The 72,089-nt window shown below is 45.2% G+C and overlaps 2 protein-coding genes across 3 annotated transcripts in view; both read right to left on the reverse strand.

Moving 5' to 3' along the window:
- Nucleotides 1-194, reverse strand: part of LOC142489893 (retinol dehydrogenase 7-like) — a 79,717-nt gene extending 79,523 nt beyond the window's left edge. For both annotated transcript variants that reach the window (XM_075591463.1, XM_075591462.1), the window contains exon 1: nt 65-194. The gene's annotated coding sequence lies outside the window, so the exon portion shown is untranslated. The remainder of the gene's footprint in view (nt 1-64) is intronic.
- Nucleotides 195-23,199: 23,005 nt separating this feature from the next.
- Nucleotides 23,200-50,117, reverse strand: LOC142489894 (retinol dehydrogenase 7-like). The gene is made up of 5 exons (XM_075591464.1): nt 49,966-50,117; nt 30,357-30,690; nt 28,661-28,919; nt 24,427-24,590; nt 23,200-24,074 (listed from the first exon to the last, which is right to left on the reverse strand). Exons 2-5 carry the CDS (start codon nt 30,667-30,669, stop codon nt 23,854-23,856), a joined length of 957 nt encoding a protein of 318 aa, XP_075447579.1. The 5' UTR covers nt 30,670-30,690; nt 49,966-50,117; the 3' UTR covers nt 23,200-23,853.
- Between the last annotated feature and the right edge of the window lie 21,972 nt (nt 50,118-72,089).

Below are 72,089 nucleotides of genomic sequence, written 5' to 3' on the forward strand. Positions count from 1 at the left end.
TTGAAATGCTGTTTACTTATTATAACCTATTTTGTAAACTCAATAAAGGATAAAAAGCACTCACCTTTAAAAGGGTTACAAAGTCGAAAATCTGAACAATCTCTGTAGGTCAGTGTAATGTGGCTCCCAGCTAACAAGTCAAACATGCACATGCACACAGAACTGTGCTGATACTATATAATATCTGAAGGAGGGATTATCTCTCAAGTAAAAGGCACAGGAATGTGAGTCGAGGGAGATAGAGAGAGACACTAGAGGAATAAGCAAATAGGTTCAGTTGAGTCAGGTCTGACTTAAGTTTTTCATTTAGCCTATTTATTTAAATACAAATGAATACTTAGAAAAATTAGTCTCTCTCTGTGTAGGTATGTATGTATGTATGTATGTATGTATGCATGTATGTATGTTGATATGTATATGTGTATAAATATATATATGTATATAAATACAATACGGACAGCTTTATTATCAGATGTCAACAACCTTGCGTTCAAATGCCTTCCAGTGGCAAAACACTTCAGAGATCTAAAACACTCGTTGGCAACGTTTAGGTGCATGCCTATTATGCAGGTCCCAGCGCCCGCACGAGGGGTCATAGAAACAGACTCCTGCTGCAGAGTGAAGCAAGGCACATCTTTGAGCTCAGGACTATGGCGCCGTTTGGCCTAAATGAGGATCTTTACTTAGGGTGCTTTTTGTGATTTTGGATTTTTAATGAGAATTTTTGTATCAGCCGTTTTTTCTTATTTTCTTTTTTCTACTTGTTGTTTCATTATGTGTTCTCTGTTATGCTTCCCTCACGAGGTCACTCCCAGGTGATGGTGTATGCACTTAATCTGTTTTGATAGCTCATATACAGGGCGGTGATGTGGTTTTATATCGGTGCATAGGTTATTGCACTGTGGAAGAAGCATGAGCACTGTAAGGATCACACGGAGTCAGTTACATCATTTTATTAAATTGCATTATGACTTTAGTAGTATCTACACGTGTATTTATGAGATACATGCCCGCCTTTGCATCCCCTATGCCCCATGGTCACATCGTTCTTAGTCTCTGATGTGGACCTTTTAGTGCATCACATACAACATTTCAGATCAACAGCCTTGGCAATTATAACAATTATTTTTATTTGAGTATCTGTAAACAATTTGTGCTATCATTTGTATGTATGTTACACATTTGTCATATTGGTGTTTTTTTCTGTGCCATGTGGCTCTGATGCTGGAACTGGTCATTTATCCCCCCTTTTTTAAAGTAATTGCAGGTATATGCGACATTCAGGGTGAGCACTAGGACCACAGGGTGCCGTTACACGGCGCACGTATGCTCAGTATCTCCTGGGCAGTGAGTCTGCTTTGGTTTAGACGTGACTGGCCCTTTTAGTGGGCTGAGCATGCGCAATGACGCTTCCCAATCAGGGCTGATACTAGCCAAGCCAGCGCATGCGCGCCAGCAGGCCACAGCTCGCGCTGCGTGTATTGACACTAACTGAGTCCGTTTTACATCCCCAGCATGCTCCACACGCTATAGTTTCCTGTAATTCAGGCGCATACGCGTGGCATCCAAGTGGTGAGTTCTATGCCACACGGGCTTCCATACTTTGCAACAGGAAGTTTTTTGCTAATTCCAAGATGGCGGTGCTTTCCAGCACAGACCTGCGGTTCACAGGAGACACAGCCACGCGGTTTTCGCAGGCTTTCATGTTCACACACGGGTGAGTCTGATTATGTATTATTATATGTGGGTATATAAGGTGGTTCACTGGCATTCACACACTGCACGTCCCTGAGGAACGTCACTCTTTGATGACCGAAACGTTGGATGTGGTGCCATGCTATAATTGAATACAGTACTTCTGGATTTCCTTGGTTGTGTGCTGTCTCATTTTTTCCCGGACTCCCATCTGGTAAAATCTGTGTATATATATATATATATATATATATATTACCAGATGGGAGTCCGGGAAAAAATGAGACAGCACACAACCAAGGAAATCCAGAAGTACTGTATTCAATTATAGCATGGCACCACATCCAACGTTTCGGTCATCAAAGAGTGACGTTCCTCAGGGACGTGCAGTGTGTGAATGCCAGATGGGATGCCGGGAAAAATATATATAAAATAAATTATATATATGTAGCCAGGGTCCCTCAAGTCCCCCTGTCTGCTGGTTTCTTTCCCCCTTGCGTGTGTGCTGCTGCGGGGGCGACCGCGTTCCCGGGGGCTCCCGGTGGCAGCTGCGGCAGGATGCCGCCATGTTTAATGTGTTCGCGCATGTGCGAAGGCTTGCGCGTAAGCAGAGCAGTCGTGGAGGCCATTAAAGCTTCAGATATGAGCAGTAGAGATTATGCACGCTAATAGAGAAGAGGTCCTGAGTGGACTACAGTACAACCCCCAGCAGCCTCTGGGGACTGCCCTATGATCCCTGTCACATGCAGTCAGACCGCCACTAAGGTTGACAGATTCTCATGATGCATTTTGGATGTTGTGTGCAGACAGGGAGTGTCAGTTAGGAGATGGGACAAGAATCTTCCCATCAAGAGTCTTGGGCTCAAGCCTAGACATTAAGAGAGCAGGACTATTTCCAGGGTGGGATCGCCCCTGACGGATCACCACGCGGGTGAAACCCGGACATCGTGCAGGAGATCGCCGGATCCTTTGTGAAGATCCTTTTTAAGCCCAGGTGCCGCCGTACTGGGCAGGTATTGTTATAAAGTGCACCAACAGAGGACTCACACATAGTGGCAGCGCTGACCACGGGACAAGGGTTATACTGTGGACACGGTGTGGGGGTACACGGTGGTGGGCACAGGGTATACACTCCTAAGTGGGAGTGACTGACATTTGAGACTTTGGTACAGAGTGGTACAGTTATTGAGTTGATAGCATATGGTTAATGCACGTGTATTGTGTTATGTTGATGCTGCATATAGTAAACGGTTATACTTATACTCCTGTGTATGTGGTTACTATATGTGGGTCCTGTGTAGGGAACATTCTACACTCCTAGAATCCTACACAGGTGGAGGCGCTGACCGAAGAAACGTTCCAGAGAATCACCCCAGGCTCTCACTAGCGGAGGCTCAGGCCTCCTATGAGCCTGACAGGTATAACGCACCACACACCTGGTTGCATATAGGTTCCCCCTCACGTACACTATAATACATAAATATTACCTAGCGTGTCATTACATAAAGAGACTGGTCTGTTGCATGCCTTAATAAGCAATTTCAGGCGCCAACAACTTTCACCGGATCACCTTTTTACACTTGAGCTGACTGCAGGGCATTGCCAGGGGATGCTGCCCCAGCCAGTGTTAAATTCTTGTAACCACTGAATGTGTTTCATGTTTATTCTGTTCCGTCCAATTTTAAAGTAATCAAGTCATCAATGTAACCAATTTGCCTAATTCCAAATGAGCAAGAAATACTATATTGCTAAGGAAAATAAAAAGAAATATAAGGCATAAAAAGACGGACATGAAATGATTTTATATTGGAGCTCTCTGCAGTGCTTTGAAAACATTGAAAAGCGCTAATCTTCAGACACACAAGAGTTAAGGCATCAACACCTGCATGCAGGTGAGCTCAGGTGAACTATGCAGCCCTAATAACACTGAATATTAATGCAGCCAAAGCTGCACAGCTAGCTCAAATACCTTGGAGGGAAACAGGGAGGAGGAAATAAAAAAAAGAAGCTGATGGGGAAATAAGAGAGGGGAGAGGAAAAATTAGTGAAGCAATAGGAGATGACGAGGAGGAAAAAGTAATGCTGTTATGTGTTATATGGTAAGCGCATCCGGCACAAATAGTACTGTACTCGCATATATATATATATATATATATATATATATATATATATATATATATATATATACACACACACACACACACAGTGGTTGACAAATCACCAAAAAATCTACTCGCTACACAAAAAAATCTACTCGCCACCTAGTACCAAACGTGTGCTGCTTGGGCCAATATTTACTCGCCCGGGGGTTAAATCCACTCGCCCGGGGCGAGCAAATGTAAAGGTTTGTCGAACACTGTATATATATATATATATATATATATATATATATATATATATATCTTGTGATGCCGTCACTGCCCTCTAAGGGCTAGACTGTGGCAGTTGTGGGACTTTACAGCTCTCATAGAGTTAATCATTCTGGAAAGGTCTGTTAAGCTGTGAGTTAATGAACAGAGATTCCCCTCTCCCCCCCCCCCCCCCCATGCTGCCAGACACACACTGCTGAGAGTTAAACAGAGAGGATGAGAGACACTGCTGCTATACTGATCTGGGAAGGCACACAAAGACAGCCTTGTGAGAGACTGAAAGAGGACCAGCTGCAGGTACACTGGGTAAAGTGGGGAAAGAGTTTACAGTTAGTTCTCCCACGATTAGTTAGGGACTAAGCAGTATTAGTCAGTACTCCTGGAAGGAGCTAGGTCTCTTGTTTCTGTTTTGTGTTATGAGTTAACCCTGTACCTGCTTTGTACCCTGTAAATAAACCCTTGCTTAGAAAGTACAGTGTTTCCTGCCTTTGATCTGGACAAAAGATCCGACGCTGGGACTGAGACGTCACAATATATATAATTTACTTGAATGTGGTTGGGGCGAGACAAAAAAGCTAAAAGTTAAAAAAACACAAGATCAGTGCACATCCAAATTCACTACAACCCAATATTTCAGACTGATCGAGACTTTGAGGAATGGTGTAGGATGTGGCATGTGAAAGGATTCGTTTATGGATAGGGCTCGGATTAGGGGATTTGTCACTATAGAGCAGGAGTAATAGTAAGGAGAGGAAAAGACCGTAGGAGAGGAAGTTGTTGGATTTTTTTGAGTGATGGGGATGTGATGTAAGAAGCAGATGGAGTTGATGACTGCAAAATGATGGAGATGTCAGAAGAGAATGGGACATAAGGAAGGAGGGTTTAGGGGAGAAAATGAGGGAGCTAGGGGTGGAGGAAAACGTACAAGTGAGAGAGCACAGGTAAATAAGGGAGCGCAAACTAACAGTAGTCAAAAGCTGAGAAAGGTCTGAGGTCATTACTTAAAATTAAATTGGGGTGTTAACAGGTGCAGAGCGCAAATGGCAGAAAAATGGCAATAGCTCATTTGCCACTGCCTTTGGGGCAAGAGAGGTTTTGGCTAAAGAGGTTCTTATTAAATTCAGCTGTGCAACGCAGGTCCTTTAGTTCAGAGCAATACAAATTGCAGGTGGGGGGAGTGACGAGTACAGCAAGTAGTCCCCGATTTTTAACCCTAAGCATGCTGTTTCTGTGCAGAGGCGAGTACACGTAGCTCTTTTTGAACCCTTTTAAACGTCCACATTTGGGGTGGCGCAGATTGATACTGAATAGGTTTATATTGAATTAACCCCATAATGTATTTATGTCTTTATATAGCGAATCATGCTTCACAGCAGTAAGAGGTATTTAGGGGAGACACGGACCCCCATTACAGGCAGGGACATGCAGTGCCTTCAAGTCTTACTATAGTTACATTTTTTTTCCTAGTTATAGGACCACATGGCAGTAACCCACTAGAGGAAGTTACAAAAACATATGGAACACCTCTACACCCAGCTAATAGAAGAGGGCCCACACCAATCGCGTTTCATTATCGCCTAAAGTGAGATTTCTTGTGTGTGCAGGGAATGCTAAGCGGTACACCGCGATACAGCGTGTACTGTATCTCATGGTGCTGGAACCTCGTGTGGGGCTGGGGTGTTGATCAAGAAAAGGAAAAGGGCCTGTGGCAGGACGGCCTGTAGCCGAGGTCAGGGAACAGTCCACATGTATAGTTTCAGGATAATGAAAACGTTCAGTGGCTTTATTTCTCCACAGCATACATAACATGCGGGTACACTGTCCCTTTAAACAAAACAAATCCTGCTCCACATTGGGAGATCTGATTAACACACCAGGCCTATCTAGCAGGCTGGCTGGCTAGACCATAACCAAACCATAAGTGTACTTTAAGCAGTCAGGAAAACAAAAGAACAATCCTTACTTTGGTTGAAGTAGTGACTTTGGTGAAATCCCTCTGGCTGACAGCTCACATAGCAGTGTGCCCTGGTCTAAGACAGGCAGCTACTGCCAGTAACAAGATCCTTTTCTACCTTGCTGGCTATCAGGTGTCAGCTTACCTCCTGATTGAACCTTCTGAGTTAACCTTCTGAGTGCTGGATGCAGCACTCAGACATGTTTCCCAGGCATAACTGATAGGGGTTGACTTCACCCTGTCACATACCTCCCCTGTTTGTGTGTGGCTATGGTCCCACACAACTGAAGCCCGACCCTCCACTCCTCTTGACAAAAAAATCAGCATTTCCATGGTCCTTTCCAGGTCTATGCTGAATATCAAAAGAGAAGGGTTGGAGGGCCATGTACCACCTGGTCAACCTTGAGATTGTGTCCTTCATGGTGTTAAACCACTTCACGGGCGCATGGTCAGTGACCAGGGTGAAGTGTACTCCGGTGACATAATGTCTCAAGGCCTCAATTGCCCATTTTACAGCGAGGCACTCCTTCTCAATGACGGAATACCTCACTTCCTTTGGGAACAGCTTCCGGCTGATGAACACCATCAAATTGCTGGGACAGCACTGCTCCCAGTCCTACCTCTGAGGCATTCGTCTGGATGATGAAGGGCTCTTTAAAATCTGTGCTCCGAAGAGCGGGGCCCTCTGACGGGACTTTTTTAGCATGTCAAAGGCGTCTTGGCACTCCCAAGACCATTTAACTTGGGTCGGGGCACTCTTTTTTGTCAGATCTGTTAGGGGTGCAGAAATTTCTGAAAAATTGGGGATAAACCGCCTGTAATACCCTGCTAACCCCAAAAGGGAGCGGACCTGTGTCTTTGTCTGTGGTGTGGGGACTTCCGTTATGGCAGCCACCTTGCTAGCTAGTGGCCTTACTATCCCTCCCCCAACGGCATAGCCCAAGTATTTTGTAGTGGACTTACCCAGGGCGCATTTTTTGGGATTTGCAGTGAGCCCTGCTTCTCTTAAGGATGTTAGGACTGCCCTTAACCTTTTTATATGAGACTGCCAGTGTCTGCTATAGATGACAATGTCATCCAAGTAGGCCGCTTCATATGCCCTATGGGGTCATAGTACCTTGTCCATTAATCTTTGGAACGTGGCTGGAGCCCCATGTAACCCAAATGGCATAGTGACGAATTGGTATAAACCGAGAGGGGTGGCGAAGGCAGTTTTGCATTTGGATTCTTCCGCTAGAGGTATCTGCCAATATCCTTTTGTGAGATCTAGGGTGGAGGTATACTCTGCTTTACCAAGCGAGTCAAGCAACTCATCCACCCTAGGCATTGGGTATGCATCAAATCTGGATACAGCATTTACCTTTCGCAGATCCACGCAAAACCTCACCTTCCCATCTGGTTTATAGACCAACACTATAGGGCTACACTATTCACTGTGGGACTCCTCAATTACGCCCGATTCCAACATGCCTATTATCTCCCTCTCTACCAGGTCTTTTCGGCCCTCTGGCAATCTATAGGGATGGGACTGTACTTTTACACCAGGTTCTGTCTCAATCCTATGGGACACTAAATCAGTCTGCCCTGGCAGTTCAGAAAAAACATCTGGGAACTGGTCACATAATTCTAGTTGGTCTGACTTTTGTTCCGTTGTTAACTGCCCTCCCATGGGAACCTGATGGTCATTGTACGTACTACCCTTTGGAAGCTGTGGACCCAAATCCGTCTCTCCTTCCCGAGGCTGGATGAACAGCAATCTCATCGTTTTCCAGGGTTTCAGGAGGTTTACGTGGTAGATTTGTTTACCCTTCCTGGACCCTGGTTGAGAGATCTCATAGTTCACCTCCCCGGTGCGGCGGAGATCTTGGAAAGGACCGTGCCACTTTGCAACGAGTTTACTCTCGGATGTCGGTAGTAGTAGCATCTTCCAGGTTGGAAGACCCTCAAGCGAGCATTTTGGTTGTACTGCCTTTCTTGACGTTCTTGAGCAGATTGTAGGTTTTCCTTAGCAAACCGACCTATCATGTCTAAGCGGTTTCTAAGGTCCATGACATACTGAAGGGTATTCTTGGAGGGGGAGGACTCCTCCTCCCAGGATTCCTTCAGTAGGTCGAGAATACCCCAAGTTTGGCGTCCATATAGGAGCTCAAACGGGGAGAAGCCTGTGGATGATTGGGGAACTTCTCGTATCGCAAACAACAGGAAAGGGAGAAGTTCATCCAAAGCTCACTTTTCGGTGTCCACAAACTTTCTAAGCATGGTTTTTAAAGTACGGTTAAACCTCTCTACCAATCCATCAGTCTGAGGATGGTAGACTGAGGTCCTGACGGATTTTACCTCCAATAACTTCAGGACATCCTGCATTAACTTTGCCATGAAATTTGTTCCCTGGTCAGTTAACATTACTTGGGGCAGTCCTACCCTAGAGAACAGTTCTAACAGCCTGTGAGAAACCTGTTTAGCAATGGCTGATCTCAGAGGGAAGGCCTCAGGATATCTGGTGGCATAATCTACAACAACGAGTAGCCTGTAGCCGAGGTCAGGGAACAGTCCACACGTATAGTTTCAGGATAATGAAAACGTTCAGTGGCTTTATTTCTCCACAGCATACATAACATGCGGGTACACTGTCCCTTTAAACAAAACAAATCCTGCTCCACATTGGGAGATCTGACTAACACACCAGGCCTATCTAGCAGGCTGGCTAGACCATAACCAAACCATAAGTGTACTTTAAGCAGTCAGGAAAACAAAAGAACAATCCTTACTTTGGTTGAAGTAGTGACTTTGGTGAAATCCCTCTGGCTGACAGCTCACATAGCAGTGTGCCCTGGTCTAAGACAGGCAGCTACTGCCAGTAACAAGATCCTGTTCTACCTTGCTGGCTATCAGGTGTCAGCTTACCTCCTGATTAAACCTTCTGAGTTAACCTTCTGAGTGCTGGATGCAGCACTCAGACATATGTTTCCCAGGCATAACTGATAGGGGTTGACTTCACCCTGTCACAGGGCCCCATGAACTTTCTTAATTTTTATTAAACAGCCCGAATTGGGATAGCAACAGAACCAATTTTCTGGTTACAAATATCTCTTCTTGTTACATGCAGACACTTACACTCAGGTTTCCTCAACCATGAGGCTTGCAGGTAGTGTAGCTCTTTTTCAAACCTTTCCCCTGCTGCCAGAAACAGAGCTGGGACCTTTCCCAGCAATTCCCCAGCCACTCTTCCAGGTCTCCTGAATGAGCCCTGTGTGAAGAACCCACTTCCTACTGTGGCAAGATCCTGATCTAGTGTAATGTCTGAAGGACCCATATAGGAGACTTGCCCTAACTTACAAAACAAGAAAGGTTGCTTACCCATATACAGAGCTAGGAGCCCTGGAGATCCTCTCAGTGCGTGTCCACTTAAGATCTGAGGAAGATATCCAGGTCCCAGCTATTTATAACCTTTCCCCTACTCCTGTTGCTGGGCAGGACAAGAGAAGACCTTACTGCTAAGTCATCCCCTAAAGCAGGGGTGCGGAAACTGGGGTGCATGCAATATTCTCTGTTACAGAGGCCCGCGCACCTCCCGAAGGCATTTAAATTAAATGCCGGGGGAGTGGCGAAGGCTTCTGTAACTTCACTTACCTTAGCTCAGATGGCTTCTGGTGACGCGCCGTCATGGGGACGCGGTGTCAAATTATGCTGCTTGTTCTTTTTAACAACTGGGACTTGTTACGAGTGCTCCCCCTTTGAGACTGGCCCTCTTTAGTGTTGTGTGTTTTTAGGATTATGTGATTCATTCTTAATTTAAGTGTGTTGTACATGGTTTTAGTGTACATATAAATTGTGTTTACTTGCCCAATTTTGTCTGTGTTTTATCTCTCATGCGCACCTTTTTTTTGTTTAATTTTGAGGTGGATATTTCCCCGCTGATCAGGGGAGACTGGGAGCTGCAGGGAGAGATGCATGGGCTATGAAGAGAGGGGAGACTGAGGACAGCGCACACTATTCTCTTGCAGGGTCACGGGATGCCACGTTGCCATGGCAATGTGACATCAGAATGCCGGAGTCAAGGTAAGGAGAGGGGGAGTGGGGGGGGGGGGGGGGGCGGGGTGAGCCGGCAGAGGGGCACAGGGGAAAAAGATTGCGCACCCCTGCTCTAAAGGGTTGACCTTTCGAGTATATTCTGGAAAACAAATAAGCTAGCCAATCACCATCCTAGGTGACCTGCAACATGGAATAAATTACTTGGAATTTGTTGCTTAACTAGGCCTGTAAGAGGAGGTAACTCCCTACCTCCCTGTAGGGACCATGATTTAATAGGAAAAGTCTACATACCCCCAAGGGTGCTTATACATATAAAGGTTATATCACCTCAAATCTGTATGAGGCATATTTTACACAGAATATGGAAATTGAGCTAGGATCCCATTCCTCACTCCAGTTTCTAATCTCACAACTCCATCAGAACGCAGGTGCAGTGTACAGCAAGGCACAGAAATTCACTCATTATGTCATTGAGCGCACATATAATCTGTTAAACATTGATTTAAAATGTCTGTATAATTCTAGGGACGTCCTACTCCACGTGCCTGAGAAGGTTGAACATATTGTCATTGCTATTGTCATTTTATACAATATTGCAATCATAATAATATTCCAGGTCACATTGAGAAGCATACATGCATTGTCCCTGCTGACGTCTAGGAAAACGCTGAAATATACATACTGATGTTAAGTGTGGCACAAAAAAAAAAGTAAAGTGGCAAGAAAAAGTTTGTCAACCACTTAGGATTTTCACTGATTTCAAACCTAAAATATTATTTGATCTGAATCTAAGTCCTAATAATAGGTAAAGATAACCTGATCAAACAAATGACACAAAAACACGATCACTTTGACAACATATATATATATATATATATATATATATATATATATATATATATATATACACTAATGATTAAACATTCAATATCCATATACAGTACAGTAAAAAAAAACACAAAGCATAAAGCACACAAAAAATGTGTGTGAATGTGTGTCAATATGCACTGTGTAGTGAATAGCAACAGATGATGTCCTAAGTGCAAAAAGTGTAGAAGTGCAAATATAAACAAGGTGTGTGCTCTAAATAGGTTTACATATGACCAGATGTGATAATGAACGTAACGACGAATACTGTCGGTGCATCAAGTAACCTAACTCAAATATATAACAAATGTATTGCAAAAGCAATGAAATGTGTTGTGATAAATCAATAGTGATGTCAGGAATATACAGTGCCGGCCGCCTTTATTCTCCTGCGGCCGCCACCGCAATGTGCGGGTAGACTCCGGGCAGACGCGGCTGGTGACACGCGGCTGGTGACGCGTGACGCGCGTCACTGTGGCACCGGTCACACGTTCCGCCGGCATCCCCGGGTAAGGGGACAGGGGACAGGGGAATGGAGGGTAGATGCGGGAAGAGGCGGAGCAGAGGCAGCCAGGGGGTCGCGAGGGGAGGGGAAGACGCGCACAGCTGCCGAAGCAGAGGCGGAGCAGCCAAGCAGCCAGAGGGTCGCGAGGGGAGGGGAAGATGCGGCTGAGCGCGGCCAAGTTCGGCGCCAGCCAAAAAAAGCCCCGGAAAATTACGGGCATTTGTTAGATTGAAGCTGGCCGCAGCAGTACACTTCCCTATGGGAACTAGAGTCTGCTGATGTTCAAAATATTGGATGTCAGGGCATCACAATCAACATGGACAGAGAAAAGAATACACAATCTCTCATAGCAATGTGGTACAAAATATGCATACACAAAATCAATAAACAAACATTAAGTAAAGAACCCATGAAAGTTAAACCATTGATACAAGTGGCAAGATGTACAGCATAGTGCAGTCTCCGTGAGGAATGTGTGGGAATTGAAATAGATAAAAAAAATTGCTTGCACCTACCTCAGCCTCTTAGTGTGGCAAAACTGGAGCCGTCTGCTCAGATTGAAGCTCTGTTCAGTCTTTTTCAGATAGTACTGACATCGACTTATGATTTATTTTGGGTATCTTGTTTATTTGTGTCAAAAGTTTATATAATTAGAATATATGATTTGCTGGTTTAGTGTACCCTTTGTTGTCTTGGTAACTGTATTATGTTTTGTCATTATGGAAAAATTAATAAAAATGTCAACGATAAAAAAAAAAAAAAAAAAAAAAAAAAAAAGAATATATACAGGCATACCCCACATTAACGTACGCAATGGGACCGGAGTATGTATGTAAAGCGAAAATGTACTTAAAGTGAAGCACTACCTTTTCCCACTTATTGATGCATGTACTGTACGGCAATTGTCATATACGTGCATAACTGATGTAAATAACGCATGTGTAACAGGCTCTATAGTCTCCCCGCTTGCGCACAGCTTTGGTACAGTTAGGGAGCCGGTATTGCTGTTCAGGACGTGCTGACAGGCGCATGCGTGAGCTGGCGTTTGCCTATTGGGCGATATGTACTTACTCGCGAGTGTACTTAAAGTGAGTGTCCTTAAACCGGGGTATGCCTGTACTTGTTTAGATCCGAAATGTGTTTTTAATATAGCCATGCATAATAATGGTATATTGCTTTCCTCTCTGTTGGCAGTAAGTCCTGGTAAGAACAGGTATGCCAGCAGTAGTTATGGAGGTTTTCCCTCATCCAATGGTGAGGTGCCCTATGTATGGAGGGGAGTGGCTGTATGCTCTGAGTCCCTGGATAGTGACATCAGGGATGCGACTGCCTCCTGAAGTATATAAGGCACAACACAGTTAGTTACAAAGGTTCTACAGTATGGAAGTAGAGTGTTCTAGCAGTGTTCTGGCAGCTGTGGAAAGCTGTTAGGAAGTTGTATGGCCTGCATAAGGGATTGTAGGAACACTTTGTGACCCTAGTGAAGTAACTAGCGGTCCAGGTTGACCAATCAGCCTGTCTAAGCCACTCTGTGTCCAGGGACCTGGCGCAGAGAGGATCTCCCTAGGAGAAGGGGGAATCCCACTTCAATTCAGGAGGGCGTACCTGGTGAAGGGACAGCACGGAGGGATGTGCGGCTAGAGCCGGCAGCTGCATGGGGCAGTCTGCTACATCCCCGTCTACAATAAAGATGACCTTGTTAACGATACCCCCACTGTGTGAGTGTGAAATTACTCAACAGTGGATGGCACCACCAAGAAGGAGTTCCTCACCAGGACCATCTCCCTGCGGAAGCAAAGATCCTGATGAGGTGGAGGCGCTGCACATGATGTAAGTTGAACTCGCACCCACTACCTCAGATACCTGTTCTATTGAAAATCCCCTAATAACATCAAGCGGGAGACTCAGGAGTTCTGTTGCCTACAGGTGCACCACCAAACACACGTAATGGGAGTTGGTTATTAAAGTACCCGGGCCAATGTGAGATTGGGGGGGGATAAACCCGTTACAATTGGAGGCGCTGCTGAGAGATTATATAGCTATCAACAGGACAGGCTTTTGCTAGGCACACACTAGGAAACAGGGAAAGTGTATACTGCCACTTTGTGCTGCGTTGGGATGGAACCGCAGGAGAAGCCTGGGAACCTGAGAGGAGTGAGTGGGTCTGGAGAGGGGCTATAGCTGTCCGAGTCACCTTGAGGTCGCGCTAGGGGTAGGACGCCAGAAGGGATAGACTGTTAACTAGGTCAGGAATCCTGGAGAGGGTCTGCACTAGGCTGACTAAGAGAGGTAGACGCCCAAGTACTGCATGGAAGCCCCAGAGTACTCTAGTCCATTCCAGATCACTTACCAAAGGGAGCACAGACTGGGAGGAAGTAGACACTGAGAGAGTGAGCCTAGCCTGAGGTAGTGCAAACACGAGTTAAACATATGTTAGGTACACGAGGTGGTGCACAAGGTAATGTTTATTGTACGGATGTGGTAGCTGCCCAGTAGAGCTCCATGTACAGTAATCAAGTATACCGTGAGCAAGAAGTGACCGTCGGAATGGAGGATCTGCAAGGAGCAGAAGGTCCAGGATGTTGGAAAGAGGAAGGAGAACAAGCTACAGGAGAGACTCTTGTGTGTTTGCTGTGGAATGGCGTGAAAGCCGTGGCTGTGCCGTGTTTGTCATGCCTATGTTCTAGGGATGATACCCCTGAGAATAGTGAGGACGACAGCCTTGCGAGATGGGAGGAACGAAATGGACTTTGTTACACACCAATTAACAAACAGCCAGACGCTACCTCAAATACAAAAAAGGACAGTGCTTACCAAAATGGCGGTTCCCGCGTTCCCGGGACACCGCGTGGGCCAGCTGCAGAAAGCCTTGCAACTCTGCAGTTTGCAAATTGTTGGCCAGGATTAGCGGCAATGAGAAAACTCCACCCACTTGGGGAGTTTGGCGCGAAAGCTGGAGCCGCGCCCTCATGGACTATGACTCACTCAGCCCCTGTGCTGGGTCAGCCTACAAAGCGGCGAGACATCCCCCTAGTTTCAACCAGGGGGAGTGGTCTAAAGTTCCACCGGATGCTGATGGAGGAAGTGGGGGGAAGGACAGCTCAACCATTCCCTGCACTTCAGTTGCGAAGAGCCATTGATCACTACAGACCACTAGGAAGAGTTCTCCCTTTGGTGACCATGGCTGAACAAGCGGAGAAAGTGGAACAGAGTCCCTTGATATCAACCCACCCCTACTCGGCTCCAGGAGGCTTCCTGATTATTCGAGTAGAAGATGTGGAGACAGTGGTCTGTCTCTGCCTGCAGTGCAGACTGCCCGGTGGAGCCGTGGGCAGTGAAGCTCGATGCCCTCACTGTAGCCTGCAGTACATGTGGCCCATGACAACTTTTGTGCCAATACAAACCGTGGGGATGAGACATCCTACCCCGACGTTGGCAGCGGAGCTTCCGGGTGCCCTGTGGAGGGAGAATGCAGATCCCGTGGAGCAGGAACCCGACCGGGTTCTCAAGCAGGAGAAACACAGTCATCGTAGAGGTGACCAGAAAGGAGCCCATAGACGGTCCCCTACTGGAATATCCCGACCGAACTGTAAATTAGAGTCCTCGGACGAGGAGTGTGCCAGGCTGGCAGAGGCACAGGACTTGCTAGAGGAGTACCATGCTACTGGTATTCCGTGGCGAGATGCCATTCCCCGTGGTGTGGAGACACGGAGTCGAGTGTCTCCAGCGCCGCGATAACCCGATCGCCGGAGTCCCACTGCCGTGGTGACTAGCGGATCGGAAGGAGGTCAATCTACCCCGACCCTGCGGAGCAGTAGGTTAACCCCGTGCTCACCGCAGATCCCGGAGGTAGAGGCGAGCGAAGAGCGGAACCAGGGTCAAGCTGGACCGCGCAGCAGAAGGGTGTTACCGGATATCCTCGTGGAGGAAGAGGTCTCGCTTGGGGACCCAACCCAAGATGGCGTCGCAGCACGTGCGGATCCAGAGGCAGTTCCGGAAGACCTGAGCGGTGTCGAGTGGGAGGCGATTGCGCCTCTACAGTCGAGCAGTGGGAGTCGATCCCCTACAGACAGCCGATGGAGTGGGCGCTCGAATCGGAGAACGAGAGGATCCACTACCGAAGGACAGAGCGAATATTGTGGTGAACGTGAGTCAGTTGTTGCCGAGGAGCAGGCCGTGACCCTGCCGGCATCTACCGTCCATTCACGTCCCCCAACCCCGTCCATTCCCAGGGTTAGCCCCAAGGCCCTAGCTCAAGCCCCTGTCCCTGTCACCTATTCCTTTGGGTCTACATCTAGCCTGGGTATGTCAGGGGATTCCCGGGGTCCTATCACCGAACGGACTGGAAGCCTGGACTGGGGAACTTCTGATGATGGATCGGAGGGTGGAGGGAGGATTTCACCACGAGGGTCGATTGTTAGCGCGCTAAGTCGTGAGGGCGGACATTGGTCGCAGCACAAGGGAAGGGTGATGCGATCTGAGGGTACTTCAGGAGTATCCTCGGGCGGGCCTGATGATGAGGAGGAGCCACTAGAACCTAACTCCGAGGAGGTACGGGAAACTAGGTGGTGGGCACCGTTATATGAAGGGTATGTCGCCTGGCTTGACCGCACCCATTTTCTTCTAGAAAGGGAGGGGGTGGTTGATCACTGGTGGGCTCCCGGAGATTTTGATGATGAGGCATACCTTAGGGCACTAAGGGTAAGATGGGATCGCATACAAGGAGGCCTTATTACCCCAAAAGGATCAGAAGGGTTGGATGATCCGGTAGAATTAGATGAGCCTCTGTCATGGGTGTTGCCGGGAAGGGCCGGGCAAAGTAAGTTGACCAGGACTTGCCGAGCTGAAAGGGCTATTGCAGCCAAGTATAAGAGGTCACATGGGCTCGAATACCCGTATGTACCCAAACCTCTAATGAGAGAAATAGAGGAGAACCGAGAGAGGTGGCTCAGGAATGATATAGAATACTATATAGTTAACAAGGGAGGAGCCATTAAGGGAGTTCAGGCTGAACAGAGGGTATCCCAACTCATGCGGGTCTGGAAGATAGGACGCAGTGTATATATGCACAAGGTGGTATACTGTAATGAGCAGGGATTGCCATGAGAGTACAGTGTAACTGTTCATGATGCAGCGGGGCGGGATGTGAAGAAACCAGACCCTTGACACTACTATTAGGTCCGTCAACGAGTGGTCTGCCTTTATTCTTTGCTGCTTACTGCTGGTCAGTGAGCGGATGTTACGTCATTATTATGTGAAGTGATAATGTTTAAATGCTAAGTTTGTGTGTTCTTTTTCAGTGTTTCCTGGAGTAAGGTACACCAAATTTAGGACCCAGCCGGGACGGTGGGGATTCACAAGGGGGAGTATATAGCCATGCATAATAATGGTATATTGCTTTCCTCTCTGTTGGCAGTAAGTCCTGGTAAGAACAGGTATGCCAGCAGTAGTTATGGAGGTTTTCCCTCATCCAATGGTGAGGAGCCCTATGTATGGAGGGGAGTGGCTGTATGCTCTGAGTCCCTGGATAGTGACATCAGGGATGCGACTGCCTCCTGAAGTATATAAGGCACAACACAGTTAGTTACAAAGGTTCTACAGTATGGAAGTAGAGTGTTCTAGCAGTGTTCTGGCAGCTGTGGAAAGCTGTTAGGAAGTTGTATGGCCTGCATAAGGGATTGTAGGAACACTTTGTGACCCTAGTGAAGTAACTAGCGGTCCAGGTTGACCAATCAGCCTGTCTAAGCCACTCTGTGTCCAGGGACCTGGCGCAGAGAGGATCTCCCTAGGAGAAGGGGGAATCCCACTTCAATTCAGGAGGGCGTACCTGGTGAAGGGACAGCACGGAGGGATGTGCGGCTAGAGCCGGCAGCTGCATGGGGCAGTCTGCTACATCACTGTCTACAATAAAGATGACCTTGTTAACGATACCCCCACTGTGTGAGTGTGAAATTACTCAACAGTGGATGGCACCACCAAGAAGGAGTTCCTCACCAGGACCATCTCCCTGCGGAAGCACAGATCCTGATGAGGTGGAGGTGCTGCACATGATGTAAGTTGAACTCGCACCCACTACCTCAGATACCTGTTCTATTGAAAATCCCCTAATAACATCAAGCGGGAGACTCAGGAGTTCTGTTGCCTACAGGTGCAAAACCAAACACACGTAATGGGAGTTGGTTATTAAAGTACCCGGGCCAATGTGAGATTGGGGGGGGATAAACCCGTTACATAAGAAATAAAAAAACACTGGGTAATATGATTTCCTCCAGCTTGTTTCAGATGTATAATACAAGCAGCATAAAAAAGGCATCTTTCCTACACTATGGATCTTTTAGATGTGGCCATTGTAACTCACAAAACTACTAATTTTTCATATTTCATAACAAAGACACAAACAAGACATTTACAAATCAAGTATTTTCTGACATGCAATACAAATTACATTACAGTATATACCCCTTGCCAATATGTCAGTCTTACTGCAAGACCGTTGAAGGTGCGGATCCTAGAACACGAGGTTAATTAATCATGGGGATCTTATGCACCCAGTATGAAAACTTTTTTCTCCATGTCCTTTGGGCACTATTAGTAATCTGAGATGCATTGCCACAGAACACGTAGATACATTACCTAGAGCGGGAGATAGGTCTCTCTTTGATGTAAAGGACTTATCCTATTAGATATTAACACTTGATATCCTCATACTAAAAGGTCTAAATACTGGACGGGACATAGAATATTTGTTGTGATAAAAAATGATCTGTGGGCATACAGTATTGGAACTACTTATTCACAACCCTGGACAAGGACGAAAGTCTTCATACATGGATTTTGCTTCACTATGTTAACTGTAATAGAATAATAATATTTGATTTTGTATAGATCTGTGGATGCTTGTACTGTAGATATGGCGTTTTTTTCTCTCTTCTTCTGTCCAACAGAGATATCTAAGATATCAGTTCAGCATTTACTTATGTTCCTAGTGCTCTTTTTTGAGTTTTGACTCTGTGTGTATAAGCCAAACTGTGTCATATGATAAATTGGATATTTATAATATATTTCTCTCTCCAGCTGGCACCAAGTGATACACTGTAATACAAGAGCACTGTGGTCTCTTTATTTTTAGACGTAGCCATGTTATTTTGTGAGTGTAGACATGAGCTGATTGTTCAGTTTTTTTTTTCTCCATGGATTTTGTCTTCTGCAGTTACTCGTACCATTAGAATATATGCTGCAATTATATACTTTTCATTGCAATATTTATATTCCATCTTGATTTGTACCTTTATATATTAAGGCTGCGGCCAGGCAGGGCGCTCGTGCGCTGCGCCCTGCTCGGCTGTGTGTTTCGTGGCCGGCTAGGTGCGTGCGCGGGGGGCGTGTTGGGGGCACGGCCTAGACGTCACAGAGCTGGTTCGCCCTCATTGGGCGAACCACACACGTGACGCGCGAGCAAGCAGCAAATTCAAATTTGCTTGCTTGGCAAGCAGCTAAGCGCAGAGCCTACTCAGGCGCTTGCTCACGCTGGACACACACATTTCCGCAATGTGTTTCATCGCGGCAAGCGTGAGCGCGCCCGCCCGCTCAGTGCCACCCTGCTGAGGCCTTAGGCTAAGGCCCCGCTCCCTCAGTCAGCGCGCCCGCACTGCAGACAGGCGGGGCGCTGACAGACACAGACCGCGAAATGCGGTCTGTAGGGAGCGGGAGCCGGAGCGGGGCGGGAGTGGGAGGGGGGGGCGTGTTTTAAGCGGAGGGACCCGCTACTCCCCCCCCTCCCTCCACAGGCTCAGGCTCGGTCTGCAGGACAGGAGGGAGCTGCTGCGGGCTGCTGGAAGGTAAGCAGCTCCCTCCCCCTTCCCCCACAAATGCCCTCACACATGCTGACACTGAGACACAGACAGAGAGACACACACACACACCACCCCCTACCTTGTGTAGGAAGCTGTGTGACAGCTCCCGCCGCTGATTGGCTCATCAGCGCACCACGTGACGCGTCACCGCTCGGGATCACAATTTTCTTGCATCCCCTGGCGGCTGACGCGTCACAGTGCGTACTGAGCCGTGCAGCGAGGGGGGACTGGGACCGGCTCACAAGAATTCCCCTGCTGGTGGGGAACGCTCGCGCGGCCGCCCGCGCCGCCGGGCGCAGCGGGTCCCAGCCCTTAGAGTGACATAGCATGAGATTGACTTGCAATGAATTTCCATGTGTACCAGTGTGAGAGGAACGTAAAGATTCTAACAATATATAACCAAGATTACTAAGGCCGTGATTATAGTAGTCGCGATGACGCAAGCGATTTTTCGTGCTACACGAACAAACTGCAGTAGCCATATTGGCCTGGCCATAGTGTGCGCGAGCGTGGTGCTATGCAGAGCGACCGCACGGTGAATTTTTCAGCAAATATTTTTTTGCCGTGCGGCGGGCACGTCTTTTGCGCGGTTCAGCTAATGAGGGCGAACCAGCCTGGTAACGCGTTCACCACACCTCCCTATCGCCACCCCAATCGCTCCATCGCAGTGCACCCATTGCTCGGGCAACAGGTGCGCGACAACATGCGCTCCGTCGTGCGCGCCTACTATAATCTTAGTCTGCAGTCCCAGTCATGACTGTGACATGCGCGCCCGGCGGGGGGCGGCGCGTGCACAGCGCTAACCGCGATCTGCGGTCTGAGGAGAGAGAGGTAGCTTGCGACGGGAGGGGTTTCATTGAGTTGGAAAAAACCTTGCAGTACGGCGCGGCTGCACCTTCAGCGGGAAGGTGACTACTGGGCCCTTCCCTATTGAGGGGCAGTGCTTACACGCACAGCGCACGCCACGCCGAGCGCTGTGGCAGTTACTGGGACCGCAGCCTTCGCCTAAGAATACATGGAGCATGGTAAAGTTATTTATAATTGCTGCTTAGCTCTGCACGAAATAGCTAAGTTGGTTAGCCACAATATATAGATATTGTTACTCCTATTTAGATACAAGGAGTCTAAATTGTGCTCTATCAGACTACTTAGTTTCCTTGGATCTAGATATTGTTATATTTAATCAATGTGATGCATTTTGGAATACTTGGAGATAGATCCATTACCAGTATAAATATATGGTTATATATGTTGCACATGAGATTTATAAGATAAAAATGTATGATGAACATAATATTGATTGGGTCTGTTTAGTTGTTTACAGATCGATATTAAACGTACTTTTTTTAATCTCAATTAATTGTTTGTGCTGTCACAGCAGACGACAGAGAAGTCCAATGCTACATCAAACATGACAAAAATACACAGTAATATTCTCTTGAAAAAGGGTTATTTAGTTTAACCCTTTGGCCAAAGCATTGTAAGCTTGCGAGCCACGACAAGGCAGATCCTGTTCGCAAGTCCTAACACTACCAGATCAAATACGAATATACCTCTATTAGGATTTGTGTGTTTTGTGCTGTCACAGGCAAGCGCTACAGTATATTAACTCGGCATCTTACCTATTCTCTATACTCCTTGACAAAGCACCCTAGCAGTGTGAAACGCTTGGGAGGTCCACTTTTTTTGACAATCATTGTCCTCTTTTTTACCTATGATTGCATAAAGCCGTTTATATTTTTTTTATCAGTCGGGTTCCCGAGCTTTCCTTTGATATTGCCTGCAGTGCTCCACTATTTCCCATTATCTTTTACCTTTTGCCTGACCCGGAAGCACGCCAACAGAGACATACTTACCCTCACAGACTCTAGCTGCATCACGACTACTAGCAGCAACATAGGAGGTTGCTTTGCACCAGAGACCCTAACAAGGACAAACACAGGCGGTAAGCATTATATACTGTATTATAGGCTAAAGCAGTAAAATTCAGGGCATTATTGAAAACCCTGCTCTCTGATTGGATAATGCCCGGAATTTTAACCAATCAATAAACCCGGAATTTAAGCAGTAGAATGTGTAGTTGTCAATGTGTTGATTTCCAGCCAATCAGCTTTCAGAACAGCTGAGACAGGGCAGGGGATTGGTCAGAACATATAAGCCACGGTTGACTCCTCCCCCTCCCCAGCTGACTGGGGGGGGGGGGGGGGGGGAGATGGTGTCTGTAAATAAGTAAGTGGCTGTCTGCAGTTTCTTTGTGGCTGCAGTTTGTGTGTGAGTGTGCTGTGCTATATCTGTGTAGAGGTGCTGTGTGTGTGTGTATAGAGCTCTAGTGTGTGTGTGTCAGTGTCAGCAGCAGTGTTTATGGGTGTAGAGGTGCTGTGTTGTGTGTAGAGGTGCTGTGTATAGAGGTGTAGTGTTGTGTGTATGTTGTGTGTGTGTATGTTGTGTGTGTGTAGAGGTGCTGTGTTGTGTATAGAGGTGCAGTGTTGTGTGTGTGTGTGTGTGTGTATGTTGTGTGTGTGTAGAGGTGCTGTGTTGTGTATAGAGGTGCTGTGTTGTGTGTAGAGGTGGGGGGGAGAGTGCAAAGTTTAGTAAGTGGCTGCATTTTTTATTGTGGCTGCAGTGTATGTGTGTGTGTTGTGTTGTATGTGCAGCAGCAGTTTGTGTGTGTGTACAGCTGATGTGTGTGTGTATAGAGCTCCAGTGTGTGTGTGTGTGTGTGTGTGTGTGTGTCAGTGTCAGTGTCAGCAGCAGTGTTTATGGGTTTAGCATGTGTGTGTAGCAGCAGAGTTTGTGTGTGTAGAGCTGCTTTGTTGTGTGTGTGTGTGTGTGTGTGTGTGTGTGTGTGTGTGTGTGTGTGTGTGTAGCTTCTGTGTTGTGTGTGTGTAGAGCTGCTGTGTTGTGTGTGTGTAGAACTGCTGTGTTGTGTGTGTGTAGAGCTGCTGTGTTGTGTGTGTGTAGAGCTGCTGTGTTGTGTGTGTGTAGAGGTGCTGTGTTGTGTGTGTAGATGTGTGTTGTGGGTGTCTAGAGCTCCAGTGTGTGTGTGTACCAGCAGTTTGTGTGTGTGTACACAGAGGGGCGGCAGTGTGTGATATAGATATCTGCAGTGTAAGCGTATATACTGTAGATGTGGTTTCATGTATTTACCATTTTATTTTAATAAAAAAATCTATTTAACTATACAAAAGTGTCTATTATTTATGAAAAAAGTCTACATTTAGCCTATAATAGTAATAATCCCCTTAGAACAGGGCATTATTGGCCAGTAATGCCCTGTTCTTCGGGGATTATTACTTAAGTATCGATTTCTATAACAAGCAAGAATGGTAGCCAGGTTAGTCCCTTATGGGGAAAAAAAGGAAACTCAAATGAATGAAAAATATGCACAATTATATATTTTATTGGACTAATACATGATTCAGTGTACAAGCCTTTTGAACCTCACACGTAGCACCTCTCAGGTAGCATGTAGAATCCTGTTAGAATCTTCAGGTAGAAGGTAGAACTCTGAGTTTCAATAGCTTGTATTCTATAAACCAGGGAAGCACAATCTTATTCCCCTGCGCCTCCCTGCCGGCTGACCTCCTTTCCGTGCCCTCCCCCCCCCGTACCTTGGTTCCTGGCATCATGACATCACGTTGCTATAGCAACGCAATGTCACATGACCCAGCAGCATCATTTGACGCCGCATTACCATGGCGACGCATCTCCAGAAGCTGGCTGAACCAAGGTAAATGAGGTTTACAGGGGCCTTCGCCGCTTCCCCGGCATTTAATTTAAGTGCCTCCGGGAAACGCGCGGGGCATCTGTAACCGCCGCGCCCCTGCAGATAATCCAACACCCCCCAGTTTGCACACCCCTGCTGTTAACCATGTGTTACTCCAATAAAAGGTATCACTATCTATCATTCTCATTAATTGGCATGTATGTTTGTATATATGTATATCTTTATTTATATTGCGCCATCCAGGTACATAGCGCTTCACACCAGTAATACACGTGACATAATATTATAACACATAGTAATAATAATGGCTTCAGACATGACAGTAACAATTGGAAAGGGAGTCCTTGCCCTGAAGAGCTTACAATCTAAGTGGTGAGTAGGGAGAACACACAGAGAGAGCATTGCAGTGTTATTGTAAATGCATCTGCAAGGGGTCAAGGTCATTTCATGTTAGATGTATAGTATCAACTAGTGTATCATTAAAGAAGAGTTTTTTATGAAAGGCCCCAAAGGTGGAGAGAGAGGTGCCAGTCGGATATTGGGGGCACGGACATTCCAGAGGTGTGGAGTAGTGAATGAGAGATGTTTTAGGCGGGAGAGGGCTTTAGATACAAAAGGGGTAGACAGAAGACATCCTTGAGCAGAACACAAGAGTCCGGCGGTGTATAGCAAGAAATTTGGGCTGAAATGTAAGGAGGGGAAAAATGAATGTATAGCCTTAAAAGTGAGGAGGGTAATTTTGTAAGTGATACAGAGTTTACTAGGAAGCCAGGAAAGGAATTTCAGCAGGAGAGACTTTTAGACACATTTAGGGGCAAACTGTATTGTGTACTGTTGAGCACTCAGAAATACCGTTACTCTGCTCTCTGAGCTGGTTTTGGTGCAGAGCGACATAGCACATAATCAGATAGAATTGTAGGGAGGTAAGAAACAGGAATGTAGAAGAGCTTGCTGTCCCAGCCAGCGGAGTATCTCGTCCAGGGGTAAACGGCAATCAGGGCATGTTCCATGCAGTCTGTGACCTTGTACAGCTTGGAGCTACCAGTTGCAAGCAAATCACCCAGGTTCTGGACCCCTATGTGCACATAAAAGAAAGAAATGAAACATTACTAGGGTTGTTAATAAAGCCCAGCATCACCTTACTGTAGTCAATGTATTTCTCATAGTTGCTTAGAAGTAACAAAACTAATTGTAAGCTTCATAGGCAGATATTTAATGTGACTCTTGTGTTCCCGATGTGCAGCGCGTGGAACAATATTACAAAGGGAGGAATACAAATGAGTCCTGCAAATGTGTGACCTGGAAGTGCCCACTTCAGAAATCATGTGATCACTGCCCGTTCTCATGCTGTCCCCTTCTACGTCTCTCTTGAAGTGGAAACATTCCCGTCTACCCTTAATTCCGAGCAGACAAGCAGAGGGTCTCACAATTCTGGTAATACTGCTCTCCATAGTCCTTCTTGACTTCTGCAGGGAGATTCTCCCACAGCCGATTCAGGTTCTGCTTATGAGGTTCTGAGACAGCCATTGGAGTGCTGAAAGCGCCAGGCTCAATGATGGACACTTTTACCCCAAAATCAAAGAGCTCCCTTCTGCAGTGGGGGAAACAAAATAGGACAAATACATCATTACTATCCTTATGAAAGCAACTGTTCCATCAAGTACCTAGTATGGAGTTGCGATAAGTATTCACCCATGCAACACCTCTGCTGTTTTTTGTTCACAAATTAGATGGCACAGTGACTAGTACTAGCAAACATGAACTTGAGCTGAAGGAGCAGCTCGGTGAGTAAAGACACTGACTGGCGCAGGGGAACCTGGTTCAATTCCTGGTGTCTGCTCCATGTGACCTTGGGCAAGTCACTTTATCTCCCTGTGCCTCAGGCACCAAAATCATAGATTGTAAGCGCTACAGGGTAGGGACTGTGTCTGCAAAATGTCTCTGTAAAGCGTAATACTAGCAGCGCTATCCAAGAACAAACTATTACTATTATTATTATTATTGTGAAACCTATACACTTTTCACCAGGATCCTGATTGTAATTGACAGAGAATGATGCAGCAAATAGTGCAGATTTTATAAAGTGGTTCTGAAATAAAACATACTGTAGTAGTGGCCTTTAATGAGCACTGCCAATATTATATTACATTCATATAACCCCTCTTTAAATCCCTATTCAGTATGTAATATGTATACTAGGGTGAGGGGCCAAGTCTGTCTCCCCTGAGAGAGACTACTCAGCCTGCAAAGAACCAGGCTTCAGTCAGACAACACAACACAACACGTATCTTATTGATAATAATACTTTGTTGTGAATGATAAAAGGAAATCACATGCAGTGGCCCTAAAAATAAGAATATCACAGATAACACATAACAATCACACATATAGTACAAGGACAGATCTTGCTGCGCCAATGTCCCAATAGTCACTTATTCAGTCTTGGTGGCCTGTGTGCTAACTAATGGGACACTGTTGGTGCTGGCACAGCATTGGAGCTCATGTAGAGCCGTGTCGAATATTAGAAAGGATACTGAGGGGTTGTAGGGGCGATCCCACAGATGCATTCTCACTTTGTTTAGATCACAGCTTCGAACCACGCCAAAATGGGTTCCCTTTCTCTGGTGATGTATCACCCATGGCTCTTATCCGCTGTCTCCCACTATGATGCTCTGCCAGGCTTGGAGCTCTGCAACCGCACTGTTCTTCTGTCCGCAGGACACATCCTCTCTCTCACTCTCCTCATGGGTCTCTCTCCTGTCCCTCATCTTTCCCAGCCTATATATTTCCCCACTCTTCTTTCCCTGACATCATTATATTCTCAGTGCCCTATAGTCTTAGTCCTTTCTCCTGCTCGCAGCCATTGGCTGGTGGATATATCCATTAAAGCAGCAGCAGTGCCTTTTTTTTTCCATTTGTTGCTTCATACAAATAGGCTTGACGCAGTGGGTCTCTGGAGAGGAAACATGTTAATGTCAACTTCTAGTACCCCCTTATTCCTGAGATACTTACTGTATGTCAAAAAGGTGTGCCAGTGGCCGCTCTGGCTAGGCTAGCTGTAGTACTGTACATGTAATGGCGGCTTTAAATGTTCCTATTGGCCCATGTGAACAGAACATTTAAACTAAAGATAAAAATACTGGCACCCCGTATGGGGGAAAGTCTTTCTGAAAGCAAGGGGTCTTGGAGCTGAAGCTAACACAATTCAGTTTTGAAGAAACCCTATTTCAAACCTATTTAAAAATAAAAATGCAGAGTTTGGACCGATGCTTTAATACACTCGATGCTATAATTAGCATATAACCATGGCTGGTCCATCTATCTCTCTACCTTCCTTGTCACATAAGTGCTAGTAATACACAGACAGTGACAGGCTATCCTATGGGGTTTTCCCCCTCCTCATGCAGACTTCCTGCGTGACGGAAGTGGTGGTGCAGATACAGGGCCCTCCCTCTTTGAGCTCAGGAAGGAAGTAGCTAAATTATAGAATGAAGTTCAGCCCCTTGGGGTGAGACCTTTAGAAGAGTAGTGAGTGAGTAGAGTTCCAAACTATCCTTTCATAAGGTAGGAGCTTTCCTCGTCTCCTCCCGGATGGGAGTGAGACATGTGCTCAGCCCCTCATGGGTTGAGGCAATAATCTAATCCAGCAAGGCCTCACCATTACCCACAGGCCAGTACCATCCAGAAGCGAGGGATCTACCTTATCAATTGGAGCATACACTGCAACGACACCAGCAGTGGCTGCTGTAATAAAGATCAACAAAAAAGAAATCTGCATGCAGTTGGAAGCTGCAGATTGTAAACTCTGCTCAAGCTGAGGAGGGAATCTAATCCAAACAATTACATGGGGAGGGTGGTGCTCACAGGGAGTGTACACATTGTGAATATAAAGAAAGAAATAATCCCTTTAGTGTGGCACTAGAGAGGTTCACCCTAATTAAAACTTAAATTTTATTATACCTGATTAAAATAAATTGTTTGGAATAACCACATACAAAAAACAAACATACAATGATATTAAAAGACGGAGAGGTGTGATAGGGTGTTTAATGGAGGTATAATTATATATAAATACCTCTCTAATTAATACTTAGTGGACCCTATAGTAAGGGTGATCGCTATACTGGATATGTATAGGTATATATCAGACCCCTAGCCCAAAGCAATGGAAGGAGGGAAAGGCAGATGAATATGCTTAGCTGTTGGATGTGAGACTGAGTATATTTCTGGCTGAGTTAAAGCAGCCACTACTCACTGCACATGGTGTCATTAAATATACTTTTGTAAGCTTTATTGTGACAGGTCTAGTGTGAGGCCAGCCACATTCACTGCAGATATATAGTAGATCAACCCTAAGGTCTGAGTGCTCTTGCTGCCCACGAACGCAGTCTACGAAGCACTCAGACAGTATATCACACACACCTCACCGATGAGCCGACGTCACGTGACTCAGTCTCACATCCAACAGCTAAGCATATTCATCTGCCTTTCCCTCCTTCCATTGCTTTGGGCTAGGGGTCTGATATATACCTATACATATCCAGTATAGCGATCACCCTTACTATAGGGTCCACTAAGTATTAATTAGAGAGGTATTTATATATAATTATACCTCCATTAAACACCCTATCACACCTCTCCGTCTTTCAATATCATTGTATGTTTGTTTTTTGTATGTAATAAAGATCATCCTCATTTATACTTCTGGCTCTGCGGCAGTCTGTGTGGAGAGAGGTATTGGGAGTAGGACTGTAATAGCGGGGGCTGCCTTTGGCACTCCATATGTCTGGAGGTGCTGTCACCAAGAAGGAAAGAACTACAGGAATCCCCAAAAGTCTGCCCTGTCCCCCCACAACATCGCAGGCATCTCATCTCTCCTGTACCTCGCAGGTGATCAACATTACACCTAGCAGTAGCCTAGCCAAAATCTCCCAGGTGGGGTTTGGGGGGGGGGGGGGGGGGGGAAGATGCGCTACAGGCAGAACAGGTTAGGTCCTGGTATCCCCCTAGTGCATATACAGATATACATAAATATAGGGTATTACACTAATGTTTTTCTATACAAGATAATGAAAAGGACTTCACAATGCAACGTGATATGGATGAAATCACACTAGTCTTAGTGTTTAATGTCTTGTTGGTCTGTGTATGCACAGCATTATAAGATGGAATCGTGGTGCTGATGCTATCATGCATATCATTACATACCGACCATTTATCTTTTAGGAAGATTTGTTCCGGACGTCCTGGACCGAGATTCCACAAACTCCTGACTATTGTCCCTGGCTTATGGAGCTACCAGGGACCCCATGGTTCCAGGGGTAACCAGAGGGCTTAACCTTTTATTGTATAGCCTGGTTACAGAGTAAAGTAGTGAGGTGAATTGTGGGTTATTGCACTAGGCTATAACGTGATGTGGAAGTAGGAGCATAGCAAGCTCTGTACAGGTTGCGCCTGTACTGCGCACCTGTACTCCGCGCTGTCCTCTCATTGCATGGAACACAGTGAGTACCTTGTGGGATCTCCTCTTCCCAAGGTAATCAGAGGCTTTACAGTTAATCAAAGTGTAGCGATTGGACTCTGATGGCCACTCAACTACTGTCATAGAAAATACATAGATCATGGCTAAGCTCTGTAATGTTCCCTGTTCATGCTGCTCACCTTAGACTATCAGAGAATGCTTCCACGCCATACTTAGAGAGGCAGTACCCTCCACCAGTAATAGACAGCCTCCCTCCAATACTAGAAACATTGGCAATGCGTCCCTGGGCTTTTCTGATGAGATGCAGCAGATTCAGCGTCACGTCAATCATCCCCAGCAAGTTCACGTTCAGAACCTTGGTAAAATCCTCCTTCTTTTGCCATTCATTGGGGGCCATGGCAATCCCAAACCCAGCATTATTTACTAAACCCCAGAGCCCTGCAAGACACGGAATAAGAGGGAAAGGTAGAAAGACATCAATAATAAAAACAATGCTTCCCCCCTTTTAAATGTCAATTGTCATTACATCATCTTCTGATATGCATACACTTCAGCATTCAAGTTGGCAGGTAAAGAAACGTTTATTTCTCAATATTGGTCAAAGATATATGGTTTTCAAAATTCAATGGTGACATGCATTCTCTAAGATGGTGACTCTCTTCTGACTTCTCTTTGATAGATTCCTTCTCCTATTTTTGGTACTTGGCTAAGTATCTTAATACAGCAAATACTACCTACAGTATGTGGCATTCCCTATTCTGAGTGTTATCTCTGTACAAGGCCGTAGCATGTTTTTGTCTATCTAGCATATTGTATGAATAGCATCTTACATATAAGTTCTTCAAGCTTGTAATAGTTAAAGTTAATGTCACAGTCCTACAGTAAAACATACTGGACACCTAACAAGCTCCTATTGAACCCCCAAAATAACCACAACATATATATAAGCATATGAGTGTCACAGAGGAGTGCTACTGAGCATGGCAATATATATTTAAAACCAGAGACAGAACATAAAACACAGACAGAGCTCAGTGCACATCCAGTGAAACTCATACATGGTACAGTGCCTAAATATATATGTATAAATATCTATTAAATAAAATGGTCTTTTAGTTTAACATTTTGGCCAAATTGTTGTAAGCCCTTGAGCCAACTGCACGGCAGACCACGTTTCAAGGGTCCCTAACACTAATATAAATTCTTAATAACTTGTGTAATAACAGGAAGAATGATTTATAATAAATCTGTCAATATTAGTTGCAAAGTTCTAAGTCTGATTGAAGCTTTTATTCACCTGTACATTACCAGGAAAAGCACTCTGTATTAGATTTGTCACAATTATACTGCAAGCAAGCAAGTTCCCCTGAGAGTGGGAGATGCTATGGAGTGAGCTTTTAACCATTTAAATGGGGGAGGGGGTAAGCTTCAATTAGGTAGGAGGTTACCACCCTCCAATCAGCTAAGACTAGCTGAACAAGAATTGCAAAACATACTGGACACCTATAAATCATTTATTATAAATCACTGTCTGTGTTTATGTTCTGTCTCTGGTTTTAAACAGTCCTACAGTAAACTGCTAGGGTCTTCTCAGCAGCTGTCTATAACCAATCAAGCATACACTTCTTAGAAGGGGAAGGAGAGAATTTCTTACACCCCCTGTGTTTTGATGCCCAATATATTAGAGATCTTTAATCCTATTCAGAACATGTACGGTAAGTCTACTTCTGAAAACAAGTCACTTTTAAGGACATTTGCTCAGCATTTCCCTACTGATGCTGTGACGTAAGTCTCTACACTACACAAACATACCCCTTTTTGTGGGAGTTATCCTTATTACTAAATAACATTTTCTCCTGACAAAGCTTCACTCACCTGAATTTCCTACAGTGCTAGTGACCCACTTGGCAGCGGAGCTCACACTCTGGCTGTCACTAACATCCAGGATTACTGTTTGCAGTCTGCTGGATGTCTCCTTCTTCAGGTCCTCTGCCCCTCTCTCTGTAAGACAAGCAGCCAGCACGCGAAGCCCACGCCGGTCCAGCTGCTTCGCCAGCAGGTTCCCAAATCCAGAGTCACATCCAGTGATCAGCACATATTTATCTGAGAGATTCTGCAGTATCTGTCTCTGCCTGTGCCATCTGTACAGGAAAATCAGAGCCAAGAGCACCAGCAGAGGGAGCCACATGATGGGGGCAGCAGCTTCTCACTGTAATACAGATACATATCGGCAAAGTGTTTAATAATTATTAATTAAATTAATGTTCAAAAGACAGGAACAGCACTCTCAATAAGGGCTAAATGAGTGGCTCAGTGAGTAAAGACACTGATTCTGTAAACAATGACACAGAGTTTGAATCAGAGGAGTTTGGTTCAATTCCCTGTGTCGGCTCCTTGTTTCCTTGGGATTGTCACTTTATCTCCCTGTGCCTTAGACACCAAAACACATAGGTTATAAGCTCATCTGGCAGGGACTGTGTCTAACAATCCTATGTGGTGCGTTCTGCAAGCTATATTGCAATTGTGGATCCCATTGGGGAAAAAAGTGCTACATGAATTAAAATTCTTAGTAATACAGTAATAGACCAAGAAGATCAATACACCTAAACCAACCCTTCATCACCTCAGCGGTATAGAAAATACAAGAAAAGAAAAAAGTCTCAGCACTAGGAAAGAGGATAGAAAAAATAACATAAAATCTTCTTTATTCAATACACATTCAAAACTGCACCATAAAAAAAACAGAGGCAAGCATCTCGGGCCAAAAATCACCCTTCTAAAGGTCTAAAGCAGGGGTGTGCAAACTTTTGCTGCTGCGCCCCCCCCCCCCCCAACCCTTTCATGCTCTTCCCCACTGCTCGCGCCCCCCACCCCATTTACCTTTGTTCTGGCGTCAAATGACACCATGGGGCATGTGATGTCATGTCACGTGACCCCACGGCGGCCTTTTACGCAATGTTGCCATGGCGATGCGACGCCCAAAGTCAAGGTAAGTGAGTTACAGAGACCTCGCACGCTCCCCCGGCATTTAATTTACTGAGGTAAAATAGAACACACAGGCATACTTATAACTCTCCTGTAGTCCATGGCAATGAAATATACCATCCAGGTGCTGTCCCAATAATCGAAGAGGGGGGGCTGAAAATAGCCTCATATTCTTCTGTTGGTGTTACGAGTCACACAAGGTCTCTTCTCTGTTAGTGGAATTGTCTGATGTTTATATATAGGTTTATCTTCTTGCAGCTCCTTCACAAACCCCAGAATATGAAGAAGATGAGGTAGTTTATGGAGAGAGCTCCCCCCCCCCTTCCGGTCCTATGAGTCAGGGCCGGATTGATGGTGTGTCGTCAGTGCCTCGCAATTACCGAGGCCCCAGCGCTCTTCCCCGCAACATTTAAACTCATTGCTGAGGGAGAGTGTGGGACCTCTGTAACTCTATTACCTTCAACTTTGCGATCTACACCTGCAGCTTCAGGTAAGTTTTGTTCTTCTCTTCTTTCTTCAATCTTCTGTATTTGTAATCTATTCCTGGGGCAGATATTGTCCCGTCGTCTTCTTGAGGGCAAATGAGATGGTGCAGGCCATATATAAGGCCAATTTGACTGCCGAATGACACACCTCCAATCCGATTGGATGTGTACCATGTGACAGAACCTAGTTTTTTCTTTAAAGGATATGACATCATGTAAAGGGAGGGAAGCCAGCCAATCAGGAACGCTTTGCTTCCCCCCCTTTAAGATGATGGCACAAAAAACAAGATGACTGCCATCACGTTACTCCAACCAATTGGATTGTGAGATATACAGAACCATGTGAGGTATCACATTGTATATCCCCAATCTGATTGGTCGTAGTAAACCATGTTAGCGATTCAATTTTTGGAAAGGATGTGACTTCAATCCCTTTTGATGACTTGGTATACCATCGGATTGGAGGTGTGTCATTTGGCAGTCAAATGTGACGTCACAGGGTTTATATTAGGTCTGTACATTCTCATTTGCCCTCAAGAAGACGGCGGGACAACACCCGCCCCTGGAAAGTATTACAAATACAGAAGACTGAAGAAAGAAGAGAAGAACAGAACTTACCTGAAGCTGAGGATCATTGCGTCGTGAATCGAGAGCTTCCTGATACATCTGGAACCAAAGGGTGAAGACATCTAAAAAGGTAAGAAAACCATTCAATGTATGTAATTTTAATTTTTCAGGTATTTTGATTGTATTTTTTTTAATTTAATTTTTTTGCTTGCCCATTGACTGCCAATGTATTTATCTATGCCCCTTAAGGGCTATAGATAAATACAGTGACAAGCAATGCATTTATTTGCAAATGCTTACTTTTATTTCTTTTATATGTATTTTTGTTGATTGCTTTGTCTAATTATGTGTTTTTTGTTGATTAATTAAAAAAACATTGTATATTGTTGGTGTTTTGTTTTTTTAATTCTGATGCTTTTTGGTGTTTGTTTAGTTTAATTCTGTTTTTTTTTGGTGATTGGTTATTTTATTTCTGGTTTTATTTTGTTTTTGGTTAATTTAATTCTTGTGTTTCTTTTGGTGATTGGATTAATTTAATTTGGTATTTTTGGTGGTTGCTTATTTTTTAGGTTGTCTACCCATTGGCTGTCATAGTGGCAAAGCATGCCCATATAATATGGGCATGCTTTAACACTGTGCCAATCAATTGGTTTCTTGGCATTTCTACTGTAGTTATTTTTATGTAATGTGTTTTATTTTGTGCCTGTTTTTTTAGCTTGCCCATATTTTGCTATAGTGGCAACGCATGCCCATATTATATGGGCATGCGTTACCAATGTGCCAATCAATGGGTAGCGTGGGTGGGGGTAGATGTGCTGGGGAGGATGGTAAAGCCTCCCGGGTGGATAGCGGGGAGGGGCTTTAACCCCTTAATTACTATAATGGTTACTAACCGCTAAGGTGATTAAGGGGTTAGGGACCATTGATTGTATTTTTTATTGTTATGTTGCTGCCAATGGAGGACAAGGACGGTGATGAGGACGGCCTTCCTGCTAGCAGGGGTATGTGCAAGTTTTATTTACTTTATGCTGGCTGGCTTATGTTTTACTTTAAATAGACAAATGCTCTATTATCCATATCTGGTAATAGTAATTTTTCCATGACTGTACTGTATGTATTAGGGGGCGGGAGGGGGGATGTTGGGGCTACAGGGGGTGGGTTGTGTATTGGTAGGTAGTAGGTATTTTAATGTTTATTGGGGTTAGAGGGATTGGGTGAAGGGGGTACTTGGCCCAGGGTAGGTGGATAGGCCTACGGGGTGCGTCACAGGGGAGGGGGGGGTTAACCCCTTCATTACCATAGCAGTTACTACTAATGAAGGGGTTAACTCATGCAACCTTCCCGGTAGTCCTGACCAACCAACCTGGGCCAAGTACCCCCTTCACTCACCCCTCTGCCCCCCAAAAAACTGTTACTTTGCCTTAAGGTAATGAAACTGCTTTAATTTAATTTTTTACTACCGCACTGATTTCAGTCACAGGGACCCCCTGATTCACAAGATATGGGCCTCTGTATGGGGTGCCATACCAAGGCCAATATCTTGGGAAGCAGGGGGTCCCAGAGGCTGAAATCAATGCGGTTCAGCTAAGGAGACCCCCTGCTCATGTACACTATTAGTAAAAATTAATTTAAAGCAGCTTTATTACCTTGGCGGCTAGCCGCTATGGAAAATAAGTTTTTATTTATTTATTTGGTTTTATACAAGTGTACAGTAAGTCCTCGTTTTACGACGCTTCGCTTTACGACGAATGGCTTATCCGACGCTGTCCAATGCATCCCTATGGCCGGTTTTACGACGACAAAATGGCTTATCTGCCGCTCTTACAACGCTTTGCAAAGTTGCAACATTATGTCAATCAGAAAGCTGCAGTCAGAGAAATCATCCAGATCAGTCTGTGTGAAGGTTTAGTGGTGTAGTATGCCTTTAAACATGTCTAACAGTTTTAGTATACATGTCACGGTAGCTTATGACAAGATATAATGAACACCAAATATCTGGGTTGAACTGAACGAGGCTTAGATATAATAAAATATAATTTATTCCATAAAAAAGGTGAACACAGCAATATAGTACAATTAACAGACAAGAAGGTAACACTTACTTAGGGTTGGGGGATGGAGAAGTATCAGCTAGCAATTCTCCAGCAATCCGGTGACATTCAAGATGGTATCAGAAGAACTCAAAACTGTAGGGTTGACACAGTTTATATACCTGTGTAACCCTATTCTTAACGTTGAATACAGACTATTGGTGAACAATTATCTGTATCCAATCCCTAACGTGGAGACACAGATTAACCCATGCCTCCCAGCTAATTAGCCCATGTGTACTGGGACTCTATGGGTAGCCCCATAATTAAATCAGGGGCAACGACCAGTCTACCAAATGAAGTATCTGCATTGTTTGTAGGTGAAGACATAACACTTACAAACCACTCCAGTTTGATGATTCTCCACCCTCAGGTAACAATTAGAGTGGCAATCTGTTGATTAGTACTGGGTCTGTTGATTAGTACTTAGTGTAAACAATCAGGCAGTTAACTTTTGATCACAGTCCTTAGCTCAATCTGCCGGCTGACCTTCATGACCTATTAGCATAGCAGGGGGAGTCTGCATTTTCAGAACAGATCCAAAATACCATAAATATACACTTTAATATCTACACATATTAATAAGTTCCATTCTGGTGGGCTCAGTGGTCGAAATTTGCCAGTTTTTAATGCCTACAGTGACTCCACACATTGGCCAAATATCAACTCTCTGCGACCTCCAGAACTGGAGATACAGAAATGCAATTTAAAACATTAAAATACAGGATTATATTCAAATGGGCGGCAGATTTGAATATTACAATAGAAAGAGAGATTTGGGAGGAAATTTGGCTGGCAGCCTCGGGAACGTCCATATGCACCATAACGAAGGAGAACATTTATAAAATTCTCTATCACTGGTACCTCACCCCAGCGAGATTGAGCTAGATCTACCCCCTGGCGTCGGACCTATGTTGGAGAGGCTGCGGACTTAGAGGGGACATGGCCCACATCTGGTGGACCTGTCCGGAAATTGTTAAGTACTGGGCTAAGGTCCAAAATTTGATAAAAGAGGTCACAGACCTAGAATTACCTATAGAACCGCTGACCTTCCTACTTGCAAGGCCAATACCCGGTATTGGCCGGACAACTAGGAAATTAATCTCCCATATTCTAACTGCGGCCAGGGGTGAAATAGCGGCCTCCTGGAAGAGACAAACCACCCCATCTAAAAGGTCCATTAAAAAAAGGGTCAGTGAAGTGATGCTAATGGAGAAGCTGATGGCAATGCTCAGGCAAAAGCTTATTGCATTTGACAAGATATGGGAGCCCTGGTCACTCTTCACGAGATGAGGGCCCCGGTAGGTAGATACCACTTAAGGGAGCAAACTAAGCCCCCCGAATCCCTGCGCCAACCCCTTGTGACCAAAGGTCCCAGAAACGTGACCTCCAGGATGTGAACTGCCCCCCCTCTCCCCTCCTCCCCCCGGCCCCCCTGTCCTCACTCTCCGAGGACCTCCCTTTCTAGGACAATCAAGGTTGCCCTTTCTTTACCCCGAAAAAAGTTAAAATGTTTATGTATTAGGCTGTGAAATGAACCTGTAAATCACCTGTTGTACCAATGCCTAATAAAATTATTTGGAAAAAAAAAAATACAGGATTATAATGAAACATGGGAACAGGGGAACATACATTTTCATGACATGACAAGGTGTAAACCACATTCCTGGACCGCAGTCCAGTTAACCCCTTGCCTCCCTGGTGAGGTCAGGGGGTGGCCATATGGGGTGCAACCCCTTTAATACCGGGCCAACCCCCCTCTCCCTCTACACCTCCCCTTTTTAATGGGTGACTTGTGGCCCACTGGCCCTAACGGGGAGTGGGGCACTGCTGGCACCATTAATGAACTCAGTCTCAGAGGGATACTCCTGACGTGAAAGTCCATCAGCATTGCTGTTTTCATTATCCTTTTTGTGCTGAATGGTAAATTCAAACTCTTGCAAGGCCAAGCTCCACCTTAGCAACTTGGCATTCTCCCCTGATGCCCTCTGCAGCCAACTCAGGGTGTTGTGGTCTGTGAGGACCGTGAAAACCCTTCCATACACATAGGGCTGGAGGTTTTTGAGTGCCCACACAATGGCCAAGTACTCTTTCTCAATGTGGCATAGGCCACTTCTCTGGGGAGTAGTTTTTGGCTCAGGTTCACCATAGGGTGCTCTCTACCGTCGTTCCCCACTTGGCTCAACACAGCCCCAATGCCATTGTCCAAGGCATCAGTCTGTATGAGGAAATGTTTGGTATAGTCTAGGGCAGCCAGTATGGGGGCCCCAGCAAGAGCAGTTTTTAGTGCCTGGAAAGCAGTTTCACAGGCAGGAGTCCAGGTGATAAGCACAGGCAGTTGCTTCTTAGTCAAATCAGTCAGGGGTTTGGCCACGGCGCTGTACTGTGGGACAAACTTCCTATAGTACCCTGCGGTGCCCAAAAATGCCATGACCTGTTTCTTGGTTTTTGGAACAGGCCACTGAACTATGGCTTCTACCTTGGCTGGCTCTGGTTTGAGGTGACCTCCACCCACCTTGTGCCCTAAGTACAGAACCTCTGCCATCCCTACCATACACTTAGTGGGTTTCAAGGTAAGCCCAGCCTCCCTGATCCTATCTAGCACCGCAGCTACATGTCCTAAATGGGTGTCTCAGGAATTACTAAAGACAGCAATGTCATCTAAGTAAGCCCTGGCAAAGCTCTGCATCCCTTACAGTAACCTATTGACCAGGCGTTGGAAGGTAGCCGGGGCATTCTTCATCCCAAATGGCATCACTAAAAACTCATAGAGGCCACTTGAAGTGATGAATGCTGACTTCTCCCTAGCCTCCAGGGTCAGTGGGATTTGCCAATAGCCTTTGCTCAAATCCATAGTGGTCAGATACTTTGTCCCCACGAGTTCATCCAGTAACTCATCCATGCGGGGCATGGGGTAGGCATCTGACACCGTCCCAGCGTTGAGCAAGCGGTAGTCCACACAAAATTATTTTGTGGGGTGTGTGTCACGGTATCTTATGACAAGATATAACGAACACCAAATATCTGGGTTGAACTGAACGAGGCTTAGATATAATAAAATATATTTATTCCTTAAAAAGGTGAACACAGCAATATAGTATAATTAACAGATAAGAAGGTAACACTTACTTAGGGTTGGGGAATGGAGAAGTATCAGCTAGCAATTCTCCAGCAATCCGGTGACATTCCAGGTGGAATCAAAAGAACCAACTAAAAACTGTAGGGTTGACACAGTTTATATACCTGTGTAACCCTACTCTTAACATTGAATACAGACTATAGGTGAACAATTATCTGTATCCAATCCCTAACGTGGAGACACAGATTAACCCATGCCCTCCAGCTAATTAGCCCATGTGTACTGGGACTCTGAGGGTCTTATTTCTGTAGCCCCATAATTAAATCAGGGGCGACGTCCAGTCTACCAAATGAAGTATCTGGTAGGATCTGCATTTTTTGTAGGTGTAGACATAACACTTACAAACCACTCCAGTTTGATGATTCTCCACCCTCAGGTAACAATTAGAGTGGCAGTCTGTTGATTAGTACTGGGTCTGTTGATTAGTACTTAGTGTAAACAATCAGGCAGTTAACTTTTGATCACAGTGCTTAGGCTCAATCAGCCAGCTGCCCTTCATGACCTATTAGCATAGCAGAGGGAGTCTGCATTTTCAGAACAGATCCAAAATACCATACATATACACTTTAATATCTACACATATTAATAAGTTCCATTCTGGTGGGCTCAGTGGGTCGAACTTTGCCAGTTTTTAATGCCTACAGTGACTCCACACATTGGCCAAATATCAACTCTCTACGACCTCCAGAACTGGAGATACAGAAATGCACTTTAAAACATTAAAATACAGGATTATAATGAAACATGGGAACAGGGGAACATACATTTTCATGACATGACAAGGTGTAGTCCACATTCCTGGACCGCAGTCCAGTTAACCCCTTGCCACCCTGGTGAGGTCAGGGGGTGGCCATATGGGGTGCAACCCCTTTAATACCGGGCCAACCCCCCTCTCCCTCTACAATACAGTTCTGGATTTAATAAATAGAATCTTTACATCATAATGTATGTGTGTGCAGCATAATCTTATTGTTTGAGTAAAATATTTTGTGTATTTTAGCATTAAAATTGCCTTCAGGAGCGAAACGTTTGATTTAAACAGTGTTCCTTAGGGAAAATGTGATTCGCTTTACGACGTTTCGCTATCCGACGCCATTTTGAGTAACGCATTGCGTCAGATAACCGAGGACTGCCTGTACATGAGCAGAGGGTCTCTTGAGCTAAACTGCATTGATTTCAGTCTAGGGGACCCCTTACTTCCCGAGATACAGTCCCCGGTATCCCCCTGCAGGATTTAAATCCCCCAGTCACGTGACACATTCCCTTTCCCTATTGACCCATCTCTGCCTGCCTGCCCCTGTTGACCTCCTGCATGTCTGCCCCTGCTGACCCCCTGCCTGTCAGCCAGCCCATTGACCCATTCCCTGTTGACCCCTGCCTGCCCCTATTGACCCCTTCCCTGCCCCTGTTGACACCTACCTGCCTGCCCGTTGATTCCCTATCTGCCTGTCCTAGTTGACCCCCTCCCCACCAAGATCCTCACATTTCTCCTCAACCCCTTACCTCTTAAGCCCTTTCTCCTCCAACCTTTTATTAACCCATTCACTACCAAAGAGGCAGCAGGGCATTGGAGGGAGATTTGATGCAAATCATTCCCAAACCCTTCCATGTTTGCCCTTCCCCATCTCACCTACACTGCCCTTCTCCAACTCACCTACACCGCTTCCATCACCGTCATCCATCCACCCCTCATCCCAGCACTCACCCTTATATATTCCCTCCATTTAAAAAAAAAAAACACAATTAAGTTATAATGCTAAAAATACATAACATATATTATGTATTTTTTCCATTTTATAAATGAAATGTTTTTTTTTTTTTTTTTTTAAATGGTGGTAATATATAAGGCTAAGAGTGATAGGATAGGGATGTTAGGAGGATTGGAGCAATGTAGGCGAGTGATAGGATGAGGGGGATGTTAGGGAGGTGGTAGCAGTGTACTGTAGGTGAGAGTGATGGGATGTTAGGGGGATGGAAGCAGCGTGGGTGAGTTATGTGATGAGGGAGGGGTTAGGGTGATGGTTGCAATGTAGGTGAGCGATGGGATGAGGGGGATAATAGGGGGATGGGAGTAGTGTAGGTGAATGATGGGATGACAGGGATGTTAGGGTGATGGGAGAAGTGTGGGTGAGAAAGGGTAAAGTGGAGACATGGAAAGGGTTTGGGAATCAAAGGCCCTTAGCTCTAGTAGATATATAAAATATATTTATTTTGAACATTTTAGATTTATTAGAACATTTTCGGGCTTTAAAAACTGCCCCCAAACGTACAAATACTTGAGTTCAACAAAGAGTTAAATTGTAAAAGGCAGATTTGAGCACTAACATATAAGGAATAAATAGGGATGAAGATTTTGCAGGAAAAAATATTATATATTTGTATAAAAGATTGTTCGAAAAGCAAAGTGAATACCCTTAGGTAATACTGTAAATATAAAACAAAAACAAGTCTAAACCAATGTGGCTAAATAAACAGGTAGGGGAGGAAATGGAAAAGAAGAGGCAGGTGTTTAGATTCTTAAAGTCAGAAGGGACGCAGGCATCGTACTGTATAAGAATTATAAGGAATGTAACAAAAATTGCAAAAGGGTAATCAAATTAGCAAAAATGGATAATAAAAAAAGTATTGCAATAGAAAGTAAGATCAACCCTAAAAAGTTTGTTAAGTACCTTAATAACAAAAAATTTAGAAAAGAAAATATAGGACCCTTTCAGTGTGATATGGGCAGGCAAATTATTGGTGATAAGGAAAAAGCAGAGGTATTAAGCAAATTCTTTCTTCTGTATTTACCAGGGAAGAATCAATTTCAATGGGAGGAAGCCATCACCTCTATATAATCGAACAATAAGTTAATTGAGGAAGAAGTTGATAGGCGGCTTGATCAAATTAAAGTAAATAAGGCACCTGGCCCTGATGGCATACATCCAAGAGTTCTTAAGGAGCAAAGTTCAGTAATAGCTAAACCATTACATTTTATATTCAAGGACTCTATTTCCACAGGCACAGTACCACAAGATTGGCGTAAAGCAGATGTGGTGCCTATATTTTAAAAGGGAGATAGATCACAACTGGGGAATTAGAGACCTGTAACTCCGACATCAATAGTAGGGAAGTCACTTGAAGGTTTACTACATGATAATATTCAGGAATACCTAATGGAAAACAAAATTATTAGAAATAGTCAGCATGGTCGGGCAAGACAAGCCTGGGAGCTATGAGATGCACGTGGAGGATATGGTCTAAGTCTAAAACGAAATATAGTTTAACGTCTTCCCCTTCAGAAAACACTCATCTATTCGGCAACCCGGATTTCCCCCCGGGTTGCGACCCCAGGGACTTTAAACAATTTAAAAAGGTCAGTAAGACAAAGGCCTCCGATTTGATAGTCGGGGGAAAGCTCATGTCTTTCTCTGAATTACAGAAGAAACACCACCCAGTAGTCCTCCCTATGTTCAGCTTCCTGCAGATCAGACACTTCCTGATGGGAGTAGCTCCCAACTCTAAGTTTGAAAAACCCACTAACTTTGAGAAGCGGTGCGCAGTAGGGGCGTATCGGAAGGGTTTGATCTCAGGACTATATGAAGGGTTAGCACAATTCTTGATACTCGTCAACCATAGCTGCATGTTAAAATGGACTGAGGACCTCAATCTAGAGATAGATAGAGATAATTGGGAGGACATTTGGGAAGCAGCAGCTAAAACATCAATTTGCACCACTATTAAAGAGAATATCTACAAAATTCTATTCCACTGGTACCTCACCCCGAGTAGGCTGAGCCAGGTCTTCCCGGGTTGTCCGACCTCTGTTGGAGGGGCTGTGGCCAGAAGGGAGACCTGGTAAATATTTGGTGGACGTGCCCGGGTATTCAGCCGTTCTGGAGTATGATTCACTCCCTGGTGGAGGAGACGTTGGGATTGGAGGTCCAGCTGAGTCCACTAACATTCTTATTAGCAAAACCTATGGAGGATCTCCCAAACTCATCCAAAAAACTGGTATCGTTCATCCTAACAGCAGCTCGCTGCGCAATAGCTGCAAAATGGAAGCAGATTAAGCCACCAAGCAAACAAATGGTGTTAGCCAAAATAAGGGAGGTCAGATCAATGGAGCTGCTATCAGCTCTTTTGAAACAAGATGTTGATAAATTCAACAGAATCTGGGAAGAATGTCCCTACGACTAAAACCAAAAATGCTGGATGTTGGCGTCTTCAAGAAGCGTGCTGGAAATTGGCCGGTGCGGGGCCTCGGTTGGGGGGGGGGGTTGCCTCCCCCCTGCATCCTACTCCCCACACCCATCCCTTTCCCTTCCTACCCCTTCCCCTTCTCTTCTTCTTCTCCTTTTCTGTTTCTTCCCCACTTGGTCCAACTTTCTATCCCCCTCTTTCGCGTACCAAAAGGGAAACATGGACCTGGCTCTTTCGAGGCGCTCCTGCCCGGCTGGGGGGGTGCGCAGCAAGGGGGTATGACCATTAGATCTGGGGAAGAAAACGCTTCATCTGAAATCACTCGCGCCACGCCTCCTCCACTCGGCATATTGCCATGTGTCGTGGCAGTCTGCCTCCCTCTACCTAGATTTGAGATATATTATCATGTATGTTTTTCCCTGAAAAATCTCAATAAAAAAGTGTGAAACAAAACAAAAGAAATAGTCAGCATGGATTTATTAAAGATAGTTCGTGCCAAACTAACCTTATTAGTTTATTTGAGGAGGCAAGTAGGAATTTAGACCAGGGTAATGTAGCTGATGTGCTCTATTTAGAGTTTGCAAAGGCTTTTGATACGGTTCCATACAAGAGGTTTATGTACAAAATAAAGGAAATCAGACTCGGTAAAAATATTTGCACCTGGATTGAAAACTGGTTGAAGGATAGATAGAGGGTTGTCATAAAGGGAACTTTTCCAGGTTGGGTTAAAGTTGTAAGTGGAGTATAGTACTTCAAGGATTGGTACTGTGACCCTGCTTTTTAACTTGTTCATTAATGACCTTGAGGTTGGCAGAGAGAGCAAAGTCTCCATCTTTGCTAATGACACTAAATTGTGTAAGGTAATAGAATCAGAGCACAATGTAATTTCTCTACAGAAGGACTTGGATTTACTGAAAATATGGCAGGTAAATGGCAGGTGAGGTTTAATACAGATACTGTAAATGTAAGGTTGTGCATTTGGGAAACAAGAATAGATAAGCAACTTACAAATTAAATGGGGATAAATTAGGAGAATCGTTGATGGAGAAGGATTTAGGCAAATAAGATCTTATCTTGCATTAAACAGGGAATGCATGGAAGGGCAGTAAAAATAATTATTCCCCTTTATAAAGCATTAGTGTCATAATAATATCATGAGATATTATGTATTTTAAGCCACCTGGTGGTTCAGTGGTTAATGGTGCAATTATTTGGGTTTAAAACACAAGGTATTTGGTTTATGACGGGTCAATACATTTTCTGAGTCCGTGTGGGGCTTTAAAGAGAATTTAATTGTGGGGGCATATCATGGATAGCCCACTAAAAGTGACGCATGTGGGGCTTAGAAGTTCATAAACGCTAATCAGATACTATTTTGTCAACCTCAAAGAAGCCTCAACGTTCATGAATAATTATTGGTACATTCCAGAGAGAGGAGACACAGATTATGCTTTCGTTGAAGGACTTTATTAAAAATGAGAATATCATGTGGCGTCATCTACTGTACATACTAAGAGTCACAGATCTGTAATCGTGTCACAAAGTCACATGTACTGAGGCCAGATATGGGAGGTCTAGTAGGTAATAAGGGACAGATATCCATTTGTCACTCAAATTTGGGATTAAGGCGGTCATGATTAGTCTTGTTGCGTTTGTCATGAGCGCCTGAATCTATTAATGTGACTCGCGTATGTCTAAATATTAGAGACGGGAAGTTATGAGTGCAGTTATATACTAAGGCACAACTCAAACGTCGTTTATAGCCTTTTTTTAACTCTGTCATAAAACTGTCAATCTCGCATTTGACTTACGACGGGTGGGTTTATGTTGTTTCAATGTGGAAAAAAGAATACATAAACCTTAGCAAGGATTATGAAATTCAGATTTCAACAGAGGTGTGTTTTGGACCAAATGTGATTTCTCAATACTATGCCAGTGATCTCTCCGAAAAGGGGGGGGGGGGGAGGGAAAGAAATCCTGACATTCTGCATGGTAACATAGTGTATAGGGATTTCTGTTTTGTTTTATCCTTTTATTTTAAGAAACTGTCCTGCATTTATTGTAATTGTCTGTTCTTATAATCTAAGCACTGTATTTTTATATATTTAAAACATTTCATATGTGATGCTTTGGGCTCTGAATGAACCTTTGTATGCTCTGTAGTGAGTATTTCCGTTTTCGCTACAACAGACTTTGTGTGCTACGTGCATTTTTTTTTCTATAATAAACAGACACCCGAAACCTTGGCAAATATTAATTTTACATCTTATTTATGCATAATATCTCGAGTGGTGGAAGCGTTTATATATGATTGCAATTGAGTAAGGGGTTAATATTAGCTCATTGACAGTACCTTGCATGGTGGAAGGGTGAGGTGGCTAGAGTACCGGTATGTATTAATCCTGGTTGCAAAACTAAGTCACATGCTCACTTGTGTGCTGTTCGTTACTTATGGTATATGGGGACGGATTGAGGGGAGATATTGGACCTTTGGAAGGTGAAGAGTGGGACAGCATGCAAGCTGTGTATTAACTTTTGTCCCGTATGTAGGCCACATGCAACCAGGTGTGCGTGACAATCAGTAAGACCACACTTTGAATATGGAGTACAATTTTGGGCACCACTCCATAGAAAAGACATTATAGAACTAGAAAAAGTGCAGACAAGAGCCACCAAATTAATAAAGGGGGTGGATAATCTGATTTATAATCTGTGTGCACTGACTGATCATGGGGTGATTTCACCCTCATTGTGTGGTGCTTGGTCGTTTGGCTTGTGCACATGCGTGGTGCATTGTGACGGGATGATGTTGTGACAATCGTGAGGATTTGGCCCGGGATTAAAGGGGTTACACCCCAATTGGCCACCCTCTACTCTCACCTGGGAAGCAAGGGTTTAACTGGACTGAGGTCCAGTAATGTTTTTTTTACCTCGCTTCAATATCCAAATGCTTATTCCCCTGTAAAAAATGTATTGTGTCTGGGCCAGTGTCTGCACCACACACACTGGGGCTTAAGGGGTTAATAAGCTACAGTTTAAGAAAATACAACTGTATTGTGTCTTTTCAGAAAATCTGGACTTCAAAAGGCTTGATTGAAATTGAATGTGAAAAGCAGAAGGGGTTTTTAGTGTACAGTATGTTAATACCTGTTTGCAGGAAGTTAAAGTGGGTTGTGAGCGTTATAACTCACACTTACAAACGTCTCTGCTTCAAGAGGTCTGGGGCATTGAGTGTGTAATCTAAAACCAGGTGACAAATGTCCACTACCCAGGGGTCCCTGCTTCAAAGGATTTATTGATGGGGGCAAGGGGTGCGGCTACCCAAGGAGAAAATCAGAATGGGTGACCTTATTAAATATAAGAATATTATGAGATGTCCTTGGCTGAACGTGGTAAGAGTTACATAGGTGTATTCGTGGGATTTAGCCCCAATTAATGATTCTAAACACTTGATATCTAACAGATACTAAGAGCCAGATATTAATATCTCTCTTAATTTTAGTGCTACATGGTAATATTTAGTCTCATTGGGAGCGTCACGTGTGACGGAAGGTATTAATATTTCTCGCGTGCCAGTAAGTACTACTAAACTGAAGTTATGAAGTTATCTACAGTATTTATGGAATTTTGGTTCTGTTATGATAATGAGCAGGAAGGACATCATGCTAGAATTTACATAGCCTGGTGATCAAAGGCTAAATTGCCTAATTGTTTATGCTTGTCCCAGGGACCAAAGGAACTGAATTTTTAAGTGTGATACTTCACACTAAACAATGGAAGTCAAACAACTTCAAATACTTTTGCTAGCCTTTTCGGCATCTAGGGTTAAGAGATGAGTTTGACATTGTATTTAAGTCAGAGTCACCCCTTACTAAAATGTCTTTCGTGTCTTGATGATTATAAAAAATTGCTGTATGAACTGCCAGTCCAGATGTGACTGTTTCATCATTTCCATCTTTAAGTAAGTGTCCATATTTTGCCTGTTATTTGTATAATCTGTTGTGTTCACCTTTATCAAGGAATATATTATATTTTATCATATCTAAGTCTCGTCCCAGTTCAACCCAGTTATTTTGGTGTAAATTACAACCTGTCATAGGCTATCGTGACAGACGTCATCGCGTCTTTTGGCGCAAATTTACTGAAACAGCTGTATTTAAAAGCATTGTCCTTACAACCAGTGCCTGACTCCTTGATAAAGTGTGTATCCGCACAAAACGCATAGGAGGGTTCCTAGACCTCCGTTTTTTTATGTTGCTCTAAGAAAATAATTTTTTATACTCTAATTTGGCTAATTTTATACACTCTGTTTGGCTGTGCTCCATATATCCATTTTTTTGCTCATCCATATTACACCATTGGCAGCACACCTATTGAGGAGACACAGGACAGGGACACACTCACTTTTATATATGTATGTATGTATGTATATCTATATATAAGCCTATAGGGGAACCATGTTGAATTGTTTTGAAGCAAAAGGTGGCACTGTGTGCTCATTTGCATGTCATTTCCCAGAATCCCTTGCTGCAGTGGAAGTGCTGTGTGCTGGGTGATAATGGTGAAAGGTGGGGTTGCAGACCTGTCTAAGACATGCAAATGAGCATACAGTAATATTTCCATTTGCTATATGCTTTGCTGTGGAAGGTTTTTATCACTTTTTTACCCATCATAGCTTAACTAAGTACGGTAAAACCGATCCCTGCTTCATTTTTTGCATAGCCAGTGGAACCAACCTCACACTGGGGAGACCCATTAAGGTCGAAACAGTCTGTCTGTGGGTGGGTTTACTGGCTATGCATCTTAACCCTGACTGTGCTCAAAGCTGTGACCATGCAGCAAGCTTAAGCCTATAGGGGAACAATGTTGAATGGTTTTGAAGCAAAAAGTGGCACTGTGTGCTCATTTGCATGTCATTTCCCAGAATCCCTTGCTGCAGTGGAAGTGCTTTGTGCTGGGTGATAATGGTGAAAGGTGGGGTTGCAGACCTGTCTAAGACATGCAAATGAGCATACAGTAATATTTTTATTTATATATATATATATATATATATATATATATATATATATATATATATATATATATATATATATATCCAATCACGGTTTAAGTTATGGTGGGTGAAAAAGGCAATAAGAAACCTCCACCATATTGCATATAGCAAATAAAAAGATCACTTGTGAGCACATTCACAAGTCTTAGGCAGGTCTGCAACCCCGCCTTTCACCATTATCCCCAGCATACAGTGCTTCCACTGCAGCAAGGGATTCTGGAAAATGACATGCAAATTAGCACACCGTGTCATCTTTTGCCTGAAAAACCATTGTTACTGCACCGACACACTTTATTCGAGCAAATACCCAGTACGTACCTGGTAGATACCTGGAATGCGCCGCTCCTCACCTCTGACAAGCCCCGTTGCGTTTGCCTTCCCAGCCTGGGTTCATGCCTGGCTGACGGGCGGCTGATCTGTTAAATGATAATGATTAGGATTTAATAGGCTGCAATGCTTCGCGTGTCTACCAGATGGCATAAATTCATGAATTGTAATGCAGTATATATATATATATATACTGTGCAGTATTGCAGCCAGCGGGAATAAAATGCTTCAATCCCTGCCTGGAAAATACTTCAATGCACTCGGGCAGAAAACAGTCACAAACCTTAATACACCCGGGTATACCCGAATTCGTGGGACTAGCCGAGCTCGAATAAAGTGTGTCGCCAGTGTACATGGAGCCCATATAATCTTAGGCCTGGGTCCCGCTGCATCCAATGGCGCGCGAGGCCGCATGCGCGCCACTCACCATCTCCTAATGTCCTTCCGAGCCGGCCCCAGTCCTTCCTCACTGCAAGCGTCACTACGCGCTGTGACGCGTCAGCCATCAGGGGCTACAATAGGATTGTAATCCCCAGCGGTGACGCGTCACGTGGTGTGGTAGTGAGCCAATGAGGAGGGGATATCGCTGGCAGGAGGGTGGACCTTTGAGTTTCCGAGAGACTTTAGAGGAGCTCTGCACCGACCTAGTTTCTTGCTCTGCCTGTGTCCCTTTTGCCCAGCGCATAAATTAGCAATGCGGAGACCCTCCCCCATACTTCCCCTCTCCTTGCAGCTTCTCTGCCTGCACAGCACTTCCCCTTAGCGCTCGGGGGATATTAATGAGGCGGGCACTGCCCGTCTCTGCTTGCCTTTTATGAGCGGCAGTGTCTGCTGGTTTGATCTGGGATGTTCAGAGAGATAGAGCCTGGGAGGGGGGCTGATCCAGAACGCTAACAATGCTGACCTGTGTTCACCGGCAGTGAAGAGTTTAGACAGTAGTAGGAAACAATGCTGTGAGCTGCTTTGTTTTGGCCCCGCCCCCTGAGCCGTTTTGGCCCTGCCCCCCTCGCTTAAAAAACCTGCTCCCTACGGACCGCAGATAGCGGTGAAGTGCCGTACACGCGCCACCTGGACGCCGTGCCGGCGCGTGCAGCGGGGCCTTAGCCTAATGCTCGCTGTTAACACAGCTTTAAAGCACAGCATGGGAATCAGATGCAAAGTCAGAGAAACCATTCACAGACATGTTTCAACCTTAATGGGTCTCATCAGTGTGAAGTTGGTTGTACTGATGGCTTTAATCTTTTTATTTGCTATATGCAATACGGTGGAGGTTTCTTGTTGCCGTTTTCACCCACTATAACTTAAAACGTGATGGTAAACCTTAAAGCCTTTAAAATTGCATTGCTTTCTCCTGGCAACCCTTCCAAACAAACCATACTTGTTCAGTCTTTTTCTAATTGTACTGTCATGAACTTTAACATTTAACATGCTAACTGAGGCCTGTAGAGTCTGAGATGTAACTCTTGTTTATATTTTTGCAATTTCTCTGAGCATTGCACGGTTTGACCTTGGGATGAATTTGCTGGGACGGAGGCTTAGGCCTCCTGTGAGCAGACAGGTACAGCAGCACACGTGGTTACCCGCGTAGTTCCCTTAGACATAGGGAAAGGGGGCTACACATACATTATCAACTTTAGTGAATAACAGTACTACGATTAACATAACGGTAAGTAGCCTAACAGAGTTTAGTGGATCTCCCTCTTAGTTATTACACCCTATCCCTCACTAGTTTTGCCTACATTCTTCTATTCTAAATCACAATACAGGAAACACCACTGGAATTCATAACACAGAGGAGAGATCAGTTGCCTGCGTTCCTCCTGGAATGTTTTGTCAGTGAAGTCATGAACTTGTTATTCAATAGAAAAAATCCTCTATTGCACTGCGTTAAAAGCACTATTTTTATTGGGCTCACTGCAGTGGGCTTAGTGCTTATTTACTTTCAGGCAGGGTACACATGCAATACTTTAAAGAGGTTAAAAATCTCCTTTAGCACTTCAGGAGCTGTGTTACAATGTTGTTTTTGAGATATGTGGAGTTTGGTTACCATATGTTAGAACAGGGAAGTACAATCTTTTTCCCCTGCGCCCCCCTGCCGGCTGTCCCCCTCTCTTCGTGCCCCCCCTCCTTACCATGGCTCTGGTGTTCTGGCGTCATGACGCCATGGCAACGCAATGTTATAAGACCCCACGGCATGGCGACGCGTCACCAGAAGCCTTCTGAACCAAGGTAAGGGAAGTTACAGAGGCCTTCGCCGCTTCCCCGGCATTTAATTTAAATACCTTCGGGAAGAGCGCGGCGCATCTGTAATCCCCACGCCCCCCACAGAGAATCTCGTACCCCCCTGGGAGTCACGCCCAGTTTGGGCACCCCTGTGTTAGAGCATCTTTTGACTCCTCAATGTATAACTCACCTATTGGGAATTCCCAGTTGCTTGGAATATAAAATACAATAAAGAATTAGGTCCTGTACTTTGGGCATTATCAAGTACGCAATGATTTTGGAGGATATCCCACCTCTTTATTGACCCTTTGTTTATGGCCAAAAGTACGGAGTTGGGTTATATAAAACCACAATTGGTTTAGCCCTTTCTGGAAATGCTGTTTACTTATTCTAACCTATTTTGTAAACTCAAAAAAGCATAAAAAGCACTCACCTTTAAAGGGTTACAAAGTCAAATATCTGAACAATCTCTGTAGGTCAGTGGTAACGTGGCTCCCAGCTAACAAGTCAAACATGCACATGCACACAGAACTGTGCTGTTACAGTATAATATCTGAAGGAGGGATTAGCTCTCAAATAAAAGGCACAGCATATTTATTCAGCAGGAAGGGGGGAGAGGGACTAGTGAGGAAAAAGCAAATAGGCGCAGTTGATTCAGGTCTGACTTTAAATTTCCCAAGTTTTTCTTAAATACAAATGAATAATGAAAATATATACTGTATATTGTCGATTGCAAAAAAAAATAAAGGGAGTAGTGGATTTAAAGAGAGGGCAACTTACAGTGTTATTGCATAAAGTGACTGGTCTATTGTGTGCCCTAGTAAGCAATATCAGGAGCCAACACCTTTCACCTGAACACTGGAGCTGACAGCAGGGCATTGCCAGGGGATGCGGTCCCAACCGGTGTTGAGTTATTGAAACCATTGAATGTGTTTCATGTTTATTCTGTTCAGTCCGATTTGAAAGTAATCAAGTAAAGCAGCCTGGAATTCCCTTTGGTGACAGGGCATATGACCGGAGCTATCCTCCCTCCCCCGTCCCCAACTGCTCACCTTTGTCCCTGCTACCTGGTCCATGCTCTACCCCCCTTCCTGCATCAGAGGGTGATGTGGGGGAGGGGCTGGGGAAGAACCTTGACACTTCCATCTCTCGGCACATCAGGCTCATACTATTTTTCATAATACATAATGAATACATAATACATAATGAATGACGACGTATGCTTTATATACAAAAGGAATATATAAAAATGTAAGTGAGCAGCACATTGATCTCATTAAAAGCAACCTTTACTGGAGGTAGGAGGACTGAGGCAATGTAAACTATTCCATACACTCCTCTCTGCTCACTATGTATGTATGTTTGTTTGTTTGTATGTATGTATGTATGTATGTACTGTATGTATGTTTGTATATCTTTATTTATAAAGCGCCATTAATGTACATAGTGCTTCACAGCAGTAATACACGTGGTAATCATATAAATAATAAATAACTAATTATACATTAAACACATCATGGGAAGAAGCGCTTCAGACATAAAAGTGACGTTATAACCGTGCTCGTCTCCTATAGGAAGCGGACCCACAGGACTGAGGTGGGGTAGATGATCACTGACCAGAGCCAGGGGACAGAGTCCTGTTAGAGTTGTCGTAATTCAGGCAGAGGTCAAGGCAGGCAGCAAAGATGCAGGTCAAGATACAGGCTGGGGTCAAGGCAGGCTGCACAGGACTGATGGTCGGGGTCACAGGCTGGGGTCGGCACAAGGGAATCCAAAGAAACAGGGAAAGCTTAAGAACAGGGAAGGCACAGTAACAGGGCAGGCACAAGAACTCAAAGGGGCCAGGAACACATAGGAAAGCATAATATGCTCGGGCAGGGGCGGAAGTCACTGTCTGCTATTTGATATTTTCCCCGCTAGTGCTTGCAAATTTATGCAGGACACCCTGTGCTCATGCTTGGAGAGTTGGTGATGTCACCGCTCTCTGCGGCAACGGATGGGCTTTTTTTTTTTTATAATGAACCCGATCCTGTGGGGGTACTCAGACCTATAGATCTATTAGATCTTTTTCCCAATATTTGAGTGTTATTGTTTCCATGATTAGACATATAAAAGATTGTTTTGTGATTAATTAAGTCTTTGTATTTTCTCTTCTTGCGCCCCTTTTGTGTTTATATGTATGTGGATTTTTCCCGCTGATCACGGCAGATTGGGAGCAGCAAGGAGAAATAATTTGGATATAGAAGAGAGAGAATAAAAGGGACAGCGCACACTGAACTCTTTTGGCAGAAATAGAATCGCTATTAATAAATTATGTTTGAAGAAAGAGTGTGGGGAGGGGGGCTTAATTTGATTAATATCAGAAAATATAATCTGTCTTGTGTAGCAAGACATGTAGGAGATTGGATAACTGGAAACAGCCATTACTCATGCCTAGAATTAGAGGAGCAGTTAGTAATCCCAGTGAGTCTCCCGGGGATTTTACATATACAATGGAGAGAAATACCAATGGAAGCCAAAGGAAATCTGATAATTAAGGATACATGGGCTAATTGGAGAATATTGAGAAAACAATTTGGACTTTCATATACTTGCTAAAAAAAATTAACTGTACAAGGGAATTTAAGGTTTCTCCCGGGAAAGATGCAGGCTTCTTTTCAGATATGGAGAGACAAGGGGATTAGAACTCTGGGCCAGTTGGTAGATATGAACAATGGTAGGTTCTTGACGTTCCAAGAACTGAAAGAACAAATGGGACTGCCTGAGACACATCAATTCCCTTATATAAAAGTAATGCATTATTGCAAGATTATGGAAAGCTATAAATCAGATCATTTGGGAATAGATGTTTTTGATGCTTTTTTAAGGATGCTTATAGTACCAAATATTCTATCTCAGATTTATATGATTGGATTAGGGACAAAGATTATGGGAAGGATCTAAGAAAAATGTTCACAAGGTGGGAAAAATATTTCCCAGGAATTGAAGGAGATGATCTGTTACTCAAAGGGTTAACTCGGGTTAGGAAAATTATAATTTCTGAGGAGTGGAGAGCGATGCAACATAAGACACTGAGGGCCTCATTCAGAAAGCCTCGATAAGGCCCTTATCAAGCACTTATCGACCAAAATGGCTACTCGTATTCAGTAAGCCTCGATAAGTGCTCGATAACGGCCTGTATCGATGCAAAATTTTATGATCCAAAGAAAATTGCCAATTGAGCGGCGATCAGCCGCTTATCGACCATTTTCGGAAGGATCATAAACTTGCGCGATTCAGATACCCGCGAGTCGGCTGTCGCAGCCTATCGCAGCCCATTGCAACCCTAAAAGGCGTTCATCTCCCCAAATCCAATAAACCACAAAAAATTTGTAGATTGGTGGGGAGATGGCCTCGATGAGCTGCGATGGGTCGGGACTTAGAAAAAATCAGGCTCTTTTCCTGCCTGGGATTGATGCCGGGGGTCTCCGGAGCTGATACCATTAATACCAGCACCGGAGCCCCCCAGCATGCATCCGAGGCAGGAAAAATGCATTTACAGCAACTACTTTACCTTAGCAGCTAACCGCTAAGGCTATGAAGGGGTTAAACACCCATGCCAGGATTACTGTGGCTAACGAGGGTGGGTGAAGGGGGAATTTGGCCCTTAGTGGCTATTTAGGCCTTGCGGGGGGGTTGCGGGGGACTTAACCCCTTCATTACCTGAGCGGTTAATACCGCTAAGGTAATAAAGGGATTAACCCAACCGCTACCCACCCGCAAGGTCTAGACACCCATCCTTAGGGCAAATACCCCCTTCACCCATCTGTGAAGCCTAAGCACCCACCCCTCAGAATGGCTGTGCTTCATTTGCCTTTAAGATGTCGTCACAAAGCCGGCGTCACATGGTATTTCAGCCAATCAGATCGTGGGAACCAATTCCACACTCTGGCTGAAATACCTTGTGACACCGGCCATCTTGGATTTAGTGACGTCATCTTAAATGCAAACTAAGCACAGCCATTCTGATTGGCTGGAATCATTCCCTTTAACATGACGTCACTAAATCCAAGATGGCCGCTGTGTCACAAGGTATTTCAGCCAATCAGAGTGTGGAATTGGTTCCCACGATCTGATTGGCTGAAATACCATGTGACGCCGGCCTTGTGACATCATCTTAAGGCAAATGAAGCACAGCGATTCTGATTGGCTGGCATCATTCCCTTTAAGTGACGTCATGTCAAAAAAAAAATTAAATTCAGAACATGGTTTTAACAGCCAATCAGGTGGCTGTTAACCATTTGGAGGCTAAATGTGACATCACAAGCCCTATTTAAGGCTGTGACGCCTCATTTGAGCCCAAGAAGACGACGAGACAACATCGGTTGGGATCTACCATGGGGCTTTTTGGATTACAACAAGAAGATAGAAGATAAAGATGAAGAAATGGTGACAGATGAAGATAGAAGAAGGTGATTAAAGAAAGAAAAAAGAAGATTTGGGTACCTGATCCGGATCTTCATGGCGGATGGCATCGGATGCTGTTGGAGCTTCAAGGTATGCGAGCTTCCTGTTACCCCGGGAGTCGGAGGGCCACCGCTTCTAATGGTAAGTAATATATTGAATGTTTGTAAATGTTTCTTTTTTACAGGTTTTTTCATTGGATGTGTGTTTGGATTTTTTTTGGGAGGCACATTGACTGATAATATATTAAGCTGTACCACATTAGGGTGTTAATGTTAATGCAGTGTTTAATAATGGGCAAATAATCTATTATCCATATCTGGATAATAGTTATTTTGCCCATTACTGACTACTGTATAGGTTTGGGTGGAGGGGGTGGGGGGGGTTGGGCGTGTATTGATGTTTATTTAAATATTTATTAATATACATTTCTTTAATAGTGTAGATGTGCAGGGGGTCTCCGGAGCTGAACCGCGTTGGTTTTATGTCCGGGGACCCCCTGCTTCCCAAGATACAGGTCATCTGACGCTCCTGACGAAGCTGTATGCGACAGCGAAACGCGTAGAGCCATCTCATCTAGCTGCAGCTGCTTTGAAGAGAAGACTCCAGATTCCAGCCGTTTGAATTCACCCGCGATTCCTCTCCCAGCGCGCCACAGCCTGCCTCCTTTGGATACGATCAGCCGTTCAGAGGGACGTGACGTCACACGCCATTGCCGGCAGCAGGACTGAGGATAGAGGAGGACGGGGAGAAGCGACAGCGGGCGCACACAGCGCTAAAGATACCCTTATGTGCATTATATACATGTACAGAGTGTGAGTACATGTCTTTTACTTGCTATTTATAAAATCCTGTTCTACAACCTACACCATCGGTCTATTTCTCTGCTCTTTGTCCACATATACCCTATGGGAATTTGAATCTTACCAACTCTGAGCTTATCCATATGTGTCAAGACCAAGTGGGGATATAAGTACACCTTAAAGAAACCTCATCATTTCTACACTACCTGACAGAGTCAGACAAATGCGAATTTTCTTCTATGTTGCTGTAAGTAGGTTTTCCCCAAGAGCCAAGATTCTTGAACAAGCCAAAAAATAATCACAATACTGCACAATTATTGCTTTATATGTTTTTTATTTTCATGTTGTATTCCTGACGGGGTCGCTCACTTTCCACAAACAACTACGAAGGAGGTAGTAGGGCCAGGTTTGGGAGGAAATAGGGGGAGCTCTGTTTTTGCCATGTTAAGTTTAAGTCGGCGGAGGGCCATCGAGGATGATATTGCCGAGTGACGTTCGGAAACTTTGGTCTGTACAGCAGGAGTAAGGTCAGGAGTTGAAAAGTACATTTGTGTCGTCAGCATAGAGGTGATATTTAAACCATAGAGCTGTGATTAGGTCACCTAGAGAAAGTGTGTACAGAGAAAAGAGAAGAGGTCACAGGACAGAGCTCTGGGGTAACCCCACAGAGAGATCGATAGAAGAGGGATTAGCAGAAGAGACACTGAAAGTACGATGGGAGAGGTAAAAGGAGATCCAGGATAGAGCTTTGTTACAAATACCAAGAGTATGGAGAATGTGAAGGAGAAGAGGGTGTCCACAGTGTCAAATGCTGCAGAGAGGTTGAGTAATATGAGCAGAGTGTAATGACCTCTGTCTTTGGTAGCATGGAGGTCATTAGTTATTTTAGTGAGGTCTGTTTCAGTCGAGTGAGCAGTGTGGAAGCCAAATTGTAGAGGGTCTAGGAGAGAATAGGTGTTGAGAAAGTGGAGCAAGCAAGAGAATACAAGACATTCATGGAGTTTAGAGGCAAAAGGCAGGAGGGAGACAGGTCGATAGTTAGAAACACATGTAGGGTCAAGCTTGTTGTTTTTGAGTAATGCTATAACGGTTGCATGCTTGAAGGAGGATGGAAAGGTACCCGAATAGAGGGAGGGGTTAAATATGTGTGAGTGTAGGGGTTATAGTGGGAACAAGATGTTTTAGGAGATGGGAGGGAATGGGGTCAAGAGGGCAAGTGGTAGAGGGAGAAGAGGAGATCAGTAGAGATACATCCTCCTCTGTAACAGCGGAAAAAAAGAGTGAAGGAAGGCAGGAGGTGAGTTAGGAAGTGGTGGAGGATGGGAGGAGGAAACAGAGGGAATGTTCTGACGTATGGATTCCACCTTTTCCTTAAACAGTCAGCAAAGTCCTGAGGTGATATAGAGGAAGAAGAAGAGGCAGTTGAGGGTGGTTTGAGTAGAGAGTCAAAGACAGAGAAGAGTTGGCGTGGGTTAGACTTGTGCGTGTTGATTAGTGAAGAAAAGTTGGTTTGTTTAGTCTTAGAGTGGGCAGAGTTGCAGGATATCATAAATTTGTAGTGAAGGAAGTCTGCGAGAGTGGGAGATTTCCTCCAGAGGCGTTCAGAGGAATGAGTGGAGGAATGCAGTGTGTGCGTGTGGGAATTTAGCCAGGGTCTGGGGTTAGAAGGGCAAGGATGGCAGAGAGAAAGAGGGCATGTAGATCAAGAGAGGAGGATAAGGCAGAGTTGTAGTTCCTGACCAGTTTGTCAGGGTCTGTAGCAGAACTGAGAGAGGAGATGGAGGAGCGTAGCGGGCTCAAAAGCTTGTAAGTTAATAGAGAGCAGGTTTCTGCAGAACCGAGGGGTAGATGGAAAAGGAGAAGGGGAGAAGCGAGAGAGAGAATATGAGATGAGGTATTGGTATTGGTCAGAGAGAGGAAAGGGGGAAATGGAGAAATCAGAGAGAGAAAAGTTTTTGGTGAAAACCAGGTCTAGGTAGTGGCCATCTTTGTGGGTGCTGGCTGCAGTCCACTATTGAAGGCCAAAAAAAGAGGTAAGAGAGAAAGCGGGAAGCTCAAGGGAGAGAGGGGTCATCAATGTGGAAGTCGAAGTCCCCAAGGAGAAGTACTGGAAAGTCTGAGGAAAGAAAGAGAGCCGGATTCAAAGTGAGAGAGAAAAGCAGAAGGGGGGTGAGTAGAGGTAGATGGGCGATAGATGACCGCCACGTGGACAGGGAGAGGAGAGAAGATCTGGACAGTGGGAGCCTCAAAGGAGGGAAAAGCAAGAGAGGGAGGAATAGGAAGTGTTCAGTAATGGCAGAGAGAGGAGAGGAGGAGCCCCACGCCTCCACCCCTACCATCAGGGTGCGGAGTGTGGGAGAAAGGCCACCATAAGCGAGGGCAGCTTCCAGCGCAGAGTCAGACTGAGTGAGCCAGGTCTCAGTTATAGCAAATAGGAGTAGAGTGAGAGAGAAAGAAGTCATGTACAGAGAGGAACTTGTTAGAAAGGGAGCAAACATTCCAAAGGGCACAGGAGAAAGGAAGAGAGGAGGGAGGGTGGCAGGGGATGGGTATGAAGTTGGAGCGGTTGACACCAGGAGTAGAAGTCTCATTTGGCAGGTGAGAACGAGAGCATGTAGAAATAATGCAGGGACCAGGATTGGGAGAGATATCCCCAGAAGCAAGGAGGAGAAGCATGAATAGAAAAAAAAAATGTGTGAGGATGATTTGTAGGGGTGTGTTTTAATGCAGGGGGTATAACTGTGTAGTGTCAGGGGGCGCAGGTAAGAAAGTAGTTCATATGAACTGAGAAGTGGCGAAAAAAGGAGAGATGGAGATACAATATATGAATAGAGTTAGAGACATAATGAGGCCTGTAGAAAGAAGTGCATAATTTGAAAAGAAGTGAGGCCATAGCAAATAAAAATAGTAAAGGCGGCATCACAGCAATAGTAAAGTGCTGATAGATGTGCAGTCTGGGATAGATAATATCCTCCTTTCCAGCGTAGATCAAATCCAGGAATCTGGGCCAGTAGGTATTGTCCACTTTTCAGTACTTTTGAACTCCACACTGCATGCTTCTTAAAATGGGCTACTTGAAAACATGGGCTGCAAACAGCAAAGGCTGTTGTGCTTTTGATTATATAGCTCTAAAATGTCACGTGACTGAATCAAGATCAGCCCAGCCACCTTAATTAGCACATGAGGAACATTAAAACAGATGTTTTTTCTAAACAGGGTGTTGTCCTGCCTAAGTGTGAAAGGTGAATTTAATAAAGGGTCAATTGGAGACAGGATACAAATATATTTTCCTATATTTACCATAATGTATAATTACACTGTATATGTTTGCTTAAATGTGAGTTACCTACTGCTGACTATTAAAAAGATTCTTATGTGTTATTGTAACTATTAAACCTAAACAAATACTTTTAGTCTCATTGTTCTTTCTTAGTGGTATTTGATTTTAAAGTACATAGCAGTTGGCTACATACCTCCTTTGTAGTAATTTTCCTTGTCTCCTCCTCTCAGAACTGACAGTGAAGTTTTAATCATTGGTAGAACTTTGAGCCATACTCTATATAGAGTTAATGGTAGAATGCCATCCACTACTGAACATTTTAAATGGTTTGAATGACTTCGTGTATTCTTAGATATTAGTTTAAACTAATTTTAAGTAGCCATGTGTGTATTGCAATATAGTCATGCTAACCATAGCCTGTCTTTATGAGGATGAAATGGTCATCCTGGTATTTGGGAAATATTGATGTTCCTGACCCCAATATCAAGGGCATTATGAATTTACATGTGGTTGAGAATCACATGTTTTCTAACAGTGAACTGAATTATTATCTTATACATAATTCTTACTCACATTAAATAATGGTACTGGGTCGAAATATCAGCTCTCTAATTAGAGATACATGGAAACCTCATATTGATAGCTAGCATTATGTTTGTGTCTTATTCTTGCTATCAACCCATAACTAAATTACAAATATACCCACAGTGGAACTGGTGCTAGCATTGGTGTCTTAGTTTATTTATGGAGCTACTAACCATACGAGTGAGCTAATATAACACATTAGATATAGGGGACTGACCCCAACTCTCCAATTGGTCCAAAACAGACTGGTAACAATTCCAACATAGGGAATTATATGTAATATATGTGTGTATGTATCATTGCCTGGGTAAGTTTTTATAAATTAGTCTAAGGGGGATATTCATTAAACTGAGAGTGCTGATTTGGGCATTATTTCACATGAGAGAAATGGAAGAAAGAAACTCCCTGTGATGCTAAGCAGACATGTCCATGTAAATAAGCGTGCAAAATGTAGCACCTTAAACCTTGATCCTACTCAAAAGACAGCTTGATTAACCCATTAATATAGCGTCCCACGTTGTCAGCCACTTAGAATACACCACTTCATATGCGTGTTCAATAGCCTAGTACATTAGGCAGATCTTATATGAACTTTGCAAAGGTGTTCTTTAAACTGTGACTTGATTGTAGCAAACAAGTGTCTAAGGGTATACCAATATAATGGTTACTCACTCAATTACGCCGTGGGACTCCGGGTGCTGTCGGCGTGCTCCTACCAGATGAATTCATTTAATCTTTGATAAAGTGCGGTTACCCGCACAAAACGCATAAGAGGTTTCTCTTGCTACTTTTTATGTGCCTACAATTAATTTTTGTGTACCGTGAAGCCAGCAGTCCGGTCTCCATTTTTCCTCTCATGGCAGCTGCACAGCCGTTCAAACCTCCTCCTTCATTATTTCACATAAACTCCCATTTACTTCAATACACACTGATACAGACATGTGCACTAACACATACACTGTTACAGCAGACATTCAGGTGGTTATTTATTCATTTGCAATAGTGATGATCAAAGACACTATGCCACAGAAACTTGCATTCCAAAGCAGAAAACACCCATTTGCTGCTGCTGCAGCCTTATGCAAGTCCAGGGTGTGATAAGGAGAGTCCCCTAGGGTGAAGGAGGTGCAGCTGGTTGGACACTGAGCAGTAAATTCCTGTCTGGAAGGCTGACAAACCTAAGCACAGGGGGGATTTAACCTTTTAAATGCTGGTCTGCTAGTCCTATGCAGAAGTTTGGGGGACCCTCTCAGGAATTCTGCCTTGTGCAGATTCATAATGTGGTACTGTAAGAAGAGAGAGCGTGATACAGTATTATCTAATATTAGAGAATTTATCTATTAAAAAAACCATAGGATTTTTCACGTTTTGCTGCTTTAAAGATCCAATCACAATGCAATATTCTGATTTTTGTCGCTGTAAAGAAACGTGTTGTAGTACAAATGGATACATCACAAGTGGGATTTGGTGCAATACTCAAGTCAAAAAAGACTATTGTCATACAGTAGATTGAGAGAAGTTGCATCATAATATGTTAAAGATAGTAGGGGAACCCCTGCTGCAGCCGCAGTGGAATAATGATGTGAACGGTGCTTTGGGTGTAAACACTGTAGTAGATATGGGAGAGAGAGAACCCAATGTAGCACTCAGGTTCACACTCTGGAGATGAGTGAATGAATTAAAAACATAATCTTTATTAATAACAACATATATAAAATATTGATCGAACGACGTATAGTTGATCCTAAATAAAGATAGCCATATTGGCTCCGGATCAAATTGATAATGTGTGCCAGATAATTTTAATAAACCACTGGTAATATGTCAACACAGTGTTCCTGATGCGGACCTGTGTGGTGGGTGATTACTCCAGGTGTGTCCGGGTAAGTACTGAGATTGCAGGTCACAAGGATGAAATATATCCTAGTACTTAATGGTAGGTGTGACCAGTAGCAACTGATAGACATATAAACAAATACACTATGTATATCAGTAGTGGTAATGTGCAATCAGCTATGCTCCTCTGTAGGGATCTGTATGCCCATATCAGTGTCAGAATGACCTGAGGTAACCCTCTGGGTGCTGTACTCCAGGGGTGTGTTGACCTATATTAACCTGCGTGGCTAAAATCAGAGGTAAGTATCCTGACTATAGGTCGTGGGGGAGGTCAGTATCCCAATGAGGGAGACACTGATACTTGGGGGCAGGCTGGTATCTCACACATAAATCAGAGGGCTGGGTAGTGGTATAAACTGAAAGATAAAACCTCACAGATGCTGTGCAGAATACCAAACACGGCAAGGCAGCTATTGTGTTGCTGCAGGCAAGGTTCCTCAGTACTTGTAAATAACGGAGCACTATCCCTGTAAACACCTTTAAGCGAGGCTAAGAGTGACCGTCGGGGCACTTATATCCTATATAGAACTGCACTAGCAGACTACCGCATCAACTCGCGGTCTCAGAGAATCATGCGGAGGCAGTAACTGATCTGCGCGTGCACGTGTAAGCTACGAGCCTATCTTACACGTGCACGCGCAGATCAGTTACTGCCTCCGCATGATTCTCTGAGACCGCGAGTTGATGCAGTAGTCTGCTAGTGCACTTCTATATAGGATATAAGTGCCCCGACGGTCACTCTTAGCCTCGCTTAAAGGTGTTTACAGGGATAGTGCTCCGTTATTTACAAGTACTGAGGAACCTTGCCTGCAGCAACACAATAGCTGCCTTGCCGTGTTTGGTATTCTGCACAGCATCTGTGAGGTTTTATCTTTCAGCTTATACCACTACCCAGCCCTCTGATTTATGTGTGAGATACCAGCCTGCCCCCAAGTATCAGTGTCTCCCTCATTGGGATACTGACCTCCCCCACGACCTATAGTCAGGATACTTACCTCTGATTTTAGCCACGCAGGTTAATATAGGTCAACACACCCCTGGAGTACAGCACCCAGAGGGTTACCTCAGGTCATTCTGACACTGATATGGGCATACAGATCCCTACAGAGGAGCATAGCTGATTGCACATTACCACTACTGATATACATAGTGTATTTGTTTATATGTCTATCAGTTGCTACTGGTCACACCTACCATTAAGTACTAGGATATATTTCATCCTTGTGACCTGCAATCTCAGTACTTACCCGGACACACCTGGAGTAATCACCCACCACACAGGTCCGCATCAGGAACACTGTGTTGACATATTACCAGTGGTTTATTAAAATTATCTGGCACACATTATCAATTTGATCCGCAGCCAATATGGCTATCTTTATTTAGGATCAACTCACCTTCAGTACGTCGTTCGATCAATATTTTATATATGTTGTTATTAATAAAGATTATGTTTTTAATTCATTCACTCATCTCCAGAGTGTGAACCTGAGTGCTACATTGGGTTCTCTCTCTCCCATATCATAATATGTTAAAGAAGCTTATAGGCTGTTAGGCGATAATATCACATATGATAACTGTAACAATAATCCCACTTCAATATTCATTGACAAATTAAATCTTAAATGGGAAGAACAATATTTATGGGTGTTCTGTGAAATATACAATCTCTATACACCTCTATTGCTCATTTAAAAGGGGCAGAATATATTAGGAAATTATTAGATTTACATGGCCACATTGCAAAAAGAGCAACTTAATCTGATTATTTAGTCAATATAATCACATGTAACACTCCTACCCTCCACCCGCCCCTCCCCCCGGCTGCAGGGGGTAGGTTACACATGGGTAGAATAGTTTATTTCTAACTGGCCAACAATATTTACAGTACATACAACGGAACATAACTTAATGAGAGGTGATCTCACCTGACAACCTCTGACCTTACAGGGTTACGGTGGGTCACTCTCTGAGTGCCTAACTGACTCCACTGTGGGCTACCCTATAAGGGATTATACAGAGTTAGCCCATCTACATTAGCAATCTATGCCTAACCAGTGCAGTGTACGTGCGTACATTATGTAATAAAAGCACCTTACTCATAACTGCACTGGGTGGATCGCTGTGTACTATCTGACCTTATAAGGTTACCTGAGGTCATATCTACTTTGGTAGCTGCACTGACGGCCCAATACTCTCACACAGTTATTCGGTGGACGCAGATCAATGTGATTTATCTTACTACACTTTGTTCTATGGCACACATGACATACTAGAAATAAAGTACCATAGACACCCATATCAGACTCTGCATATCAAGATTATTATTCATTTGTACGAATGATACACCAGTATGTCTGAAGATTGATCAACAGTATATTATCCATCTTGCCTACAAGCATGAGGACTCCCCTTTTTATCTACTAAGCAAACAGACCTTATCTATGGACTGTTTTTCAGTAGAATTTAAACACTTATTTATATATTCACTACCTACTGTAGGATCCTGAGCACACACGGTACTCAGTCAGTAGATCCAGCAACCTTCAGTTTGTCATTTTAACACCCATTATTTTAGCTATTTTAGCTTTTAGCTATTAATAAAGATTACATTTTAATTATTACATTCAACATCAGAGCGTGAACTCGAGTGCTTCATGTGGGTCACTTCTCTTTCATAATTATTCTTGCTATATACCCATTAGCAGCACCTCTCACAATAATATCATTTTTGGCAGTAGTGGGGGTTCATCATCAGCTTTCTACACATGGTTAAATAATGTCTTTTAGTCTGAAACCGGGATCAAACCCTCTCCCTATAGTTTTAGAGTGTCAGCTTCCCGGTCAAGTACCTGTAATCTCAGCGTTTTTTCTGTGCAGGTTCAGGCCAAGGCGGCAAGGGAGGTGACGGTAATGGTGATGGTGCAGGTGCAGGAACACAGAAATAGGGCGTCAGGATCTCTTTTGTAACTTATAGTAAGATGTTTATTGGATAGGCAAGAACATAAATCTCACTGCTGTATCACAGACACGTTCTAGGTATAGTTACTCTTATAGGTCACCATACCTCAGTGCCAGTACACAGGGTTTCCAGCTGCACAAATCTCCTTAGAGCATTTTCATATTATCCCCTTCCCAGTGAATACTTCTGATCAGGCCTTAGCTTCTAGTCCCACCTAAATTCCACACCTAGCCAGGAGTTGGATCCTCCTACCACCTCTGCAAGAGCGATCTCCTTTTGGTGTCCTAGTCCCTATCCCCTGTATCCAGAATACTCCTCCTTGCTTACTAGTATAATGGAACTGTAGTGCAGTGGAATGAAAGGTCTTGAACTCTTCTCTGGCCCTTGACTGCCTGGGACTCTCAAACTCCTGGCATGAACAGTCTACACGTTCCCTGCTCACGCACCTCTAGGTGAGATACAACTGGCACTTCCCTAGGGGAGGGAACAACTAACTTTCTTTTGCAGAACCCACTTAGACATACAGCAGAAGGGGCCAAACTATCCCCCTGCTTGCAACTCCACAAGCCTAGACATGTGCCTGTAAATTGCTACACTCAGCAACTGGGAAGATGTGAGTCACCAACTAACTATTAACTGTAGCTGCCTCCTCTTACCAGGATTTATGTGCCAGGCTGTGTGGGGGAAATAGTGAGGATGCTACACACATTTTAGACTGCCAGTTAATATATTGTCCATTATAAAAAATATCTTAACAAAGAGAAATGGGATACGATCCAGGTGGCAGTTTTTTTTTAACTGTAATTATGGCTATAAATTGTGTGATTCAGAGAGGATAAGTGGATCAAGACCTCAGGGAAAATGCTTGTAAAGTTTTAAAGAATACTGTAGGTAAGAAAAGGATAAAAAAAACAGTATATATGAATGTAAACAACAATAGGGACAATTTGACAATAAACAATAAGTAAAGTATGTAACAATAGAGTAGTAAGTAAAGGATTGCTTTCACAAACGTCTGACACCGTCCTCGCATAATCTGAACATGTGAAATATTCCCGTCGAGATACAGTTTTAAAATGTAAGAGGTGGAAGAGCTTCATGGGTCATTTAATTCAGACCATATTTGATTTATCACAAAAGTTAAAGGTTACTTTCGTTCATTTTCGCTGTTAGGTTACATATAAACATACAACTCCCATAATTCCAAAGAACAGAGATGTTATATGAATAAAATATCTCTTTAAATGTTAATATTGTGCTACTTCAGCCACCATGGCTATACAATATGTAGCGGGGTACCCCCTGGCTACTATTCTACCCAATGGACTGGCAGTAAACCCTGGTACTATGAGGTTGCAGTAGTTGGTATGGGGGTTTCCCCTGCACCGTTGGTACTGCACTTGAGTGACAGCAGGGGGTGATACATCCTGTGGTAGCTGGGACAACGGGTGCCCTCCTTCTGGCTGTACTTAAGGGCAGGGCCGCCCTAAATTGGGAGGTGGGGATACTGTTCACTGTTACATATAGTAAAAATACAGAGTAGATAAGGTTAAAAAAAGATATATGTCCATCGAGTTTAAACTATGTTAAATTTAGTCAACTGAGATAATCATTCTACACTTTAATTTATATTAATCCAGAGGAAGGAAACAGAAAAAAAACAGTGATTAATTAGCCTATTATATCTGATAATTGGTAATACAATCCTTCTTGACTAGAGTAATGACAAATCAGCTTCCCCCCTTTATCTGCATCCTTCCTATGTTTAACTTATTTGGTTTATCCTGCTATACCTGGACTAATGTTATTGAGAAAGACAATACTGAGCTTCTTTATCTGCCATAGCTAATGTGGGGCGGAGAAGCTGTGTTAGAACCTGTCATGTAGTTAGGAAACAAGTTTATAATATACAGTAACTGGTGTTTATATCTTAAAGAACTGGTAAAGATTTGCATCTGTAATTTATGAATACGGTACCATTTTCTTTACAAGCAATTACACAATAAAACATTCATCTGCCCATATCCCACACCCATTTTGTGAGTCCTATTTATCGCAAGTGTTCTAGAACTTTTGTTTCACGTCCAAGAGCTGCAGATGTTAAAAGTGGAGCTTTGCCATTTGTGATATAAAAATTATGTCTAGTTTTCACATACGTCATTATTTACCACTTGCCGTTTTAATAGGAGTAATTATACATCTATACACAATTTCAGTGGTGTGCAATCAGGTGGTTGAGACAGGTGGAGGGTCTGCAGTTATGAGTAAGGTACTGTACAGTGGTCTAGCAGTTTGTGTTATATGAGACTGAGATAGGACTGGATATCAGCTGATGCTGCATTTCAGTTTAGTCATTATCCCACTCTCTGGCACACCTTTTTTTCCCTTACATTTTTGTTTCATGTAATTTTGCCTGTGCCTTTGCTCTTGATTTGCTACCCAGAACGTGGCACATTTTAATATAGTGAAGAGGTTAATCTCTTGCACCGTCTCCTAGAATTCAGGGCACTTCAAATAATTTAAATTGTGTTCCGGGGAAAAAGACACTATTCCTCTATGACAGTTTTAAGTTACGGAGAGACTGGATCAGTTAGTCCTAATTGTATTGGTTATTTTGGTCCTTCAGGAGAGCTCTTACAATCTAGTTATAGAGGTCTCTGGAAATGGGTTAGTAGTGTAACACTCCCCCCCCCCCAATCGCAAATATGGACCATGTGGGGAAATACACTTGTGTTACCGGGTGTGATGCGTTACCTGATAGGCTCACAGAAGACCTGAACCTCCGCCACTGGGAGCCTGGGGTTACCTGATGATTCGAACACAGCGCCTCCACCTGTAAGGGTTCCCACCTGAGTGGGATGGTCCTCTTACAGCAGGCCTGCACAACTCCAGTCCTCGAGGGCCGCAAACAGGCCAGGTTTTCAGGATATCCCTACTTCAGCACAGCTGGCTCAATTAGTGGCTCAGTCATACTGAGCCACTAATTGAGCCAGCTGTGCTGAAGTAGGGATATCCTGAAAACCTGGCCTGTTTGCGGCCCTCGAGGACTTGAACTACCTATAACTTCAGTACCCTGTACCACACAGCAGCAACTGACTGACTGGTTGGGTGGGTAGGTGACTGACTGACTGGGTGGGTGGGTAGGTGACTGACTGACTGGGTGGGTAGGTGACTGACTGGGTGAGTAGGTGACTGACTGGGTGAGTAGGTGACTGACTGACTGGGTGGGTAGGTGACTGACTGGGTGGGTAGGTGACTAACTGACCAGGTGGGTAGGTGACTGACTGGGTGGGTAGGTGACTGACTGACTGGGTGGGTGGGTGACCGACTGACTGGGTGGGTGGGTAGGTGACTGACTGACTGGGTTTAGGTAGATGACTGACTGACAGAGTCGGTGGGTAGGTGACTGGGTGGGTGGGTAGGTGACTGACTGGGTGGGTAGGTGACTGACTGACTGGGTGGGAGGGTGGGTAGGTGACTGACTGACTGGGTGGGTGGGTAGGTGACTGACTGACAGAGTGGGTGGGTAGGTGACTGACTGGGTGGGTGGGTAGGTGACTGACTGGGTGGGTAGGTGACTGACTGGGTGGGTGGGTGACTGACTGGGTGGGTGGGTAGGTAGGTGACTGACTGGATGGGTAGGTAGGTGACTGACTGGGTGGGTAGGTGACTGACTGGGTGGGTGGGTGACTGACTGGGTGGGTGGGTAGGTGACTGACTGGGTGGGTGGGTAGGTGACTGACTGACTGGGTGGGTGGGTAGGTGACTGACTGGGTGGGTGGGTGGGTAGGTGACTGACTGACTGGGTGGGTAGGTGACTGACTGACTGGGTGAGTAGGTGACTGACTGGGTGGGTAGGTGACTGACTGGGTGGGTAGGTGACTGACTGGGTGGGTAGGTGACTGGGTGGGTGGGTGACTGACTGGGTGGGTAGGTGACTGACTGACTGGGTGGATAGGTGACTGACTGACTGGGTGGGTAGGTGACTGACTGAGTAGGTGGGTAGGTGACTGACTGACTGGGTGGGTAGGTGACTGACTGACTGGGTGGGTAGGTGACTGACTGAGTGGGTGGGTAGGTGACTGACTGACTGGGTGGGTAGGTGACTGACTGGGTGGGTGGGTAGGTGACTGACTGGGTGGGTGGGTAGGTGACTGACTGGGTGGGTAGGTGACTGACTGGGTGGGTGGGTGACTGACTGGGTGGGTGGGTAGGTAGGTGACTGACTGGATGGGTAGGTAGGTGACTGACTGGGTGGGTAGGTGACTGACTGGGTGGGTGGGTGACTGACTGGGTGGGTGGGTAGGTGACTGACTGGGTGGGTGGGTAGGTGACTGACTGACTGGGTGGGTGGGTAGGTGACTGACTGGGTGGGTGGGTAGGTGACTGACTGACTGGGTGGGTAGGTGACTGACTGACTGGGTGAGTAGGTGACTGACTGGGTGGGTAGGTGACTGACTGGGTGGGTAGGTGACTGACTGGGTGGGTAGGTGACTGACTGGGTGGGTAGGTGACTGGGTGGGTGGGTGACTGACTGGGTGGGTAGGTGACTGACTGACTGGGTGGATAGGTGACTGACTGACTGGGTGGGTAGGTGACTGACTGAGTAGGTGGGTAGGTGACTGACTGACTGGGTGGGTAGGTGACTGACTACTTGTGGTCTCTCTCTCTCCCCCCCCACACACACACACACACACACACACACACAAACTCTCTCTCTATCCACACACACACAGAGAGAGAGAGAGAGAGAGAGAGAGAGAGAGAGAGAGAGAGAGAGAGAGAGAGAGAGAGAGAGAGAGAGAGAGAGAGAGAGAGAGAGAGAGAGAGAGAGAGAGAGAGAGAGTGTGTGTGGGGATAGAGAGAGAGAGTGTGTGTGTGTGTGTGTGTGGGGGGGGGAGAGAGAGACCACAAGTAGTCAGTCACCTACCCACCCAGTCACCTACCCACCCACCCAGTCAGTCACCTACCCACCCACTCAGTCAGTCACCTACCCACCCAGTCAGTCAGTCACCTACCCACCCAGTCAGTCAGTCACCTACCCACCCAGTCAGTCACCTACCCACCCAGTCAGTCAGTCACCTACCCACCCAGTCAGTCACCTACCCACCCAGTCAGTCACCTACTCACCCAGTCAGTCAGTCACCTACCCACCCAGTCAGTCAGTCACCTACCCACCCACCCAGTCAGTCACCTACCCACCCACCCAGTCAGTCAGTCACCTACCCACCCAGTCAGTCACCTACCCACCCACCCAGTCAGTCACCTACCCACCCCACCCAGTCAGTCACCCACCCACCCAGTCAGTCACCTACCCACCCAGTCAGTCACCTACCTACCCATCCAGTCAGTCACCTACCTACCCACCCACCCAGTCAGTCACCCACCCACCCACCCAGTCAGTCACCTACCCACCCAGTCAGTCACCTACCCACCCACCCAGTCAGTCACCTACCCACCCCACTCAGTCAGTCACCTACCTACCCAAAGTCAGTCACCTACCCACCCACCCAGTCAGTCGGTCACCCACCCACCCAGTCAGTCAGTCACCTACCCACCCAGTCAGTCAGTCACCTACCCACCCAGTCAGTCAGTCACCTACCCACCCAGTCAGTCAGTCACCTACCCACCCAGTCAGTCAGTCACCTACCCACCCAACCAGTCAGTCAGTCACCCACCCACCCAGTCAGTCACCTACCCAGTCAGTCAGTCACCTACCCAGTCAGTCAGTCAGTCACCTACCCAGTCAGTCAGTCAGTCTCCCTCCACACTCTCTCTCCCCCACACTCTCTCTCCCCCCCACACTCTCTCTCCCTCCACACACTCTCTCCCTCCACACACTCTCTCCCTCCACACACTCTCTCCCTCCACACACTCTCTCCCTCCACACACTCTCTCCCTCCACACACTCTCTCCCTCCACACACTCTCTCCCTCCACACACTCTCTCCCTCCACACACTCTCTCTCCCCCACACTCTCTCTCCCCCACACTCTCTCTCTCCCCCACACTCTCTCTCTCCCCACACTCTCTCTCTCCCCCACACTCTCTCTCTCCCCCACACTCTCTCTCTCTCCGCCACACTCTCTCTCTCTCCGCCACACTCTCTCTCCCCCACACTCTCTCTCTCTCTCTCCCCACACACACACACTCTCTCTCTCTCTCCCCCCCACACACACTCTCCCTCCCCCCCCCCCACTGTGGATCGCTGTGGTCTCCGGTTTCTGTGACAGCCGAGAAAGCGGCAGGCCAGGTGTCGGCCTCGGCGGCTGTCGCTGCGGGTCACCGGGTGTCAGTGAGGGGCCTGGACACAGGGGAGAGAGGAGTGGAGGAACTAGTGATGCAGCGGGTCACCAGGTGTCAGTGAGGGGGTCAGACACGCCGGGACATGGGGGCAGTGCCAGCCTCAGCTCAGTGGCTGTCGGTGAAGGACACCATCTTCTTACATGACGGGCTGATCCGGGTCACCAACCTGGCAGAGCTGCCACGCGGGGTCACGGAGTTTGAGGTGAGATCGGAGTGAGTGGGGAGATTTGGGTGTCGGGGTGAGATTGGGGTGAGGGGGGGTCACGGAGGCCGGGAGAGATTGTGGTGAGGGGGGGTCATGGAAGCCGGGAGAGATTGGGGTGAGGGGGGGGTCACGGAGGCCGGGAAAGATTAGGGTGAGGGTGGGTCACGAGGCCGGGAGAGATTGGGGTGAGGGTGGGTCACGGAGGCCGGGAGAGATTGGGGTGAGGGGGGGTCACTGAGGCCTAGAGAGACTGGGGTAAGGGGGAGTCACGGAAGCCGGGAGAGATTGGGGTGAGGGGGGGTCTGGCTGCTGGAAGGGGGCGGAGTGAAAGCGCTGAGGAGGGAAAGTATTGCTGAGAGGCGGGGGAGGGCACTGCTCAGGGAGCCGGAGGCAGGGTAATCTCCCCTAACAACATGAACCCGTCTCCGGCTTTTTTTTTTTTTTTCCTCCAGCGCGAGCGGGGGGAAAAACAGCAGCGCGAACGGGGGAAATTAAAAAAACAAACACGTGTGCTGCTTGGGCCAATATTTACTCGCCCGGAGGTTAAATCCACTCGCCCCGGGCGTGTAAATGTATAGCATTGTCAAACACAGCATATAGCCATATACATAGAAGTGCACCGGGTGCACACATCCCCATAGATATTCCCCAAAGTACCTTATGTCCAAACCCCACCCACGTGTGTTGGAGATAGCGCTATCCCTTGATGTTTTGGTGCACTACTTATAGATACCTGCCCGGGGCTCCAGCCCGTGGGTGCCGCAACACAACTGAATTGGATCCGCCTGATCCGACGAGACGTCCTCCTATGCGTGGGGTGAATTCCAGCGTGGATAATATCACCATGCACCGCACCGTCTCCACCTTGAGTGGATCCGTCTGCAGCCGGCAGGCCGCAGTCACTGCTTGGCGTGGCCTCCGTGAAGATAGTCTCTATATAACTCTGGGGGGTCTGAGCCCAGACCCAGTAATAGGCCGTGCACCACGAAGTGCTTCTTAATTTACCCAAACAGCTAAAGGGGCAGAACGACTCACATAGGACCTGTCCCTGAAGCAACCACAAACTGGGGTTAAGGTAATCGTTATTTGGGGGCCCTGGGGTTAACTATGCCTAGTGCCAGGGGCTACTGCTCCCTGCACACACACCCTAACTCACCCAGCTCCCAGCTCCAACCTCCCCCCGGTCTTCTCTCTCTCTCTAATGTGACAGGTTCCTATCCTAGGGCCTGACCCTGTGACCACCCACCCTCACTAGTGGGGAGTCAGGGCCTCAACTCTAGCCTGGGATTTCTGGCCTAGGGCAGAAGCTCGCAACTCTCCGCCCCCCTTCTTTCCCCCTCTGTATCCTCAGTCTGACTGACTCATGTGCTACACAGTCTGCTTCCTGACTCTGCACACAACAATGTAGCCAATTCCCAGCTGCAGAGAATCTAGAAGTCTCAGTGGCTGGCTGGCTGCAGGTGACAGGGATCATAGGGCATTCCCAGAGGCTGCTGGAGATGTAGTCCACTCAGGACCTCTTTCCTATGGGGACCGCATGCGCGATCTCTACTGCGCCTGTGCGAAGCTGTAATGGCCGCCGCTAAGCTTAACTGCGCCTGCGCAACTTCCCAGAGCTCCTGCACACTTGTAATGGCCACCGCTACCCTGGCCAACCTCTGCGTATTGCGTGAACCTCGCGCCACCCACAACATGGCCGCCGCGGCTATCTGCGCATGCGCAACCCTCCGTGCATGCGCGAGCAGCAGGACCCCGACGGCGCCGGCCCAGATGGCGGCGCCCACCGGGAGAAGTCGCCGTCCCCTTCCCCCACTGCCACAGGGGTAAGGCAGGGGGCAAAGGAAAATCAGGTGAACCGGGAGGGACCCCTTTACAGTAGTGTTAGAGCATCATGTGTCTCTTTGAGATATAAGATGCAATACAGAATTAGGTCCCATGACACCTAGAAAAAATCTGTATTGTATAAACATATATATATATATGATGAAACACACAAAAATATCACTCAACACTAAAAGTCACTAGTGTCCACAACAACTGTCAATAAGTAATATAAATCATACTCAACAGTGGTGCTA

The sequence above is a fragment of the Ascaphus truei genome, chromosome 3, assembly GCF_040206685.1.
Source record: "Ascaphus truei isolate aAscTru1 chromosome 3, aAscTru1.hap1, whole genome shotgun sequence".
NCBI classification, from domain to species: Eukaryota; Metazoa; Chordata; class Amphibia; order Anura; family Ascaphidae; genus Ascaphus; species Ascaphus truei.

Excerpts from the sequence above, each read along its gene's own strand:
- LOC142489894 (XM_075591464.1), bottom strand. The coding sequence starts at position 30,669 with ATGTGGCTCCCTCTGCTGGTGCTCTTGGCTCTGATTTTCCTGTACAGA. Across the intron at positions 28,920-30,356 it reads TAGCACTGTAGGAAATTCAG|GGCTCTGGGGTTTAGTAAAT; the intron begins GTGAGTGAAGCT and ends CGTGTCTTGCAG. Across the intron at positions 24,591-28,660 it reads GCATTCTCTGATAGTCTAAG|AAGGGAGCTCTTTGATTTTG; the intron begins GTGAGCAGCATG and ends CCCCCACTGCAG.